At 61.5% G+C, this 61,601-nt stretch overlaps 3 protein-coding genes and 1 non-coding gene across 7 annotated transcripts; 1 reads left to right on the plus strand and 3 right to left on the minus strand.

Moving 5' to 3' along the window:
* Positions 1-18,102: 18,102 nt before the first annotated feature.
* C8G (complement C8 gamma chain) lies at positions 18,103-20,112 on the minus strand. 2 transcript variants are annotated; one of them, XM_060153257.1, is made up of 8 exons: positions 19,822-20,112; positions 19,476-19,638; positions 19,259-19,395; positions 19,021-19,091; positions 18,842-18,949; positions 18,486-18,587; positions 18,361-18,399; positions 18,103-18,275 (listed from the first exon to the last, which is right to left on the minus strand). In XM_060153257.1, the coding sequence occupies exons 2-8, from the start codon at positions 19,611-19,613 to the stop codon at positions 18,262-18,264; spliced, it is 609 nt and encodes a 202-aa protein (XP_060009240.1). In that variant the 5' UTR covers positions 19,614-19,638; positions 19,822-20,112; the 3' UTR covers positions 18,103-18,261. The 2 variants fall into 2 exon arrangements, 1 of the variants encoding a protein (XP_060009240.1); XR_009541305.1 differs by lacking the exon at positions 18,103-18,275 and having other exon boundaries at positions 18,486-18,949.
* A 155-nt stretch (positions 20,113-20,267) lies between these two features.
* On the plus strand, positions 20,268-24,598 carry FBXW5 (F-box and WD repeat domain containing 5). Of its 2 annotated transcripts, none has more exons than XM_060153714.1 (9): positions 20,268-20,421; positions 21,237-21,452; positions 21,635-21,792; positions 22,146-22,320; positions 22,514-22,662; positions 22,736-23,141; positions 23,340-23,487; positions 23,555-23,767; positions 23,839-24,598. In XM_060153714.1, the coding sequence occupies exons 2-9, from the start codon at positions 21,260-21,262 to the stop codon at positions 24,080-24,082; spliced, it is 1,686 nt and encodes a 561-aa protein (XP_060009697.1). In that variant the 5' UTR covers positions 20,268-20,421; positions 21,237-21,259; the 3' UTR covers positions 24,083-24,598. The 2 variants fall into 2 exon arrangements, with proteins under 2 accessions (XP_060009697.1, XP_060009698.1); XM_060153715.1 differs by lacking the exon at positions 20,268-20,421 and adding an exon at positions 20,465-20,751.
* Positions 24,599-30,863: 6,265 nt separating this feature from the next.
* On the minus strand, positions 30,864-51,598 carry TRAF2 (TNF receptor associated factor 2). Of its 2 annotated transcripts, none has more exons than XM_060153718.1 (11): positions 51,547-51,598; positions 44,071-44,287; positions 43,532-43,610; positions 43,269-43,367; positions 39,043-39,204; positions 38,226-38,300; positions 36,588-36,662; positions 34,822-35,148; positions 34,167-34,344; positions 33,476-33,624; positions 30,864-32,826 (listed from the first exon to the last, which is right to left on the minus strand). In XM_060153718.1, exons 2-11 carry the CDS (start codon positions 44,256-44,258, stop codon positions 32,608-32,610), a joined length of 1,551 nt encoding a protein of 516 aa, XP_060009701.1. In that variant the 5' UTR covers positions 44,259-44,287; positions 51,547-51,598; the 3' UTR covers positions 30,864-32,607. The 2 variants fall into 2 exon arrangements, with proteins under 2 accessions (XP_060009701.1, XP_060009700.1); XM_060153717.1 differs by lacking the exon at positions 51,547-51,598 and adding an exon at positions 49,946-49,961.
* A 7,780-nt stretch (positions 51,599-59,378) lies between these two features.
* Positions 59,379-59,451, minus strand: TRNAG-UCC (transfer RNA glycine (anticodon UCC)). The gene has a single exon. It is a non-coding gene; the product is annotated as a tRNA-Gly (tRNA).
* Positions 59,452-61,601: the final 2,150 nt, after the last annotated feature.

The raw sequence follows: 61,601 nt of genomic DNA on the forward strand, positions 1-61,601 counted from the left end.
GCTGAGCCCCACAGACAAGAAGGGGAGGCAGCTCGCGCCCCTCCCCAAGGACGATGACCACAGGCCCCGCGCCAGGCCCACACCCGCCCCCAGCCGCGTCCCGGCCTCTGGGTCTCGAGGAGCTTCTCAGAGTGTTGAGACCTGAAGCCTGAAGCCAAGGTGTCCCCTCCCGACAGGTGCCGATGTCCTGGCCAGAGGCTCCGTGTGCAGAAGAGGAGCAGAGGCGGGGCAGCCTCACTGGGAAGTGGCAGCGCTGGTGGAGGCCCTGGCGCACAAGGGACCAGGACGCTCTCTGTGGGGGGAAAGGAAGGGGCTGGCCTGGTAGCCCCTGGTGCTGGAGCCTGGAAGTTGCTCCCTGGCCACCATCTTCTGTGGCCGACCTCCCCAGTCACCCACAGTCAAGCCACCGCACAGGCCCAGAGGCCAGGACGACCCTCCTCTCCTTCCACGTGAGGTCAGCGTCCTCTGGGCCACGGCTCTGCGGCCCCCAGGTTCCAGGCCCTCCAGGGCACACCCTGACCCCCGCTAGTCCGTGCCGGAGATCCGGGCAGACCCTCCCCGTCCAGCGGCCAGCTGGGTCCCCACACTGGGCAGAGGCGGAGGCAGGCCACTGCGGAGCAGGGGTCAGCAAGGGCCTGTTTCAGAGGCTCACAGATGAGATACCTGGGGGGACCCTGGGTTAGAGAGGGACAGTCAGAAGATCTCGAGGGGAGGTGGAGTGGGGATGTCAGGTGCTGGGGCTCCCTTGACCTGTGGCAGGAGCAGAAGGGAGCCAGTGGCAGGTGGGGAAGGAGCCAGTGGAGTCCCAGGGGTGGTTGGAAACCCAGGCCTGGAGTCAGGACAGGGCTGCAGTCACAGGTGGTGACAGAATAGGGGGAGGGAGGGGCGGCTGGAGGCCTGTGCCTGGAGGCCCTGACACAGAGGAACCAGATTCGTTAGAGGCTGCAGAGAGGCGAGGCCGGAGGGGAACCAGGAGGGCCGTGGGGTGAGGCCTGGGGGAGGAGACCGGCCACCGGGATCAGAGGTCAAGGGAGGCCACGGAGGTTACGGCCCAGAACGGGGCTTGTGGGCCAGCGGGACCCAGGCTCTGCCCACTCCTGGAGAGAGGCGCGTCCTTCCCCGTGTGAGAACACTGGGCACCGCCCCCCGCTGTCCCAGAGCCACGGGGACAGTTGTGCGTGGGACTTTGCCTGGCCATGGGGGATGGAGGCTGAGAGGCCTGCTCGGCCCTAATGGACGCTGGACTAGAAGACGGGATCGGGACAGGTCGGGAGGGGAGGGGCCGAGAGGTGGGCGAAGCAGGGGCCTCACTGCCCAGGCTGGGTTCCCATGGCCGAGACCTGGGCTCAGGGCTCCGTCCAGCTCGGCCACAGCTGGCCCCTCAGCCCCGAGGTCCTCTGGGCCTCAGGCGCTTGGCGGGGCCGTGGACCAGGGTCGCCGGCTGGAAGGATTAGGGAAGAGGTGGCGTGGGCACCGGGCAGGGAGCCAAGCAACGGGGCTGCAGGCGGCCGTCCTACTGACGCCGGTCCAACGCGGCGTGGTGGAGGGCGTGGCTGGCTGCCCTGCGTGGCGTGGTGGAGGGCGTGGCTGGCTGCCCTGCGTGGCGTGGTGGAGGGCGTGGCTGGCTGCCCTGCGTGGCGTCGTGGGGGCGGGGCTGGCTGCCCTGCGTGGCGTGGGGGGGCGGGGCTGGCTGCCCTGCGTGGCGTGGTGGGGGGCGGGGCTGGCTGCCCTGCTGTCCGGCAGACGATGAAGTTGGGGTCTGCACGGCGGCCCCAGCACCTCCCCGCAGGCCCGGGCCTGAGCTCCCCGTGCCCTGCGGTGGGTCTGACCTCGCCCAGGGCTCTGAAGACCCAGATCCAGGCCTGTAACAAGCGTCCAGAGCCAGACTCGGAGAAGGACGGGGCTGGCGGGGGCCTAGGGAGGGGCTGCACCGGGCTCCCGGCAGGGCTGGGGCGGGGGCACTGACTGTCTCTACAGCCTCAGGGTGAGCACTGCTCGGAGGAGCCGGCGTGGCCGAGGTCGCTGTCAGCGGACCCAGGGCGGCCTCCCCAGCCCACGGCTCCTGCCAAGCTCGGCAGCGCAGGCCCAGCCGGGGCCCCGCTGCTGGGGAGGGGCTGCTGGCCTGGGCTCCCTGGGGCGGCGTTGGGGCCTCTGCCTACAGCCCCTGTGGCTCATCCTTGACCCGGCTGGCAGCCCTCACGGGAAGTGCCGGGGAAGGCCACCATGTCCCCTAGCACTACGAGCTGCACGCAGACGCGGCTTCCAGATCACAGCGCCCTGTGTGGGCGACCACAGCACCTCTCTGAGCCCGGGCGGAGCGGGACCCTCATCTCTATCCAGACGGGGGGCTCGGGGGCTGGTCCTTCCTCCTTTCCTCCTGGGCTCAGAACCGAGTCCGTGTCAGTCCCCGTCCCCTACCTAGGTGTGGCCCGTGAGTCCCCTTCCCGGGGACACACCCACATGCACATCCCCACAAGCATGCACACACACACACACACACACCTGCACACACACACCTAGGTGCCCACGGCCACTTGTTCTTCACTCAGGGCTACCCGCGTCTGCAGCCCTGGGGTTCATGCCCCTCCGTCTCTGCCCCGGCCCCTTCCCCGGAGCGCGGCCGGCCCCCTCCCTCCATGCCTCCCGCCCCTACTCCTCTTCCCCTCCACCACCAGGTGGGGGTCACCTGTCCCGCACCTGTTGAAGGATGACGTGGCTCCTCCCCCAGCCAGGCAGGGGAGGGGTGGGCGTGGGGTGCCCCTCCCCCTCCCCCTCCCCAGAAATAAACAGGTTAGGGGGTTGGGGCTCTGAGCATCTTGACCTGCAAAACGAGCACTGCAGGGTGAGAAGAAGGGCCGCACGCTCCCCACACACGTGCTGCGCCCACGCCCTGTCCCGGCCCCCCAGGGCTCAGCCACAACCGTCTCCAGATGGCCGGCTCTGGGCGGGGGCAGCTCCCTGCCCCGGAGCCACCCTGCCCACTCGGCCCGAGAAGAGCCAGGCCAGGGCAGGGTAGGCACGGATGCTGCGGTGGCCTCCCAAGGGTCCCACCCCATGGCGCCATGGGACCCGGCGGCACAACGGGCACCAGCGTCCCCGAGCCCCAGGGGCCTTGTGGGAGGTGAGACCTGACACAGGCCCCAGAGACATGGGGGAAGATCGGTGTGGGGACGTCGAGATCAGGCCAGTTGGACAAGCCAGAGCGGGGTCTGCTTCTGGGACAGCCCCGGCCTTCTGCTGCCCTCCCCAGCCCAGACCCAGGGCTGCTGTGCCACTCAGCCCGGCCCTCCCCCCGGGACAGAGCCAGGGGACCCCGCCCGCTGAGGTGCAGTTGCTCTGGGGGACGTGTGCTGTCTAGGGTCTCAGAGGCCCAGTAACTGACGGAGTGGAAAAAACCTGACTGCCAGCTAATCCACACAGACCTAAGAAATCCAATAACTTCCTTCAAAACAAAATAGCTCCCGCCAGGCATTCCTCCCTGAGCCTCAGAGCATCCCGCCCCCCGGGGGAGGTCCTTCCAAAGAGAAACAAGAGACAGTGTGTCTCGGGTTGGAGGCCAGTGTGCACGTACGTGTGCACGTGCATCTGTGTGCGTGAACACGGTAGAGACGATGTTTCAGCGCCCGCTCCCGCCCCCGCAACAGCCTGGGGAACCGGAGCGTCCTCGCCGGGGGAGGGAGGTGGGCGGTCAGACCCTCCCCGCAGTCCTGCGGGCGCCCAGGCCTCTTGGTCCCCGGTCTGGTTCCACGGTGGCCGGAGCCCCTCCGCTTGAGCCCACTCCCGTTTCTAGTCTGCCCGGAGGACACCAGAGGTGGTCCCCAGGATGGCTGCCCGGGAGGAGCCCTGGGTGCCCCTTGTCTTGCTGGCAGCCACGGGTGGTGGGTGACACCGGACACCCTGACATCCAGGCCTGGGACAGTGCAGCCGGAGCTCTGGCCGCCGGGCACCCTGGCCTCGTAAGCCTTCTCCAGCAAGGTCACCAGCGAGGAAGGAGGGCTGTGATGGCTCTGGGGTGCTCCAGGGCAGGGGTCAGGAGGGCCCTGCCTGCTGGGCTGGTGGTGGGCCTGTTCTCCCTCCGGCTCCTGGGAACCCGTCAGCTGACAGGGGGCGGGGCAGAGGGAGCCTGGCCTGTCAGCCCCCGCACTTCCCCTCTGTGCTGGGATCCAAGCCCCTCGGGTCCGGCTCCTTGGCCAGGTCAGAGGGCCTGCAGAGGTGGGCAGCTTGGTGGGGGCCCCTTCCCAGGCCGAGATTGACCCTGGAGGCCTCACCAGCCCCGGTCCCTGGGAACCTGCCCCGTGGACCTGCCCGGAGGTGCACAGAGCCCCGTCCACACAGCGCTTCCCCTTCTCTCTTCCCAGCAGAGGTGTCTGGGCTCCTTGGGAACTGGGAGGATGCATCTTCTGGTCCTCCCCAGGCCCCAGGGTGAACAGAGGGACTCCCCAGGTTACCCTGTCACACCTGGACTGGGTGGCCCCCCAGCCACGTGACACCATCCTCCTCAGGGGCCCTGTGTCCTCACTGTCTGCGTCGGGAGGTCCATTGGGTGACGCTTCGGGAACCAGGCAACCAGGCCCAGGTTACCCTCTGAGCGGGGGCTACCGGGAAAGGTGCTTCCCCAGGGGCCAGAGTGGGCGCTAGGCCTCAGGACCCAGAAGGGGGCAGAGGGCAGGGTGGGCGCTAGGCCTCAGGACCCAGAAGGGAGGGCAGAGGGCAGGGTGGCAGGGGCTCCAGCTCAGCTCTGCACCCACAGATCCCGTTCCCCAGGGCTGACCACTCAGGACCCCGTCACCCTGGCCCACCTTCTCTCTACATTCCTCTTCCAGGAAACAGGCAGCGTCAGCTCTGGAAGTGCCCAGGGGGCTGGTCCTGGGCCTAGCAGGCCCAGATGGTGATGGGGGCTCTGGGGCCAGGATGAAGAGACGAGCCAGCTGCCCACAGGGCCTGAGGCCACGGCTTGGGGCCCACAGCGGGGGCCACACGGCTCCAGCCAGCAGCTCCCCGGGTCCCATCCTGAGCCCCTCAGGGGCCAACATTCCAGGACGAGCTCTGCCTGGTCTGCCCTCCCCCCGTCCAGCTCAGCCACCCACCATGGGACCTGAGCGGGGAGGTGGGCGCCGGGGGTTCGCACAATCCCGTCCCCACGCCCAGGCCCTCCCTTCCCCGACGCCTGGTCATGGTGTCCGTGTACGGGACAAGGGGGGTCGGGCACCTGCCTCCTTGCCCTTTCCTGATGCCGCTTGGGTTTGATGGTCAAGCCACATCGGGCGGGTCCATAGCCACTGTCCACACCCACGGGATGCCTTACCTGGGTCCCAGCATTCTGCACGGGAGGGAAGCACGCAGGGTGGGTTCCTGCTGTGGACACCCCCATCCTCGTGCGGTCCCTGTCCCTGGAACTGTGGGCTGGCTTCTGAGGACTGACCACAGTGACAGCGGGGGCAGTGCCCGGAGGATGGCTTCTATCTCAAAGGACGCAGGGAATGTTTCCAACCTGGCAACATGCGTATGGTGCCAGGGGGGCAGGAACCAGAGGTGCAGGGGGAATTGGTCACTGACACGTTCTGTGACCTACCTCCTGTCCGGGCAGGACACCTGCTGCTCCTTCCAGGGGACACAATAACAAAATTAGAGAAGGTGACTGCCCCCAGCAAAGGAAAGGATTCTCCTATTGGCTACTGACCCCAGGCAGGAGGGGAAAGTGGGTTTCTGTACAGAATGAGGGCCAGGAGAGCCGCGTGGGAGCACGGAGCTCCCTGGGGGCCGCCTGGTACTTCCAGGTCTGCAGGACAGGCTGGTGGGACCATGGCCACCAAAGACTCAGCCGCCTGGGGGATTGAGGGGGGGGTCGTCCATCAGGCGTGAAGCCAGGCGGGCTGCGGGCGGGGAAGGCGGAGCGGGCAGCGGAGAAAGGAGGGCCCGCGTGTCGGCCGCACCCCAGGCCGGGCCCCGAGTGAGGCCCAGCGTCCTGGCCTGCGTCTCTCTGCTCGTGCGCGTGTGTGATTCCTTCGTGGTTTTTCCTTCTTCCCATTACACTTTTATATACATGTCGTTGGAGGTTAACTTTATAATCGTGGTTTTTTGGAAGCAGAACCTTCCGTGGGGCTGCGGCCGAGTGTGGGAAGTAGGTGCTTCCTCTGGGCGACAGCTGCGGGGGCGGTGCGGTGCCTCGGGTTAGGAGAGGGCGGGCATCTCCTCACCTGCACGGGGGATCCCGGTCTCTTTAGGGGGAAATCCTCCTCTCCCCCTGTTGCCGGGAAGATCGCGGGGGCCTGGAGGGGAGTTAGAAGGCCGCCGTGCAGGGGGGCCATTCATCAATTCAGTGCCTTTCGGCCCAAATCTGCCCTCCGTTACCCTTCGTTTATGAGAACTTCACGCCGCGAGCAGCTCTCTGCCGCTGGCCTGATGTTCGTGTAGGGGTCCCCTCGCGGGCTCCTGCACCCCCTCCTCCTGCGGGACCCGCGGGGCTCAACCCGCAGCGGGCGTCACGCGCCCCAGTCCTGACGCGGGTGGGTCCTGTCTACCGTCCTCAGCGCCGCCGCAGCCGACTGCTCTGCCCTCCTGACTTGCTGTTTTTTCTTGTGACAGTTTAGTAGGTGTTGTTTTGTTTTGGACTTTTCCCGTTCCATGGAAATATCCCACTCGGGCGTGTAAAGGTGTCCACGACATCTTCTTGTGACTGCTTAAGTCGCCTCAGGCTGTGTTGTGACGCTGTGTCTTCTATTTGCAACACTGGTTATTTGTACTTTCCGTCTGTCTGTCTCTCTGCTTCCTCCTTTCTTTCCTTCTTCCCTTATTTCCTCATTTCTTTCCCTTAAGCGGACTTGCCCAAGATCTGTCTACTTGATTAGCCTTTTCGGAAACCACCTGTGACTATGCACATCTGCTCTGTCGCTTTTTCCGTTTCAGTCGTGGCCGCTCTGCATTGTTTCTTCCTGAGCCACCTTGGGGGTTCCCGCTGCTGCTCTTTCTACATTTCCTGAGCGAGAGGGTTAACCCTTCTTTGGTCTCCGCCGTGAACACACGCAGACGAGGCCAAGGGCCCCGCTCTCCAGCTGCAGGTATGTTTCACGAGCTTTGATGTAAAGTGTTTTTAATTTGTTTAGTTCAAAGTATTTTCTGATATCCATGTGATTTCCTCTCCGGCTCATCAGCTGTTTAGAAGAGCATTTCTTTTTTTTTTCCCTTTCCTTTCTTTTTTTAAATTGAAGTATGGTTAATTTACAGGATTGCTAGAAGAACATTTCTTAATGGCCAGGCCTGCAAAGATTTTTTTAGAAGGTTTGATGTATAACACGCTTGTTTGTCATCAGATAACATACTCCTCCATTTTAATCTTTCTCTTTCTCTTTAATCTTTTTGCTTTGTGGTCTAGTAGTTCATCAATTTTTGTAAATACCCTTGTGGGCTACCTTTATGTGTAACAGTCAAAAACTGGAAACCCTCGAAATGGCCGTCAGCGGGCAGACGGACAAACAGCCTGTGGTACATCTTTGCTTGGATACTACTCAGCAGCAAAAAGGGATGAACACCAATTCCAGCAACAATACGGACGCATTGCAAGGTCATTTTTTCTGAGTGGAAGAAGCCAGTAAAAGTGTAGGTTCTGTATGTTTCCACTTACATGAAACTCTGGAAAATGCAAACTTATCATCTATAGTGACAGCAGCCGTTGTGGGGAGAGGGGGCCAAAGAAACTTTCTGGGTGACAAACACGTTTATTTACCTTCATCGTGATGGTTTCATGGACATACACATATCTAAAACCTTAACAAAGTGTCCACATTAAATGTGTTCAGTTTGCTGTATGGCAGTTTTGCCTCAATAGAGCTGTTGGAAAGGATTTCCTTGTGTGCTTGGTGAGAAACGTCCGTCCTAAGGCTGTGGAATGCAGTGCCCTCCCCATACCCACGTTATTCAAATCTCGCGGTCCTTGTCGATCAGCACCCCTGCTTGGACTGCTGTCTACTGAGGGAGGTGTATAAAGTAATCCCACAGGGATTGTGGGTTTGTGTCTCTTGTGGGTCTGTTATTTTTGGTTTGGTTGTTACAAAGCCATGTTATTAGTCACGTACAAATTTAAAATTCTTTTATGTTCTTGATGGATTGATTCTACTATCGTTATCAAATAATCTCTGAATCACTAGTAATTCTTATGTCTTCAAGTCTGTTTAGTCTGATACTACTATAACGTTCATTGGATTAGTATTACCCAGGGAATCTTTTTTTTTTTTTGTGGTACGCGGGCCTCCACTGTTGTGGCCTCTCCCGTTGCGGAGCACAGGATCCGGACGCGCAGGCTCAGTAGCCATGGCTCACGGGCCCAGCCACTCCACGGCATGTGGGATCTTCCCGGACCGGGGCACGAACCCGTGTCCCCTGCATCGGCAGGCGGACTCTCAACCACTGCGCCACCAGGGAAGCCCCCAGGGAATCTTTTCCTTTCCTTACCTCCTAACATTTCTTTACCCTTTTGTCTTAAATATTTCTCTCATAAAACAGCGTATGATGGATTTTTTAAAAGTCCTGTCTGATCAACTTGTTATTTTAAGAGGTGCATTTAGTTAACTTTATTTAATGTAATAACTAATACATTGGGGGTTAGATTACCATCTTATTTTGTGCTTTATATTTTCCCCACCTGTTTTTACCTTCCTGACACTTCCTTGGATTATTTTTCAATTCATCATTTTCTTTGTACTAATGTGTAATAAATATATGTATATATACGTACATGTGTATATATGTGTGTATATATGTATATAATTGTGTGCATATATGCATATGTGTGTGCATGTATGTATACATGTATATATATTATGTGTGTGTGTGTGTGTGTATATATATGTGTGTCGGCAGAGTAGACGCGGGGACTTCCCTGGTGGCGCAGTGGTTGAGAATCCGCCTACCAACACAGGGGACATGGGTTCGAGTCCTGGGCTGGGAGGATACCACACGCCGCGCAGCAACTAAGCCAGCGAGCCACAACTACTGAAGCCCGCGTGCCTAGAGCCCTTGCTCCGCAACAAGAGAAGCCACCGTGACGGGAAGCCTGCGCACCGCAACGAAGAGTAGCCCCCGCTCGCCGCCACTAGAGAAAACCCACGCACAGCAACGAAGACCCAACGCAGTTAAAATAAAATAAAAATTTTAAAAACCACAGAAACACCAGACACGGGATTTCCTGTGACGCAGCAGCCCCATTTGAGCATACAGCTCTGAGCCGTTTTTACCGGCAACACGCCGACAGCAAATGTGAGGGTTCCCACGCCAGCCAGCTCTCTGGTTCTCCGGCACCCACTGGGGGCCTACAACTCAATTTTGACGCTAGCTACCTGGAGTCAGTGCAGACCCCACAGATTAGGGTCTCGACCCCACAGGACTGTCCTCACACCAAACGCCACTACTTCTCCACCGACTATGAATCGGGCTCCCGTGATCCCTCCTCAGGCTATTTGCTAGAGCAGCTCACAGAGCTCAGGAAAACAGTTTACTTGCTATTTCCGGTTTATTATTAAGGACACACGATGCACTGAGCAGGGCTGGGGAGCACATCCTTCACACCCTCTGTGGCCTGCCTTCCCCCGGGCTGCACGTGCTCACCAAGCTGGAGCCTCTCCGACCGCACAGCTGGGGGGTTTGGTGAAGGCTGCATCGCGCAGGCGTGGTTGATGAAATCGTTGCCCGTAGGTGATGGACTCCCTGGAGGTCGAGCGTGGGGCTGGAAGAGCCCCTGGTCTTGCTGGACACCAGTCCCCACCCTAGAGCTTCGTAGGGGTTCCTAACCACGCCCCCCCGGAACCACTGCTCCGCCTTCCGTCTCCGTGGGGTTCCTGTTCTGGACCTTGCACACACACGGAAACACACAACTTGTGGGCTTTTGTGTCTGGCTTCTTTCACTCGGTGTCCTCAGTGTTCATCCATTGTGCAGTGCGTGTCAGAATCCTTTTCCTCTCTGTGGCTAAAAGAGATCCACGCTGCGGTGCAGGTTCACAGCCCCCGGAGCTCTCCTGCCGAAACCGGGAACCGGCCCCCGCACGCGGAGGGCGACGAGAGACAGCAGAAGAGGGGGACCCTACAGGTCGGCAGGCGCCATGAGTGAGGGAACAGGGAACGTCCTCACGAGGCTTGTCCTGGGCCGCAAAACGAGTAGCTCTCCGCACCCAACGAATCCGAACAGTTCATTCAGGGGCCTTAGGGGCTTGGCGGGCGCGTGTGCAGCTCAGGTGGCCCAGCCGCACAGGGCTCTCTCCAGGCTGCGTCCTGGAAACAGCTCCGCGGCCGGCACTGGCGGAGGCGTGAGGAGCCTCGATCGCCCTGGTCAGCGGCGGTCACGTCCTCTGTTGACGGATGGCTGGGATCTTGTGTTCATCCGTCGTGGACACTCAGCTGTCCCCAGTGTATGGCTGCTGCGGACCTCGGTCCCTCACAGCAGGTGCGCCAAAGTTACCAGGAGCAAAGGCTGTGTGGGCACGTGTGTGGTGTGCGCCTGTGCGTGTGCACGTGGTGTCTCTGTGTGTGGTGTGTGTGTGGCACGTGTGCAGAAGACCCAGGCAAGGCCACGTTTCAGCATCACCCCCACTCCTCTCCGCAGCAGCCTGGAAAACTGTGGCTTCCTCACCAGGGAAGGGGGGTTCTGACCCTCCTGTGGTCCCGCCCTCTCCCACACCCAGGCTGGTCCTGCGGTGGCCGGAGCCCGTGTCCCCTCTCCCTCTGAGCTCCCACAGTTCTGCAGCCGTCCTCCGGCTGCCCTGGCTTGGCCCCACCACGCAGGGCTAAACCCCAGCAAACTCCTGGGGCCTCAAGGGCCCTCCCTCCCGGGGGCGGGGCTGCTCCCCTTGAAATGGCCCCCAGGTGGCGGTCACTGCGTCCACCCAGATGCAGCTCTGTCTTCCCGCCCATGCAACCGCCTTCAGGGACCTCAGAGACCTAGAAGGAACCAGAACTGCGCTAGCTCGCAGGTTCCTGGACTCAGTATCCCCAGCAATGTCGTGGGCACAGCTCGGGCTGGGCCCACACGTCCGCCCGGCCCAGGCCGGCTGGGTTAGAACCCCACTGCGGGCGTGGGGCGCGGTCTGTGGCCCTTGCCCACGTCTGCCCCTGCCTGGCACACGGCTGCCACACTCCCCGGTCTGCAGGGAGGGCTTGGCTGAGAGAGATAGGGGCTGAGCCCATCTGGGGGTTGGGTCTTCTGATGTCTCCGTGCCTCTAAGGATCCAGGCGCCGGCGAGTCCAGGGCTTGGCTGGACCGCCCGTGTCCTTGGCCTCAGGGCCCCCCATTTTGACTCTACAGGGTCTCTGCTTGTCGAAGGGCAGAAGGTGGGGTTCCAGGCAACACTGACCCATCCTGGGGACAGGCTGGTAACCGGGCTGCCCAGAGCGTGGGGAGGGATGTCCAGCCAGGCTCAGAGAGAGGATGCGGGTGGGATGAGCGAGGGGGTGTCCCAGGCAGCCGGCCAGCAGGACAGCTGTGGCAACACTCAGGCCGGCAGGGGTGGGCGGCGTGCTGTTCCCGGTGACTGCTCAGGCTGTACTGACGCTGAACAGCTACTCCTTGACTTGGCCGAAGTCAAGCCACCGGGAAAGGCAGGGCCCCTGCGCTCGGAGGACAGGGCCGGGTAGGAGGGTGCAGCGGCGGGAATGTCCTGCAGGGCCCCTGCGCTCGGAGGACAGGGCCGGGCCCTCTCCCCCTGCCCGCAGGCGTGGGCAGCTCAGGGCAGAGTTTGCCCTTCAGACTCTTAAACGCGGCACCTCTGTCCTCCCACCATGACAAATACAGCAGCCGCAGGCCCGGCCGCACACTTGCAGCACCCTTCTCTGTCCAGCCCCGGCTGTGCCCCGCAGGACCTGAGCGCCTGTCCCCCGCCCCCCAGCCGTCCTTGGGGGTACAGGCCCCGGGTCCTCACGCACCGGATCATGGCATATGCCACTTCCAAGAGGTTGTTTTCATTTAGCGAGAACGTTGCTGTGGAAGGGCTCAGCAGGGACCTGTCTTCTGGCTTGTGGGCGCTGCCCGCTAGGCCGGGGACAAACCACTCGCCCTGAAGCCTCGAGGGGCTGGGGGTCGGCAGAGTCCAGGACGGCCCAGGACCCCCCGTGGCACTAGGCAACGGCTCCCAGGCTGGGCCTGCCCAGGTCACACAGGCAGGAGCCCGAGGCCGCCCTGGGCCTGGTGGGGACGGTGATCCTGGCCCATGGCTGGCCTCTCTGGGCCTCGGTTTCCTCATCTGCGCAGAGGGACTGAGATATGTCCACCTCTCCGGGACGGGTGGGGATTACGGAGGGAATCCAGGGTCCTCTTCTGCTGGCTTCAGGGGTGCACGGGGGTGCCGAGAGCAGGGCTGGCCGGGCTGGATTCCCTGCACTGCACTTGGCCGGCCCCCTCCCCCTCCCTCCCAGCCCCTGACCTGGCTTTCCTGGAAGCTCTGCGAAACTGAGCTGGGGACTGTCCGTAGGGGTGAGGTCTGGCCCTTCAGGGCCCTCGGCAGGGAGAGTAGTACCCACGGGGCACACCACGGCCCCATCCCGGCAGGGACGGAGGGGAGAGAAGTGGCCGTCAGTGCTGCCGACGCAGGGACTCCCCTTTTATGGGCCTGCTTGGCAGGCGCCGCTCCCTGGGGGTGCATCTTCTGCACTTTCCTCCTCAGGACCCTGGCGGGAGGAGAGGTGGGTGCAGAGGGCTTGGGGGTGGGCTGGGCAGGGGCGGGGCCCACCTCAGCGGGGGGGCATCTGGGTCCCAGCCTGGGGAGGTGGGGTGCCCGCTGGGTCCAGCAGCTCCCGGGGAGGGCCCCGAGCTTCCCATTCAGATTCCTGAGAGCCAGGCTCTGCACCGCTTTGGCCCCCATCCCGGGCGCCCCACGCTGGGGGTCAGAGGCCTGCTGTGTCTCCCCTGCAGCCTCACCCCAGCTGCACTCCACCGCGGTGGAGGACAGAATGCTCCATCCCAGGACGGGAGCATGACGTTTCCTTGCCCGATGGGGCAGGGCTGGGGCATTCTCGCGGCAGGAACACGGCGCAGAGCCTGGGCCTGCCAGCCTCCACGCTGCTGCACAGTCCCTGAGGCCAAGGTGGGGGGCCCTGCAGTCACAACCCAGAGGGAGGGCAGGGGGCAGGGCAGGCCAGCCTGGCGGGGTGGGGCACCCACACGCTGGTCCTGGGGACTGGGGGATAGTGGGGGAGGGCGTGGGCAGTCCCCAAAGAGCCCCTCCTCCCCACTGGCAGCGGAGTGCGTGGGTCCCGGGCTCCATTGGATAGCGGGAAGGACCTGTACTTGACCCGTGGGCCCGTCCTGAGTCACCGCCTCCTGCCCTTGGCCTGGGGCAGCCTGTCCTCAACAGGAGCCCCAGCCAGGCCACTGGGAGAGCCCAAGGCCCAGGGCTTCAGGCCCTGGCTCTGTCCCAGGCCCCCTCTCCTCTGGGAAGGGCCTGGCCCTCGCTGGGGCCCTTCCTCCTCCGGGAGTGTCTCCCGTTGCCAGCTGGACGGCCGCCAAGGCCTCTCCAGGTCAGCTGCAGGCCCCGGGCGGGGAAGGGGCGGGGGTCTGGGCAGCTGAGCCCCCATGCCTTGACCTCCCCGGGCCTGGCCAGTTAGCACAACTCACCTGCTTCCAGACTCTGGCCACAGCGAGAGGAGTTGCAGACAACAAGCTGGTTTTCCTGGAACTTCCCAAAGGACCCGTCATGCTCCAACAGAAGCTGGGGCGGCAGCTCCCCCAAGACCTGGCCTCCACCTCCCACCCTGCAGGCCCCAACGACCCCGCTGACCCCACCCTGATCCTAACCCCCCCGAGATCATGCCTAAAACCTGCCCCTCTGCACTCCTCCCGGGCTGGGGGCGCTCTGCCCCCCTCAAGTGGTGCCCTCCCACTGGGTGCTCTGGGGAGATCTTGAGGGGCAGCAGTTGGCCCCTCCACAAGTACGCCCACCCCTGCGACCACCTGGCCTTCCCTGGTCAGCACAGGCGCCTGCAGCAGCGGAGGCCAGGCGGGGTCCCCACCCCACCCCAGGCCTGAGTGGTGCCCTAGGCCCAGGGATCCCACCTCCAGGCCCTGTTCATCTCCCTGGTGTGGGGCCAGCAGAGCAGGGCAGTGCTGGGTGAGCGCAGGCAGCGTGGGATGACCCCCCGAAGGCCCCCCACATGCTGGGGGAGCTGGAGGTCCCCTCTGCAGTGAGGGAAGTCTGGCCCCGTCCCCACATTCAGGGGCCTGGCCCGCCTGTCCACTGGAGCTCCTGTGTGGACAGGTGCCCAGCAAGAAGGGCCAAGCAGGGGCTTCCCTGGTGGCGCAGTGGCTGAGGGTCCGCCTGCCGATGCAGGGGACACAGGTTCGTGCCCTGGTCCGGGAAGATCCCACATGCCGCAGAGCAGCTGGGCCCGTGAGCCATGGCCGCTGAGCCTGCGCATCCGGAGCCTGTGCTCCACAACAGGAGAGGCCACAACAGTGAGAGGCTCGCGTACTGAAAAAAAAAAAAAAAAGAAGGGCCAGGCACAGGGAGTTCCCTGGTGGCCTAGTGGTTAGGATTCAGGACTTTCACTGCCGTGGCCCAGGTTCAATCCCTGGACTGGGAACTCCCGCAAGCCACATGGCAAGAAAAAAAAAAGAGAGAGAGAGAGAAGGGCTAAGCACAGAGCACCTGGTGGTCCCATGACAGGGCCAGCGATGCACCTGCTGTGGGACCACGGCGCCAGGGGCCTCGGACACGGCAGCCTCACGTCCGGGCAAGGCCAGTGTGCTCCAGGTCAGTGCTCCTTGGGCGTGAGAGGCCCTTCCACATTCCCCGACTAAGACTGCCACTTAGAGGGTAGTTTCCATAGAGTTTTCAAGGTTTTTCTTTCTTCTAAGATATTAAAAACCACCTCTCATAATTAAAAGGCCCAAACAAATTATAATTAATAAATACCTTTACATAAAAACGATTCATCTGGGGCTTCTCTGGTGGCGCAGTGGTTAAGAATCCGCCTGACAATGCAGGCGACACGGGTTTGAGCCCTGGTCCGGGAAGATCCCACATGCCGCAGAGCAACTGAGCCCGTGTGCCACAACTACTGAGCCTGCGCTCTAGAGCCTGTGAGCCACAACTACTGAGCCCGCGAGCCACAACTACTGAAGCCCGCGTGCCTAGAGCCCATGCTCTGCAACAAGAGAAGCCACCGCAATGAGAAGCCCACACATAACAAGTAAGAGTAGTCCCCACTCGCCACAACTAGAGAAAGCCCGCGCGCAGCAACAAAGACCCAACGCAGCCAAAAATAAAAACAAATAAATAAATACATTTAAAACAAAAACGATTCATCTAGAGCTACAATTGTTTCACCCAGTTTTTGAAAATTTAATTAGAGCTTGTTAAACATTTTAGCAAAAGCAAAATGCATTGCGACGGTAGCCCTCCGTTCCCCACCGCCCCCTCCCATGGAAGGAGCCAGCCGCGGGTGGGGCTGGCCTGCTCTGTGGCCTCGGCCCTTTGATCCCTCGAGAGGTCCTGGCGTGGTCCCTGGGATGCTCAGCTCTGCTGGAAGGACCCTTTCTTCCCCAGAAGCTCTGAGAGGGGCCTCTAAGGAGCCTGGCCTGCCCACACCCCAGAGCAGAGGCCCTCCTTTCTGTCTGGGGGACGCGGGGCCAGGCATACAGTGGTCTCTCTGGGGCCCGGCCAGCTCTGCGCTGCAACCCATGTGACACAGGTGCCCGTGTGGCCTCCAGCTCTGCTCTGCGGGGTCTTTGTCTTCCCTTCCTCCCACCAGCCCTGTCTGCCCTTCTGGGAGGCCAGCGCCGAGGGACACCAGGTGGGCACGGCCCAGACTGGGGTGTCGGGCACAGTCCCTGCCCGCTGTGGACACGCCAAGCCCTCCTGGGCTGCGGGCTCCTGCCAGCAACCGCCACCCCAGGCCTCCTGGTCCGGACTGGGCCAGCGGGTGCAGAGGGCAGGTGGGCATGCAGAGGTGGGGCCAGGGGCCTCTGACCCTGCTCTCCAGGGACCAGGCGGCGGTCCCTCCCGTTCTGTGGCCTACAGCTCACCCACGGAGGCCTGGTCCTCCCCGCAGCCCAGGGAAAGAGGCTGCTGGGGGGCATGAAATGGGGCTGGGGTGGGGGTCCAGCTCCCAGGTGCCCCCTCAGCCTCGCCATCGTCAGGGAACGGTGAGCACTGGACCTCAAGCTCCCAGGGTCAGGAACCTGCCACCTGTGTGCCCAGAGGCTGGCATGCAGTGGGCGTTTCAGGAATGCTCATCAGACAGACCCTAAGGCTCCCCAAACAGGGCGACTTGGGCCCTTTTCCCAGGCCCGGCTTTGGCCAAGCCAATGACCAGCTCCCTGACCCTCCAGCCCCGGTCCGGCCCAAGCCGGGGGCTGCCGTTTGCCCGGAAGCTCTCCCCAGGTTCTCTTGAGGGAGGCTGCCCCTTCTCCTGATTAGGGGGGGCACAGTGGAAGGGGGAAAGGCAAGCACACAGTGGTCTGGCCGGGCAGTGTGTGTACCAGGCACAGGCGTCCACAACGTCCCGGAGACAGCGCTGACTGGCCGTGGCTGTCGCCCAGCAGGGGCGGGGGCGGGGGCGGGGTGAGGGAGGGAGCGGGGCGGGAGTCCTGGGACCCAACAGGGCACTGGGTGGGTGGGCGTGCGTGGGGGGCAGCACGCTCCCACGTCCCCAGCGCTGTGGGAATTGGCTGATGCTGTCAGCTGTTTAACAGGACGGGTCTGGACAGGCGAGCTCTCATGGGCAGGGGCCGGAGCTGAGCCCACGTGGACCCTGGCACCGCAGGCGAGAGCACGTCCCTCCCTACGGCCCCCGGCAGCTGTCCCTGCGGGGGGGAGCCCCGGGCAGACCCTGGCTGGAGGGACGGAAGCACAGCTGGATCCCAGAGTGATTTGCTCTGTACTCGCACCCTTTGGTCTCTGTTTCTCGGGCATCGGATGGTTGCAACCGCGGATTTTCTCTTTGGCGTTTCTTCCACTGTCGGGGACCCTGGGCGAGGGATGGGCGGGTTGGCCAGGACATTGGTGTGTGGAAGGGACGCGCAGTCTCCGGGGGGTTGGGGGTGTGAGTGGACCTGTACCAGCACTCGACCCCCTCCCAACGGCCCACAGCCACTCGGAGGGGCCCCTCCGGGCAGCGGTTGGGGGGGCGAGGACATCGTTTCCAGTCCCCGCCTGCCTCTCCCTGGGCCTCGGAGCTCCCACGTTCCAGAAAGGTCTTCTCTACAGGCCAGAGGTCATCTTGTAGGCCCTCATGGCTGGTGACCTTGGGCTGACACTGGGTGTGGGCTCCTGGGGCAACCCAGTCTGTCCAGGGGTCCCTCCCTCTGCACCTAGAGCCCCCGTGCTCACCCCAGTACTGGCAGGCCTGCTTCCCCCAGATTGGGGTACAGATCCCCCCACCTCTCTTTGTGCTTCCTGGCCGCTCACCCACATGGTCTCCCCTCAGGGGCACCCGATGCCCGATGCCAGGAGTGGACTCAGCGCCGGGGGGGTCGGTCCCAATCGCGGGCCAGTCTTGTGCCCTGTCTGGCCCTGCCAGCCCCCGTGGTGGCTGTGAGGGGCAGCTCAGCCTCACATCCTCCTAAGACAGATGCCAGCTCACCCCAGGCCCAGACACGACCCAGGAAATGGAACGGAGCCTCCCTGCCCGCCCCCTTGAAACTGCCTACCCTCCCCAAGGGCCTTTCCTGCCTTGGCCACAGGGCCCCCTGGGACTCTGGGCCCCTGCCTCCCAGGAGGGCGCTCAGTGGTCAGCAGGCGACAAAAAGGACCTGAGGGGCGGGTTCCGCATCCCTCTAGAAAAGGCCGACATGTCTGGACAAGGCGAGTTCAGGTCCTGGGCCCACCCGGGGCAGCCCAGCAAGGCCAGCAGGGCAGGCGTGCACAGAGTCAGGGAGCAGGAAAGACAAGGACAACCACAGCGCGATGGCCAGAGGAGGGGACACTGGGGACAGGGAGTCTGGGCACTCTAGGCCTTGAGGAGGAGCCACTCCCCACCCCCACCTCCTTGGGGAGGGCTCTTCACCAGGAGACAAGCCGATGCCCTCCTGGCCCCCCCGGGAAGCAGTCCCACATGCCCGTGAGATGACAGGTGGGCAGAGACCCCGGCCGGGTCCAGCGTGGAAAGGAAGAATCCAGGAGCTGAGACTGACAGCGTTTAATGAAGGCAGCGCCCCGAGCTCCTGGCGGCGAGGCACAGCTTCGGGGGCGGACGGGAGAGAGCCCCCCACTCAGCAAGGGGGCGGCAAGTGCCGCACCTCCAGGGCCCAGGCTGCTTGCTGGTGCAGGGCTGCCGCCGGCCTCACCTCCTCACTTCTGCAGCACAGACGAGACCCATCCAGGAGGGAGCCGCGCGCTGCCAGCCCCCCGCCACACCGCCCCGCCGGCGCTGCCCACTCACCATCCAGGACGTGAAACTGGTCCGCGGCCTCGCAGAAACCTGGGGGCCGGGGCTGGGGTCAGGGGTGGCGGGGCCGGGGCGCGGGGGAGGGCGAGGTGGACCGCGGGAGACGCAGGGACACTCACCATACTTGGGGAAGAACAGGATGTGGTCCTCGGTCAGGTTGGCACCCTGGACCCGCTGCTCAAACACACTCAGGAATGATTCGCTCACAGGGAGCGAGCGGGCTGTGTGCGGGACACACGGGGCTCCTGGGCGCCCGCTGGGTGGGTGCGGGCTGGGCGGGCAGGGCGCTCTGGGAGCTGGGCTGTGTGCCGGGGGCTGTGATCTGACCCCTGCCCCCCACCCCCAGTCTCCTCTCTGTCCCCACATCTGGGCCTAACGGCAAGGGCAGGGGGAAGGGAGGGAAGCGTCCATGTGCCCATCCGGGCCCACCCAGACGGCCCTGCGGGTGTGCAGACCCGGTCCCGCGGGGACGTACCGTACAGCTTCACCGACAGCTGCCGCGCCCGCTCCAGGTACAGGATGGCGAAGCCCTGGTAGTCCGTCTCCCCAACGACCACGTCCACCGGCCCGCGGGCGCCTCGGGCTGGGTAGAGCCAGGTCAGGGTCAGCCTCACCTCCAGCCCTGAACCCTTGTCCCCATGGCCCGCACCTCACCTTGGAGCAGAAAGCGACCTGGGAGCCCCGTGTCACCGTAGAGCTGCCGCACCTGCCAGCAGATCCCATCCCTGGGGGTTGGGGGTGGGAGGAGGCACAGCAGGCTTGGGGACCCCAAACTGGGTGGGGCCTGCCGGGACCCTGGTCGCAGGGCCGCAGGCCGCAGCAGGGGTAGAGTTGGGGGCCGGGGTGGGAGTTGGGAGGCTGGGTGGGGGCGGGGCTCCGTGCCGGGACTCACAGCTTCCGCAAGGTGCTGACAGCCATGGCGGCACCCTGAGGAGTCACGTGCAGTGTGCTGGCCTCAGCCCGGTGGCCCTGCTCCTGCAGGGAGCGGCACGCAGAGGCCACGGCCACAAGGAACCAGGTCCCTGAAAACTGGAACAGGCCCCGTGAGGGCACGCGGGGACGGGGGCTGCAAAGCTGGGCGCGCGCCGCTCCAGCTCCCCCAAGCCTACCCGCTGCGCGTCGAAGTTGGCCTTGGGCTGGATGGCGCTGATGGGGGAAGGGGGCCGAGGGGGTCTCTGAACCCTCTGACCCAGGGAGCTGACGGCCAGGAGCAGAGTCAGGAGGGATGCCGTCCTGGGGGGCAGCATGGCGACAGCAGCGACGGTGACAGGCCTGGGGGAGGCGCAGGGCAGGATGGTCAAGTCCCGGGTCGGAGTCCACTGCCTACTGCTGCCCAGCCGTCCGGCCCGGGAAGTCTGTGTGCATCCCCCACCCCCCCGGCCCTGGGCCAAGCAAACGGACCGCCCCCACCCCGGCCCTGCCCCTGCCCCGGCCTCCTCACGAACTCAGCCTCACCCTGCACATCTGACCTCGGCCCTGCACTTCCCAGCAGGGCCCTGTCGCCATGTCCTGTGTACAAAGTCCGAGTTGACCTCTGGCTTCTTGCCCACAAGCCCCCACGTGACTTCCAGTGTGGCTGGTGCTCATCCCTTTGCACATTCATCTCCCTTAAACCGCCAACAGCTCCTTGAAGTACGGACTAGTCTCATCCCCACAGCGAAGAACACTTGTGCCCGACACTGGGAAGCGCCGGAGTCTAGTCTCGAACCGGAGATCTCGAGCCTCGCCCGCAGCCCCGCCCACGACCCACGGCGCTCGGCCACCGCCCCTCCCGGCCGCCAGGGGCGCTGTTTCTGGAGAGACCGAGCAAACACAGGCGCACAAAGAAGCACCGCCCGGGACGCGGGGCCTGAAGCGCAGGCGCAGTAACAGCCAACGCGGGCTGCTGGGCTCGGCCCTCGACGGTCATCGATGCCTCGGGGCTCGTGACGTTGGCCTGGCGGGCTCGGTCATAGAGACGCGACGGCCGGAGCGGCGACGGAGGGCGGAAGCCGGTCTGCGGGCAGAGGCCTGGCGCCGGGGCGGGGGCAGCGCAGCCGGGCGGAGGCGGCCGCGGTGAGTGGGGCCGGCCCGGGGAGCGTCGACACCAGACATGTCCGAACCCCGGCCCGGACCCCAGCGCCCTGGCCCCGGGGAGCGTCGTCACCCCGCCCCGATCCCCGGCCCGGCCCCCCGGCCCCCGTCCCCAGCTCACCCGGCAGTGGCCGCACTGGCCCGTCGCCCACCTGGCAGGGCTCTCCTAGGCCAGAGGGCAGAGCCCAGGGCCGGCTGGTGTCCCTGGCGGCGTCTGGGGCAGGCGGGCTGGCCCTCGTCCCGCCGGCCCCAGGTCTCTCCCGAGAAGGATCCCTGTCCCATGTTGACAGCTCCGAAGCCTGGGGCAGCAAGGTCAGAGAGGCAGGGTGCACAGGGGCCACCGACCCTTCGTTTCTCGGCCTCAGAGCGGTCACCAGCCCTGCCAGCCAGACGACTCCCTGGGATCCTGTGGGGGGCGGTCAGAGGGACCCGCCCAGGGCCCCACTCAGGACAGAAGGCCTGTTCCGAGGAGGGGGCTTTTGGGGTGAGGGTGGGTCTGGGGTCTCAGGGCCCGCCGCCAGCTCCACCTCAGGCTGGCCCAGGCCCGGGAGCTGCCTGTTCCGGGGACCCTCAGGAGTGCGGGGTCCAAGCAGCGTGGCCGTCCGGGGGGCTTGATGAAGCTCTTGGATCCTCGGCCGCGGGGGTTCTCCGCGCAGGCTTAGCCCCTGGAATTCCCAGCGGGGCAGTCGGCGGGCTGCCTCAGCTCAGCCGCAGGCCCCTGCGCCTCTCCTTGGGCCTGGGGGCTGGTGTCCTCCCTGGTCCCGCTGGCGGCTAAGGGGACCGTGCATGGGTTTCAGGGCCGCCTGGGCAGAATGTCACGATGGACGAGGGGGGCCTACCCCTGCTCCCCGACAGCCTCGTTTACCAGATCTTCCTGAACTTGGGCCCGGCCGACGTGCTGGCCGCGGGGCTGGTGTGCCACCAGTGGCAGGCCGTGTCCCGGGATGAGTTCCTGTGGAGGGAGCAGTTCTACCGCTACTACCAGGTGGCCCGCAACGTGCCCCGACACCCAGGTCAGCACCTGCACTCCGCCCTGAAGCCCACTGGTCCTCGTGCTGGTCGAGGACAGCCAGGCTGTGCCTCAAAACACAGGGCCCGGGAGGGAGGCCGAAGGGAGGGCAGGGCTGGCCCCTGGCTGTCAGGGGCCTGGCTCTGAGGCGTGGGGCCCCAGTGTGACACGCCCGTACACACACAGCGGCCACATCCTGGTACGAGGAGTTTCGGCGGCTCTATGACACAGTGCCCTGCGTGGAGGTGCAGACTCTCGAGGAGCACACCGACCAGGTCCTGCACCTTAGCTTCTCCCACTCAGGCTACCAGTTTGCTTCCTGCTCCAAGGACTGCACCGTGAAGGTGAGGGCGGCTAACCCTGTAGGGAGAGAGGGCCAGGCCACGAGTGACAGCTGCCTGTTTGCTGCATCCGCACGGGGTGGCCCGGGACCTGGACCACTGGCCTGGATCACCCGGGCTGGGAGGCTGGGGCTGGGCGGCCCTAACTGCCTACAGAGAAAAGAGGGTCCTGCTCGCAGCTGCTCCAGAGCCGGCCCCAAGCTCCACGTACTCACATCCCTCCGGCGGTCTGACAGCCAAAGACAAGGGGCCCCCACCGGATGGCGGTTTCCAAGCACTGGCTCAGCGAGCCGACCAGGAGAGGGGCCCCGTGCAGGGCGGGATCACGAGGTGCGCCTGCTCGGCTCCCCATGCAGATCTGGAACAATGACCTGACCATCTCGCTGCTGCACAGCGCGGACATGCGGCCCTACAACTGGAGCTACACCCAGTTCTCCCAGTTCAACCAGGACGATTCTCTGCTGCTGGCGTCCGGGGTGTTCCTGGGGCCCCACAACTCCTCCTCGGGCGAGATCGCTGTCATCAGCCTAGGTGAGAGTGGGCCGAGGGTGGGCGGCCCTCGCACCGGGGCTGTCCCACCCAGGCCCCTGCTCCATCTCCATCTCTGCCCCGACAACCCTGCCCCTAATGCCCAGCTCCGCCCCCCGCCTGGACAACCCCCCCATCCCTCCAGCCCCGCCTCCCCCCCCACCCCCGCCGCGCCCCATCCTGCTGCTCCCCGCAGACACCTTCGCCTTGCTGTCCCGCGTGCGCAACAAGCCCTACGACGTGTTCGGTTGCTGGCTCACGGACACCAGCCTGATCTCGGGAAACTTGCACCGCATCGGGGACATCACGTCGTGCTCTGTGCTCTGGCTTAACAACGCCTTCCAGGTGCGCGCGGGGGGCCCTGCGGCCGGCGGCAGCCCCCAGCAGCCCGTGCCCACCCCTGCGCTCCTGCCCCCAGGACGTGGAGTCGGAGAACGTGAACGTGGTGAAGCGGCTCTTCAAGATCCAGAACCTGAACGCGAGCACCATCCGCACCGTCATGGTGGCCGACTGCAGCCGCTTCGACAGCCCGGAGCTCCTGCTGGACGCCGGCGCGCCTGGCGCAGGCCCCGGCCGTGTCTTTGACCTGAGCAGCGACAGCGAGGACCAGGCGGTCGACCCAGGCCCGGCCCGCGCCAAGGGCGTGCGGCGCGTCCTGGAGGGCCGGGCCCAGCCCCAGCTGTCAGAGTGCGCGCTGGAGACCAAGGCGGCCGAGCTGCTGGCCCAGGGCCACACCAAGCCCCCCGAGCGCAGCACGGCCGCCACCGGCAACAAACTCCTCATCTTCACCACGGGCTGCTTCACCTACTCGCCGCACCAGATCGGTGAGGGGCCCGGGCGAGGCTTCCCGGGGTGGGGCGGGGCCCGTCTGTGTGCAGAGTCCCTTCCTCCCTTTGCCCTGGGGGTGAGCGCTTGTGCAGCCCCCCGGGGCGCGCCTTCGGATCCAGGAGCACGGGGCCGGTGGCGCCACGGGCGTCTGGGCGCTCCCAGGCACCGAGGCGCTGCCCACCCGGCCCCCACAGGCATCAAGCAGATCTTGCCGCACCAGATGACCACGGCGGGGCCCGTGCTGGGCGAGGGCCGGGGCTCCGACGCCTTCTTCGACGCGCTCGACCACGTCATCGACGTGCACGGACACATCATCGGCATGGGCCTGTCCCCCGACAACAGGTGGGCGTCTGTTGGCAGCCCGGGTGGGGGCGCCCGCAGGCCCTCGCTGAGCAGCGTGCCCGTGCAGGTACCTGTACGTAAACAGCCGCGCCTGGCCCAGCGGCTCGGTGGTGGCCGACCCCATGCAGCCGCCGCCGATCGCGGAGGAGATCGACCTGCTGGTGTTCGACCTCAAGACCATGCGGGAGGTGAAGCGGGCCCTGCGCGCCCACCGCGCCTACACGCCCAACGACGAGTGCTTCTTCATCTTCCTGGACGTCAGCAGGGACTTCGTGGCCAGGTCCGGGGGCGGAGCCGGGTGGGGAGGGGCCCCAGTGGGCGGTCGGGGGCTCATCCCAGGCGCTCTCACAGTGGGGCAGAGGATCGGCACGGCTACATCTGGGACCGCCACTACAACATCTGCCTGGCCAAGCTGCGGCACCAGGACGTGGTCAACTCAGTGGTCTTCAGCCCCCAGGAGCAGGAGCTCCTGCTGACGGCCAGCGACGACGCTACCATCAAAGCCTGGCGCTCGCCACGCACGGTGCGTGTCCACCAGGCCCCGCGCCTGCGCCCACGCCCCTTCTTCTCCTGGTTCGCCAGCCAGAGGCGCTGAGGGGCGCCGGGACCCACCGAGGAGGCCACGGAGGCCCATGGCCCTTTTTCGGGGGTTGAGCTGCTGCGCAGAGCGCGCGGGGGCACAGAAGCTTGCTGCAGAAATGCCTTAGGAGGGGGGCCCCGCGAGGCCACGGTGGGGGACGGCCTGGCCCCCACCACGCTCGTGCACGCACACCGCCTCCCACAGCTGTGACGCTCAGCCTTGGGCAGCCGGGGCCGTCTCTGGCTGGCTTGGGCTGCACAGGACACTGGGCCCCCGCTCTTCACCCACCCCCTTCCCCTGGGCCTGGGCTCTGGGACAGTCTGCACAACACGTTCCCCTTGGCCAGCCCTGTGGGGCCCTGGCGGTGTTTGCTGGGCCCAGCCTTGCCCAGGGAGCCCAGGCTCCCTCTTCTGGGAACTTCCCAGCATCAGGGTCGAGATGCGGGTCAGGCTGCCATGGGCCAGGCTGCCATGGGCCCAGGGGACCTGCATGTCACCGGTTCAGGGTCTGAATAAAAGGTTGGCAACAGCACAGCACCGACCAGTCTGTGCGGGGAGGGGCGTGGCATCCAGTGTGTGCAGGGAGGGCGTGGCATGTATACGGGCCCTCGTCGTGCCTGCTGGACGGGGCGGGTGCCCTAGGCCACACGCTAGGAGCTGCCCTGAACTGGGCAGCGGGACGCGAGTCTGCTGCCCCCGCTGCCTCTGTGGACAAGTCCCCAAGCGCAGACTCTGGAGCACGTCCGGCACGTGTGCGCTCCCCGCCAGCAGGGGGCGCAGAGGGACACGGCCTGGCAAGTGCCGGGCACCGGGGACGGCAGGTGGTGGGGGGGGGGGCCGGTTTCAGGGCTTGGAGTTCTCAGGGGGTGCCCTGGCTGGGGCAGGGGCAGGGGCAGACCTCTGGGGCCTGGCACGTGACAATGTGGACACAGCAGAGGTGGCAGCAGAGGGGCGGGGCTGGCCCCCGCTGTACCCTCAGGCCTGGCCCAGGCCCATCCTGGGGGCTCACCTGGCCCGCTTGTTCAGCTCGGGACACCCCGGGGTGGAGGTGCAGCCCGGCTGCACGTGGAGCGATGATGCTGAACTGCCATCGGTTTCACACTCGGCACGCGCCAACGTGACGGTCGAGAAGACACGTGGATGGGCCTTGGGGGACAGCGTGTTTCTCCAGGCCAGAGGCAGCGGTGAGCAGAGGCTGTCCCGGTCGCCTGCGGGGTGGGAGCCAAGCTGGCCACAGGCAGACGGGCTGGGCAGGGCCGGGTACAGACACGAGGTCGGGGAAGCTGACCCAGGAGGAGTTTGGACTGGAGGGCAAGGTTCCCGGAAGAGCCAGCCAGTGGCACAGCTGCGCCCCGAGGACAGAGCCCCAGCCCCACGGCTGCAGCGGGGAAGCCTGGGCCCCTGGGTCTGTCTCCGAACAACTGGACGGGTGAGAACAGGGAAGGGAGCCCAACAGTAGCGGAGCCCGAGCGCTCTGCCTGGGACCCGCCTGGAGCCGCAGCCCGGAGCCCAAGCTTGGCCTCAGACAGGAGCCAGGAAACCCCACGGGTAGCTGCGAGGTGACGCGGTTTCTGGAAAAGACTGGAGATCTGTTTAATTTAAAGCCATCAAGGAAACCTACAAAATCTATAAAACAAAAGCAGCTGAATCGGAATCAAAAACATGCAGAAATCGAAAAATTAGACGGGAGCCAACAGAGGAGAGGGTGATTGGAACTAAATGCTTAACACGCGGAAAGAAGGCTGGACCAGGCCCACCTGGTGCGAGGACTGGGAAGCGGGTGACAAGAAGCAGAGAAACAGACGTGCCAGAGGAGCGGGGAGGCCCGGGAGGCGCGGGCGGGGTGGGGGGACAGAGGGCACCCGTCCCCAGGGCGCGCGCTGAGGTCTGATCGAGGGCAGCAAGCAGGCTCGAGCCTCCAAGCTCCGTGGGAGGCGGGTGCAGGCGGGGAGCTGGCTCGAGGCCCTGCCCCTACGGAGGTGTGGCCAGAAACCTGAGCAGAGGCTCAGGGCGGCCGAGGGCTCCAAGGGTGCCATGGCAGGCGGGGCAGGGGCAGCGGCAGCACTGGGGCCCCAGCACTGGTACCTCTCGCCGGTGCCCACCCTCAGTTCCTGGGCCTGCGCACAGCACAGCCGCCAGCCTGCCATGGGGTCGGGGAAGGGGACTTGTGAAGCTGAGTGAGTGCAGAGAGGCCGGGTGATCCCCGGGGGCTGTGTGGCCCCAGGCACAGCCAGGCTAAGGAGGGGCACGACAGAGCAGGGTTAACGGGACTGCCAGCTTGCAGGCTGGAGGCCAGACGGGGTGCCAACAACCGGACCAGAGGGAGCAGCTTGAGAAACAGCCCGTGAAGTGGCTGTGACGCCCAGGACCACCCGTGAGCTGCCCGTGTGCTCCTCGGGCTCAGGCCCAAGGCTCGGTGAGCTTGCAGCGCAGCGCACAGGACCGGCCGGAAGAGTGTGGCTTTCGGGGCTGGGCTGACGTGGGGTCCAGCCCGCGGGTGGCAGTGGGAACGTGAGCCTGGGCCTAACCAGACCCACACCTGTAAGGTCAACGTCCAGAATCTAATCTACAGTTACCCAGTACACGAAGAGCTGGGAAACGTTCAACTCAAGGACGCTGAAGTTACCTGACACAGACAGAGTGGCCATTATAAAATGCCTGAGTGAGCAAACACATTCTGCAGTGGATGTTAAGATATAAACAAAAAAGGGAAATAACCAAAAATTTAAAACTCTAGACAAACTCCATAGCAGGATGGAGAAGTCAGAGGAAAGAGTCAGCGAACTTGACTGAAGACAGGACAACAGAGATGGTCCAACCTGAACAGGCGCGCAAAGGTCTAAGCGCGAAAGGAGAGGAGGAAGCGATTTGAAGAAATGATGGCTGAAAACGTCCCCAAATTTGGATATAAACCTACAGATTCAAGAGGTTGAGCAAAAGGACAAACTCAAGGACATCCACACCTGGACACATCTAAATCGGTGCTGAAAACCGAAGACAAAAGAAACCTGAAAGCAGTGAGAAGATGCACCTCGGCCCCCGGGGAGCAGCCTGTGGTGACTACAGATTCCTCACTAGAAACCACGGAAGCCACAGGAAGTAGCACTTTTTTTTTTTGGGGGTGCGCTGAGGGATCTTAGTTCCCTGACCAGGGATTGAACCTGGGCCCTGGCAGTGAAAGCCTGGCGTCCTACCCACTAGGCCACCAGGGAACTCCCAGAAGTAGCACATGTTTTAAGTGCTGGGGAAAAGGAAAGACTCAGCCCGGAGTTGTATATCCAGTGAAAATGATCTGCTCTAACAGAAATGCCGATGGGAGCTCTTCCGACAGGAAGGAGATGGTGTCAGGAAACCTGGACGGTCAGCAGGGAGGGGACAGCAACAGAAACGGTGAACACTCTCCTCTTGAGTTCTCCAAACACATTCCGCTGCTGAAAGGAAGTTTGTTATGGTGTCGTCTGGTGACGTGTCCAGCACACAGAGGTAAGGGGGGAACCACAAAGGGGCCTCCAGGGTGGTAAGGTTTCTATATCCCAGTTAAAGAGCAAACTACTGATTCCAAGTAGACTGGAACAACCACTAAAACCATAAAGAGAGTCAGTATCACAACAGATGAACTAAAATTGAATACTGGGACTTCCCTGGCAGTCCAGTGGTTAGGACTCCGCACTCCCAACGCAGGGGGCACGGGTTCGATCCCTGGTTGGGGAACTAAGATCCTGCATGCTGCATGGTCAAAAAAACAAAACAAAACGAAACAAAACAAGCAAACAAAAAACCCAGAGAGAACCAACAGAAAACAAACACAAAATGGTCAACTTATATCTAGCATATCAATAATTACATTATTGTCAACGTGAAACTTAAAACAAAAAAACCTACAACCCAACTATGCCATCTCTAAGAAACTCAAATATAGTATAGGTTAGTTGAAAGTAAAAGGATGGAAAAAGGTATACCACAAAAATACCAATGAAAAGAAACAGGATGTTAATATCAGACAAAGTAAAGCACATTTCAGAAAAAGTCTGTTACCAAGAAAAAAGAGGGACATTACACACCGATACAAGAGTAAATTCACCAAGAAGATATAACAATCCTGCATGTGTGTGCGCCTAACAACAGAGCCTCAGAATACACAAAGCAAGAAGTGACAGAATGAGAGGAGAAATAGATGCATCTGAAGTTACAGTTGGAGACTAGGTGCTCCTCTCTCAGTGAAGGTCAAACTAGTCACAGAGGCAGCAAAGTGCAGGCGAACTGAGCCCTCCCCTGTGTTAGCTTCCTGGATGGCTGGAACAAAGTACCACAAACTGGGAAGTTTAAAACAACAGAAATGTATTGTCTCCAAGTTCTGGAGGCCGAAAGTCCAAGGTCAAGGTGCTGGCAGGGCCACTCTCTCTAGGGGAAGCCCTTCCTGGCCTCTTCCTGGGTTCTGGCGTTTGCCAGACATCAGGCGCTCCTGACCTGTAGACGCATCACTGCAGCCTTCTGTCTTCACGTGGTATCTGCCTCCGTGGGCCTGTTCACGTGCTCTTCCCTCTGTGCACGTCTGTGTCCACGTTTCCCCTTTTCAGAAGGACACCAGTCATATTGGATTGAGCCCACCCTAATGACCTCATTTTAACTTATCTCTGTAAAGACCGTATTTCCAAATAAGGTCACAGTCTGAGTTACTGAGGGTTAGCACTTCATATCTTTTGGGGAGTCACAATTCAATACATGTCAACTATCAGCCAACTGAATCTAATCGATACGTATGGAACGCTCCCCTCACCGACAGCGGAAGACACGTTCTTTTCTCTTTTTATTTTATTTTATTTATTTATTTTTGGCTGCGTTGGGTCTTCGTTGCTGCGCGTGGGCTTTCTCTAGTTGCAGCAAGCGGGGGCTACTCTTCGTTGCGGTGCGCAGGCTTCTCATTGCGGTGGCTTCTCTTGTTGCGGAGCACGGGCTCCAGGCACGTGGGCTTCAGTAGTTGTGGCATGCGGGTTCAGTAGTTGTGGCTCACGGCCTTAGTTGCTCCTCAGCATGTGGGATATTCCCGGACCAGGGCTCGAACGCGTGTCCCCTGCACCGGCAGGCGGATTCTTAACCACCGCGCCTCCAGGGAAGCCCTGACATGTTCTTTTCAAGTGCACATGAAACAGCCACCAACGTGGACCACAGCCTGCACCACAGAACGAGCCTCAGACACAGGAAGACGAGGGGGCACAAGTCAGCTGTGAGCAGACAGCACACATGATGCTGTCCCTCTACTTGAAGGTTTGGGGTTTTTTTGCCGCACTGCATCCATGCGGGATCTTAGTTCCCCAACCAGGGATCGAACTCGTCGTGCCCCCTTCAGTGGAAGCGCAGAGTCTTAACCATTGGACCACCAGGGAAGTCCCTACTCGATGTTTCTAAATGATTATTTTGTGCGTTGAAAAAATAAGATGGAACTAAAATTCTAGATAACATGGAAGACAAGGGAGTAGGAGGTCAAATAAAGGCATAAATTAAAACTCACATCCCAGTGGGAATGCCAGATGGTGCGGCCACCTCGGAAGGTAACTTGACAGCTCCTCCGATAGTTCAACACACGCCCCACAGCTCCCCTCGGAGGCACCTTCCAGGAGAGAGGGGAACACACGTCCATGCTAAGACTCGTACACAGTGCTCACAGCAGCCAAAGGCGGCCCCATCCACGCGTCCATTACTGCGTGTCCGTCCACACCGGGACGGCCATTCAGCTTGAGGCTTCAGAACCTTGAAAACCTCATGCTCCAAGAAGCAGACGTCAAGGGCCAGGTTGTGCGACTCTGCTGATACGAGTGTCCAGCACAGGCAAATTGGTGGAGACGTGGGTCAGGGGTTGCCAGGGGCAGGGGGCGGGGGACGCGAACGTCCTAAACCAGGTTACAAGGCAGCGGCCCGCCCCCGGGTTCCTCCTCTGGAGCTCAGTTTCCCCCTGGAACCCTGGTTCCCTGGCAGAAGTGACTCCACAGCAGCTCACACTCCTCAAGGGCAGGGCCGGCGCCTGCGGTCCTGACCGCAGACGTCCACTCCTCGCTCCATCGCAGGGCGGGCACCTGTCCCGAGCTCCTCTGGCAAGTCCCCCAGATGGAGACCCTTCCCGCTGCAGTCTCTGAGTCCACGCCCTTCCAGCGCTACCTTCTCCGGACCCTGGGCACCTCGGGGCAGCCACTCCCGTGCCCACGTCCCACCTTCCCAACGAACGGGCTCAAGTCTTCCTTCTGCTGTCACCTTCTTCCCGCTCCTTGTCCTTGTGGCTGAAGAGTACCTTTCTACGCCTCTCATTTTACTGTTCTGTTTCATTTTAAGGGTAAGGAAACAAACTCATTAATCTACTTGGTTTAACCTGAAGTGACCTGATGGAAACACACACACAAACACCATATATAAACAAACTTCAGACGTAAAAACCCAGTACGTTAAAAACAAACAGTATGTTTAAAACTATCAGAAGAGGACTTCCCTGGTGGCGCAGGGGTTAAGAATCCGCCTGCCAATGCAGGGCACACGGGTTCGAGCCCTGGTCCGGGAAGATCCCACGTGCCGCAGAGCAACTAAGCCTGTGCACCGTAACTACTGAGCCTGCGCTCTAGAGCCTGCAAGCCACAACTACTGAGCCTGTGAGCCACAGCTACTAAAGCCCACGCGCCTAGAGCCCGTGCTCCGCAACAAGAGAAGCCACCACGATGAGAAACCCACGCACCGCAAAGAAGAGTAGCCCCCGCTCCCTGCAACTAGGGAAAGCCGGTGTGCAGCAATGAAGACCCAACGCAGCCATAAACAAATAAATAAATTTATTTATTTTACAAAACCCCAACCATCAGAAGAAAACAGTATTTGTCAGGCCGGTGGGGGCAGGGGGCTGGGACTTCTTGACTAAGGGGCCAGCGGCACTGTCCATGACCCGCGTGTGTACAAGCGCTCCATTTCTGTGCACACCTGCACACGCAGCCCGCACGTGCTCCACGGCCAGTTTCCGGGAATACTGGGAGCTCTCTCCGACCAGGAGGAAAACAGGACCAACACCCCAGCAGGCAGGCGGGCGGCAGGCAGGGACCCTGGAGGAGCAACGAGCCTGCACGCACGAGCAGCAAGGGCTGGACGGGATGGGACAGGCAGCAGCGGGGATGTTCTGTCCAGGTTAGGAGGGCAGAGCAGGGAGGCATGTGCCCGAGGGAACGTGGAGGAGGGACACCGTCTGTGTCTGCGCCTCGCCCGCCGTGCCATGCTCAGCACACCAGGCGTTCCCCTGGGGGAGGGGAAGAGGGATCTGCAGAGGACTGGGTACACGAGCCTTGCTTGTGGGTGACCACAGAGACAGAAACTCAAACAGAAAAGGATCCAGATCCATGAGGGCGGAGCCTTGGCCAGTGAAGGAGGTGGTGAGAGGGAAAGGAAGCAGGACTCCAACTTTTCCGCAATGTTTCTCTTTAATTAAAATACAGAATTCAAAACGTGTACACGTGTTAATCCTGGACACACGGAGCTTATTACTCTGTGCCTTTCAATTCTTTAACTTCTCAAAACAGAGAAGCGACAACGTTGTCACGGGTCCTCCGTAAGGACTCCACTCGAGCACCCAGTCCCGGTCACTAGTGCACCTGGGTGTGGCCAGCTCCCGGCCAGGACGCCGTGCCCATCCTGCAGCCCCGGGCTGAAGCCCTGACCGGGTCCAGCCGAGGTGCAAGCCTGTGCTCAGGCTGCCCGGGCTCTGCCGCTGTCGAGGAAACACCTGGAGGCCGGGCAAGTCCTGGTCCTGGGGAGATGCCACCTGTCAGGTCCCAAATGCAGACAAAGCCGTTGGCCACCCTTCCAGGCCCGTGGGCCCTGCACGGAGGGGCGGGGCAGGCCCAGAATCGGGGGCACGCACATGGCACTGCTCTCCAGGGCAGACCCTGGGGAGCCTGAGGGACGAGGAGCTGCCCAGCTAGTAACACCCCAGAAAAGAGAATGGCTGGCTTCACTGAGGCCCGCACCAGCCAGCCTGCAGTGTCAGGGAGCCCACGGAACCACTCAAGGAGCTGGCGACACACAGGGCGTGCAGGCCAGGAGGCCCTGGCCAGAGTCACTGATGGCCAGGACGAGAGCCAGATGGACACCACTCACCGCAGAGATTCAAGGGTTTAACAGCAACTCCTCCATACCCAACAGGGAAGCCAACGTGTCTTGCGGAGGCTGGGCAGGGGGGTGTTGGACGTGCGCCCTGCACGCGCCATGGGGCAGGGGACATGGGATGCCCTCCCCGCCTGCCGGCCTGGTCAGACTGGCCCAGCAGGGCTCTCCCTGGAGTGGCAGCCGGGCCCGAGACCGTCCCTCCTCTCCAGCAGCTCCTCACTGTGGCCCCGGCCGCCCCGCTGCAGGCTGAGGGCTCCACACCTGCATGGCCCACCTGCTGGGGACACACGGGCCTACAGCCCACCCCGATGGCCTTGGGCTGAACCCCTTCCCGGGAGGCGGCCCCTGCCTCTGGGACGTGAGCTCGCAGGTGCCCGCCCAGCACGGTGGCCCTGCTCCCGTGGGCAGCAGCTAGAGCCCTGTCAGGTCCACTATGGCCTTGATGAAGATGGCGTCATCACGCACGTAGGAATTCTTGGCCTCCATCTTGGAGACGGGGCAGAAAAGCGGGCAGCCGCTCGCGATGTTCATGTCGCTGACCGGCCTCTGGAACGAGGATGAGGTCACGTCGGGCCTGAAGGCGTCAATCACATGCTCCCGGTTGTTCTGGTCCAGCAACATCAGGGTCACCTGGGAGGAGAGCGCCCAGGGGACAGCACGTGAGTCACAGCCTGCCCAGCCGGCGGGAGCCCGGTCTGCAGTCGCGTGCCAGGAGCACGGCCGCCACGGGTCTGCCCGGTCTGTCCGTCTGTGCCCGTCCCGGCGTCTTCTGTCCACTGACACCAGGATCCGAGGCTGAAGCCCAGGACCCCGCGCCACGTCCATTTGTGCTTTTTTCTGACAACACTTGTCTAAGGGACGTTTTCTCACCAAAGAGCTCACGCAGCTGTCCCCGCCCCCAGAAACAGCACCCCTCAGGGAGAAGCACGAGCCAGCCCCGCGCTCAGTGACGCCACCTCCTCCACGAGGGCCACGGGGCTACCCAGCGTCGTCATGGCGTCTGTCCTGACTAGTGCCTGGGTCTCCGATTCCTCCCCCACGTGGGCTCTGGCTTCCCAAGGGTTGGGCCATGCCCTCAGATCAAGGCCCCCTGGCGGCCCCCCTTCCTTGGGACAAACTCTGAGGCAGCACCACCACTAACTGCTGGTCCCGAGTGGCTGACCAGCGGCATGGCCCAGGAGACAATGGACACTGCCCGAGCACTGAGGCGTGGTGACGCCAACACCTGTCACCCACGGGCTCCCGCGTGCCCGCACAGCCGGGGCAGGGCCTTGCGCACCTTCTGGTTGAAGGGCCAGTGCAGGAGGGCGTCGTGGGGGCCCTTCATCAGAACGAAGAAGAGGGACAGGTGCGTCCCGCGCCCAGTGCCATCTCCGTTCAGGTAGGCGCGCAGACACATCTTGTAGCCGTACCTGCTGGTGTAGAAGGCTGTGGGGAGGTGCTGGTGAGCGCCCAGGGCTCAGCCCATGCGGCCACCTCCCCCGGAAACACACACGCGCCACTCAGGGTGGAGGGCACAAGGAGGGAACGTTCTCCTCCAGGCAAGCAGTTAGCTGCTCGTGCAAACAGACTTCTCTTGAAAATGGAAGTAGTAATCAGACACAGCACTTTTAAGAAACCCTAAATGCGACCCCGCACTGGCCCTGCTACCAACCGGGAAGGAACCTCAGGGGCTGGACTGAGACTTGAGCACCAGGCAGGGGCTCTGGGCAGAGGGGCTGCGGTTGGACTGAGCCCGACCTGGACAAGTCTCATGTCCAACGGGGAGCAGAGGGGGCGACCACGGACACGGTGGGCCTGCCGTTTAAGGAACGAGATGTGACCCTGACGTGAGGCTGGTGACTGGGCTGAGGAGCTGGCTCCGCCGGGCGGCCCTGCTCCCGGCCGCAGCAGGGGGCAGACCCCAGCCCGGACATGCGGGGGCCCGGGGTGGCAGCAGCTCAGGGGGAGGGCAAGTTCCGGAAGGACACCTGGGGAGAAGATGGCGGGCGTGCGGCCAGCCACGGCTTCCTGGCGCTTCCTGGCGAAGTCCGGGATCTTCCAGATGAACACCCCGTCGAAGGTGGACGCCTCCATCTCGTGGACCTTCTGCTCCAGGTCGGCCATGGCCAGGTCCTTCAGGCCGATGCTCCTCTCCAGCTGCTGCACCTGGGGGCACGGGGCCCGTCAGGACGCGCCCCTGGGGCGCCGGGCCAGAGGGGCCTGGGGCTCACCCGCCTCCACAGAGACCAGCTTCCCTCTGGGAGGAACATGCTATGAAACGACCCCCGTGCCCAGTGCCTCAGCCTTGCTGGGTCAGCTGCTCTCGGATGGGCTCCATGCCCACGAGACCCCCGACCCCAGGAGGAAACGTGCTCGCTCGTGGGAGCCGCGTGAAGCTCCAGGCACGCTCCCCACGGCCGCCTCTGCCCCCAGTCAGAGGAGAGACTCCACCAGCGGCCTCGCTGAGCCCCGCGTCGGGCCCTGCGGGAAGGGGCTCAGAGAAGAGCTCCGTTCAGGCCCAGCGCGGAGAGCCGAGTGCCCGCTGGAAATGCAGGCGCTGTCCTCAAACTCCTGGCTCTGCAGCCCCGAGCCCCTGGCACCCGCCCGACGAGGCCTGGGCACCGCGGGCGAGCGGGCACAAACCTTATTACTCAGGGCTTCGATCCTGTCTTGGTCCAGCCGGTGCTGCCGGCCGCAGGCCTCGGCAGTCACGGCCACCCGTTCCACCTCCCGGTTCAGCACGCAGACGATGTTCTCGAAGGTGGCCGTCTTCCGCTCCAGGGCCTCGCACCTCTGCAGCAGCTCCGCCGCCTGGGAGGGCGCTGCCCCCGGGCCTGGCGTGCTGGCCCCCCAGCCCTGCTCGCCCTGGCTGAGGAGGCGGGGCCCGGCCTCCAGGAGGGCGCCCAGAAGCAGGGCCAGGTGCTCCCGGAGCCGCTGCGCCTCGTGCTCCTGCAGCCTCTCGCCCTCCACCTGCCGAGGCACGACGCCCGCTTTCAGTCCCGGGGGCCCGCGGCCGCACACCTCGCTAGAGCACCAGAGCCCGGCGCGCGGCGGCGACACAAGGGTGACCTGCCCTCTCGCTCACCTGCCAGCACTGCGTCTGTCACTGTCTGAACTCAACCACGTCTGCGAAACACAGACCTCCCTACGTGACTCACTCGTGTTTCAGGTGATGGGAAAAACACCGCGGCTGGGCGGGGGGAGGGGGATAGAACCCATCTTAAATAGTCCCTACGGATCTGGCTTTGCAGCCACATCCCTTCCAAAGCTCCACAACGAGTTTGGAGGGTCAGACAGCCTCAAAAAGCCTAAAGTGGAAAGAAAGGGACGAACCTCCGCGTGAGGCCCAGCGCCCGGGAGCGCCCTGGGATGGCCGGGCACCTGAGGCTTCCGGAAGCTGGGCCGAGGCCAGCTGGATCCACAGGGGCAATAGGACACTCGTCCTCACTGGGACGTGAAGAGGCCGTGGCAGCGTGTGCCCTAGGCCCTTCCTCTGGCCTCTAACATCCCCCACGCCAGGGATCCCCGGACCTGAGCGGGAAATGACCACACCGTGTTGCCCAGAAGCAGGATGTCAAACACAAACCCAGGGAATGGGAGGGGCACTGCCCTTGTTCACCCTCATTAGAAAAAACAAAGCAGGACACCGAGACCAAGTGTTGTGAAGTCACCAAGTGACAACACCGCCAGGACTGCTGCCACCGGAAATGCTGCTGGGGTGTCGCTGAGAGCAGAAGGCTGGTGTGCCCGTATCTATGGAGCCAGCCTCCGCTTGCAGGGCCTGCACACGCCCAGCCCGCGGGGGCACAGAACAGGTGGGAAAGGAGGGCAAGGGCACATGAGCAGGGAGCTGCCCAGGCCCGAGGGAGCCGCACAGAAGCTGGTAGGTGCGGCGGGCAGACAGGAGGTGGGTCAGGGCCCGGGGCAAGTCAGCGTGCTGGAGGACAGCCAGGCCGGTGACCGGGGTGTGGTGACGCAGGAGGGCCACGCAGGCCACAGAGGTGAGGCGGGGAGGCAGAGAGGCTCCAGGACCCGTCTGCAGGCAGAACGGAGGCTCTTCTGGGAGACTGGATGTGATGGGAGAGACAGGAGGCAGCTCCAGAACGACCACTGCGCTCTTGGCCAGAAGAGCCGGGTGGAGCAAGGTGTGCTTTTTGGGTGAGGTGAGAGGACGGGCAGAGAGGCATCGCTAGACCTCAGGGGGCAGTGACACGCTGGGGGTTCCCAGCAGCTGGGCGGTCAAGGCTGGGCACCAGGGATCACCTGGGGGACGAGCAGACAGAGCCGGGACACCTGAGGGCCGGATTGGAGGTGGAGTGGAGACCGTGTCCGCACGGCGCGGTCACGTCCGCCGGCCTCTGCTTGGGAACCAGGAGCTCCCGGTGGTCCCGCCGCAGACCTGGACTCACCATCTCGGGGCAGCCGACAGCGTGGAACCTGCAGGGGACTCGGCATCTGCCACATGTCCTGACGTGGTCCTGAAACTGACGGGCCTGACATCAGACACTGGTCCCCCTCTGCTCCAGCCGCTCCCACACCGACTGGGTCAGCGTCCCATCAAAGGACCCTTGCACCCGCCCCACTGGCCTCTGCACGCTCGGGCCGGACAAAACCCCACAACCTGCTCCCAAAGCTGCAGTGCACACTCACGCACACACGCAAACACGTGCACGTGTGTGTTTGAGGCACGTGGGCCGTCTGGGATCGCCCGCAGAGCCCGTCCCGCGCGTGGGCCTCTGCGTCCCAGAGAGCAGCCCTGCCCACCCCCTCCCTCACAGGCCGGTCTGAGGCCCTGGGGCCTGGGGGCCGACAGCCTGGGTTCCAAACGGAGCCAGGAGTGAGACCAGCAGCCTGACCAGGGATCAGACCCCACTGCTGACCCGGCGTGGCGCTGGCCCATGGCCACACTCAGCAGAGCAGAACCCATGACCCAGAGCGTGGCCAGCTGACCCAGCAGTGTCTGGGCCGAGGGAGACACAGCCAGGCCGGCATTGCCAGGAGTGGGGGGAGGGGAAGGGGCAGCCACTGGCCTCCACCTGCCAGGGACCCAAAATGTGGGAAATCAGACTTACGCCTGCAGGAAACAGAGAATTTCCTCTGCACCTGGGAGCGGAGAACGATCCCAACTCTGGATCAAAATCCAGAGACAACGAGAAAAACCTTGCAAAGAGCCCCCAACACAGAAGCAAACCAAAAGCACCGTTAACTAAAAGGACAAACAACTGCAACTTACAGCCCTGATAGACAAAGAGCTCCAAAAACAGAGAAAACAGGACAAGTGCCCTGCCAAGAAACGCACGGGAGTCACAACTGCTCCCCAGGAAAGAAACGCAGGTGAAGTTCAGGCAGAAAGCTCGCGGTCACGCTCACAGCTTGAGAAATGCCGCCTAAACTAGCCTGGGTGCTGTTTTCACCCATCACGTGGGAGAGGCGTGCGCGACCGAGGACAGCTCGGGAGGGGTCCGCGCCCCACCAGCTTCCGGAAGCACCCTCTTCCCAGCTCTTGCCCTGGAGCACTGTAACCGTTGCACAAATCCACGAGGGCGCAACCTCAGAAGCTCAAAAGAAGAGACGAAGGGGCCTCATGGAACAAACTACAGCTGCCTCCCCGGGGACCAGGCGCGGGCTTCCCACAGGCATGTGAGCATACGCCCTCCCTCTCTCCCAGAGCATGGAGGCCGCCTGGCCGCCACCACCACCACCGACTCAGCTCCCAGCACAGCCAGGGTGGGCCTGGGGGCCTGCCTGTGGAATCAGCGCCACAGCAGGAGCACAGACAAGCCACCGCCCTGTCCTCAGGGACAGAGTCCTCAGGGACAGAGACCTCCCGCAGCGAGAAGAGCCAGGTAAACAGTCCAACTGCCCAGATCCCCGCTCCCTGGGGCCAAGTGGCTCAGACGCAAGGCTGCGCAGCCGGAGGGGGGGGAGGGGGGTGGCGGGAAGAGGAGGAGCCTGCGACCCCACCCCTGGGAACCCCACCCCCAGAGCCGAGGTGTGGCCTGTCCTTTGAACACCACGCTGCTCAGGGGCACCAGGGGAGCGCTTACTTTCTCGCGTGTGATCTTCTTCTTGCCGCAGCCCTCGCAGGTCAAGGGGAACTTGGGGCAGACCTGGTGGTGCGCCTGGAAGAGACAGGGCAGCCGTCAGAGCTGGGGCCAGGCCAGCAACGCTCCTGAGCCCCGAGGTGGAGACGGCATGCGACACGGGGCTCTGCAGATTCAGGACCTGCCCTCGCCTGGCAGCCGCTGGGGCAACACCAGGAGGAGGAGCGCCCCAGCGCCCCGAGAGTACTGCCACCCGGGTGCCAGGCTGGCGGACTTCCTGGTGGTGGGGGACCCAAGCGGCCAGAGCACCTCCGAGACCCCTGACGAGATGCGCAGCGTGGGCGCCCCGAAGTCTCGGGCCCTGGGCTGCCTCTAGAGCTGAGCTTCCCGGGCGTGAAAAACACCTCAAGGACCCGACCAGCCAAATGCAGACTAACGGCCGGCTTCTTCAACAAACAAACAGCAGAGAGAAAAAGACACCCACAGGGAAAGGCTGAAGGTGAAGAGACCTGCAGACACCAGGGGGGCGTCTGGGTCCCGACCCAGCAGATCCACGTGACCCACACGGACAGACTCCGGAAACGTGGGCACCGAGCTCACTCGTGACCTCAGGAAGCGGGAAGGTGGCCCGCCCTTCACAAACAAGCGACGACTTCCAGATAAAGCCCCACGGCGTTCGGGGCCTGTTCAGCGTGAACCCAGGGAGGCTGCTGCCGAGCGAGAGTGAGGGTGGCGTGGCCGCACGCTGCCGTCCCCCTGTGCAAGCGTGCCCCCGGCCCGGGGCCGCCAGGAGCCTCCGAGCCGCCGGGCGCGCGCTCACCTTCATGTCGGCCGAGCAGCAGGGCGCCCTGCAGTGCCGGCAGCTGAGGCTTCGCTCCGGGCACGCGTGCTCCAGGTGGTGTTCCTTCTCGCCCAGGCGCACCAGGCCTTTACACGCCGGGCACTCGGTCAGCACGAACGGGCAGTGTCCTTCGTGGCAGCTCTGGCAACGAAGGGAGCGAGGCGTCGGCGGAGCGCCCGTGGGGTTCTGGGCCACTGCCCCGCCGGCCGTGGACCGGTCTGGGTTCGTTCTTGGCGCTAGGCCACGGGGGCCACCGCGTTCACTCCACTACCCCTGCTCCAGCGCAGAGATCAGGACCCAGATCCAGCAGGCGGCACCCCGCCCTCGGGACACAGAGGGGACAATGAGAGGGGCTGCGGGAACAGGTTCTAAACGGACGGAGGGCAGAGAAGTGATGCCGTGGGGACCAGAGCGAGAAGCGGATGCAAACGCAGGCGCCCACCCGTCCCGACGCCCAGGCTGAGAGTCCCCGTTCCCGCCCTCCTGGAGCTGAGGACGTGCAGGGTGACGTGGCCAGGGAGGCAGGGGCCCAGCCTGGGCTTCCGAAGGGTCAGGCGGGGCCCAGGCGGAGCCCAGTAAAGCCAGCAGCGCGGGGAGGCCCCGAGCCGGACAGGCGTGGCCCTGAGCAGCGCAGCACTTGGGGGCCGCGGCAGCGGGCTGAGCGGAGGTGGCAGGGCTGAAGAGGTGAGAAGGGGCGGGGCCCGGAAACGGGGCTGCAAGCCTGGGGGCAGGCAGCAGCTGTGCCAGCCCTCAGGGAACGCCGCCGAAGGGGCACAGAGGGCGGGCCGGTGAGCGCACAACGGGACACGCGGTTTGTTTGCTGTTTTTTAAAAACTGTGGTCAAGTACGCATCACACAAAATCGACCCCTGGTGCCTGGGCACCGAGCACATCCACGCCGTAGGGTCAGCACCTCCACCAAGATTCAGGCTGGGCGCCTGACAAGCTGGGGCAGCTCAGGGCCCCCGCAGAGCTCGTAGAGCTCCGCCGCAGTGACCGTAGGAAGGAGGAGCCTCACGCGGGCTCTGTCTCCACGTGGCCCACAGTCCGAGGCCGAGCGAACAGGCCGGCCGAGTCTCCACCCCATGCAGCAGGCTTGGCTGCCAGGGCCAAAGCTCACCATTCGGGGAGTGAGCAGTGCTGCCAGGTGAACCCCAGAGACATGGCACGTGTGGTGCTCTCCCAGCAGCCGGGGTGTGGAGACTTCAGATGTGGTGCCCGTGGCACTCCCGCCTCCTCACAGGACCCCGGGCTCCACGTCTCCGCAGGGACACACGTCAGATGGAACTCGGCCTTCTCAGCAAGACTCCCCCGTGACCCCCCTCAACCCGACGGGGCTCTGTGGATGCTGCCGCAGAGGCCCGGCCCCAGGACACAGACCGGCCGTGCGGGTGGGCAGGACGCCACTAGGTACAGGGAGCAGAGCAGAGGGGACACCTTCCCCGAGGGCTCCTGCTCCAGCGACAGCTCCTTAAAGGCTCCATGGCGGCCACGCCCGGGAGGAGCTTCCCTCGACCGCCAGGGCACCCCCAGCTTCCCCAGACAGGGCCCTGGCGTGGCCACACTGAGCACAGCCCGAACAACCACACCGAGCCACAGGGGAGCCCCGGAAACAACCAGGCTCGTGAAACAGAAACGACAGCACCCAGAGGGCACCTGGATCTGATCAGAGCCAAAGAACACGCTCAAGGTGAGCCCCGGGGCCACTGCACAACTGGAGAGGGACGCCCGCGGCCAGCGCTGAGCACCCGGCCCCACACGGCTCGCCACTCAGCGGGCGCCCCTGGGATTCAGAGCCCTGAAGCGCGCACCTGGCGCAGGAGCAGCAGCGTCCTCACAGGCTGGCACGGGCTCCGCGGGCTCCCACTGCCACCAGATGGCTCAGGGAAGCAACACTTCAACCAGAGTTCAAGCTAAATGCTCAGGCATTTCAACTTTGGATTCCCTGACACGTGAGCACATCCGACTGCTCACCTTTCAGCTGCAGAATGTCCCCATCAGCTGGTCCTCCCTCAGGTCCGCGCGGACCCCTCCTCTGAAGCCCGAGGCCCCTTCTCCCTGCTGTTCCTTCCACGTAGCCCCTGCTTCTCGCTTCCAGAAAAGCAGTCCCCAGGGCTGCTATGTGTACTTGGCAAGCACTTCTAACACCTTCTAACTGAACTGGAGTCTTAATTCCCTGAGTTTTTAGAAAATACTAGACGTGGCTGCAAAGGAAAAGCTTATTCAAAGGCTGACCAGGATTTGCCCCACCTCGCCACACTCTCAGGAGCTCAGCCGCAGCCTCAGCATTTCCCAGCACCACCCCAATTCTGAGCAACCCAAAGGGCAAACGTGTTGGCTCCGGGCTGGGAGCAGGGCCACCGCTGCAGCAAGGTGGCCACCCCACGCCCCGAGGTGGGGTCTCACCCCAGCTAGAGAGAGGTTTACCCGACGTCAAAGGCTGCACCGAGAGACCCAGAGCAGTGCCCGTCTCCCACGTGACCAACCCCAGGGACTTTCCTGAGTTCCCCGGGTGCAGCCAGGGACTTTCCAGCCCGCATGCCTGCAGGGCCCACGGGCTGGCTGTGGTCCCAGGCCCTCGGCCAGGGGCCTGCGAAGCCACCACCCGCACCAGCGGCCTGGAGACAGCAGAAACCCCAGAGGACTCGGGAGCTGGGGTTATTCCGCCTGTCCCTGGGGGTCTTTGGTCCCCTCAAAAGGCGACACAGTACCCGCTGCACTCCCTGCTGGGGCTCCCCACCCGCCCAGGAGAGACCCTGCCCCGAGGCCGGCTCTCCGGACAGCGCTGGGCAACAGCTCAGGCCCGTCTGCTGAGCAGGGCCTCGGTGGCAGCACCCCCTGCCTGTGCCCCTGCCCCACGGTGGCCCCTGGGTGTCGGAGGCCTCTGTCCACGGACTGCAGTCCTACTCCCCGGAAGGGCAGAGAGGCCTCTGCTTCCAGGCCCAGGCGCCCGTCAGAGGAAAGCCCAGCTTCTGTCCACCCGGCCACTGGCTCCTCCCCAGAGACAGGCAAGCTGCCCCTCTGGCAAAACGCAACCGAGAGCCTGAAGCCCACGAAGTCGAGTCAGTCAAGACCAGCGGACGCCGCCGCGCAGCGCCTGGGACGGGAGGCGGGAGGAGCCCCAGGAACCCAGGACCCAGTTCCAGAGCCGACAGGCTCTCCCGTGTCGTGACTCAGTCGCAGCCCGGCGCCCACCCCATGGCAGGGAGGCTGCTCCGTGGCCTGGGCAGCCCTGGGCGTAGGCGAGCCGGGTCCCCTGCAAACAGCCCCTCCAGCCTCGCCGCATGGGACAGCAACAAGGCCTCCCCACCTTAAGGACCCCGCCCATTACTCTGCACCACTGCACACGACCTCCCAGCCCGGGCAGCCTCCACTCCACCTCCTGTCTCACAGGGCTGGTTCCCGCACGTTCTGTCCTCCTCTGCTGGGCTCATCTCCCTGAGACCCCAAAGCTGATTGAGAGTGGCCTCAGCGTGATGTCCCCAAGGTCCGTCCCCGCTGTAGCCTGGGGCGGGGCTCCCTTCCTCTCATGACTGGACACTATTCCGCGGCACGACCAGCCCACATCTTGTGTGTCCCGCCCTCTGCCAGGGACACTTGGCTGCCGGGAACAGTGCTGCTGGGAACACTCATGCGCAGGCACCTTGGAAACGGAAGTTTTTAAGGGCGTTTGATCACCAGGAAGAGTGTCCGGAGGGGCTCACAGCCGCAGGTTCAGCTGCCGGAGGCCCAGCACACAGGGACCCCAACTTGCCAGCCTTGCACGGCAGAGACAGGCCTGCAAGATACGCACCCGGCCACTGCCCTTGTCCCTGGCCAGATGCCTTCCTGTGACCCCAGAACGGACGTGCAAGCTACTCCCGCGTCTTCCAGTGGCAGCGCTATCCAAGTGAGGAAAGACAACGAAGTCCCGTCGGCGAGAAAGCTAGTTTCCTGCCTGCGCGGCGCTCTCAGGGCCGGACCAGGGTCCCCGCACACACCCCTGCTCACCGCCACCGCACTGCGGCTGGAGGACCGCGTCCACGGACACACCAGGAAACAGCCCAGACAGGGTGAGCACCCCACCCTGGGCCACGCCCGGCTCCCCCGGCTCCAGAGTCTAGGTGGGCACGTGCGGAGCAGCAGCTGCACCCCCTTCCGCGGGACTCAGGCGGGCTTGAAGCTGCTCTGCGGGAGGGGCTTCAGCCAGCGCAGGGCAGCCCCTACCTCGTACTCCTTCAGGGTCCCCTTCCAGGTGCAGCCCTCGCTGGAACAGACGGCTGGCAGGCTCTCTACCTCCCTGCGGGCAGCATTGTCCGGGAAAGCCTGGGGAGAGAGCGTACCTTGGGTAAGCCCCCTCCCAGACGCCCACCCGCCTGGCGCCCCACACCACGAGCCTTGCGGGGAGACTCGGGACCAGGGCGCCTCTCCCACGGCCGTTCCCAGGTTCCCTCTCCCCTCGACACCGTCAGCGTGGACGGCTCACTCACCGAGCTGCTCTCCAGGATAGAGACGCCTTCCTCGTAAATGCCCTCGTTCACGCAGGCGGCACAGTTCTGGGGCCCGGAGCTGGTGGGGAGAGGGGGAGGCCGCACTGTGAAACCCGCCATGGAGGGTGGGAGGCCCGCGGCCTCGCCAACACAGGCCCACGGCACGGCTCGGGCTCTGGAGCCTCTGTCGGCCACCGGCGTGGCCAGCAGACACGACGCACCGTGCGAGACGCTCGGGGCCCAGCCCCAAACCCCGGCCCGTCTGAATGCGACCCGCGCAGACGGATGCCAGGACCAGGGGCTGCTGTCCTCCTGCTGACGGGCCGGAGGCCCCACCTCCCGACCCCGCAGGGACTCGGGCGCCCAGCGCAAAGGGAGCGGGAGCCTCCAGGCAATTTTAAACTGTCCGCTTCCCACCAGAGACAAGGAGAAGCAGGGAAAACAGACTCTAAGGAGATGCTTGACTTCACCCCACACCAAAGCAGCCCTGGGCCACGCGGGCATCAGCGTCCGCTCCTGGCAGCTCCCGGCGCCCCTACCTCAAGATGCTGCTCAGGCAGAAGGAACAGTAGCGGTGGCCACACTGAGCCTGGAAGGGCCTGCGCAGGACGTTCCTGCAGGCCGAGCACAGGTACTTGTCCTCTAGCTTGGTCCCCAGGAGGGTCTTGGAGAAGCCAGGCTGCAGCAGGTCCAGGGAGGCGGGAGGGGTCGCGCTGGCTGCAGCCATGAGCACCGCAGCCCCACCAAGGCCAAGCCCTAAGGGAGAGCACAGCGTGTCACGGCGGGTCCAGGGATGTGCAAGGCCTGGACCATTAGGCCTCTGAGAGGCAGGACGTCAGCGCTCCGGGGAGCCCAGCGCAGGCGGGGCTAAGGCTGAGACAGCGGGCACCCGCACGCCCGCCGCAGCCCTGGGCCCAGCGGGCTGTCCTTGTGGCCGCCCGGCCCGGGCCTCTGCTCCCAGGCCAGCTGGCCGGGCTCGCATCTGACCGTGATCGCGGACCCCAATCCTCACGCCCTGCCGTCTCCCCAAGGCTCCAGGTGCGAATGTGTCCTTAGAACATTGGACAGCTTGGCAGGCGACGGCCCCGGGCAAGCCCAGGAGACAGCCGTACCAACCCTCAGCCCCAGGACAGGGGTGCGGCCTGCGTGCAGCTGCTGCTCTGCTTCCGTCCCCACAGCCAGGGTCCCTCTCGCTTCAGAGCTGCCCTTTGCCGTCCACCAGGCCTTGGTAAGGCCGCCACGCAAGGTACCCAGGATGGGCGAGCGGGCGGAGGGCCCCCCACAGCGCTCAGAGGCCTGCTCTTCGTCCGCTACCCTGGCAGGCCACCCCAGCCCTTCGTGCAAATCCCCGAAGAGCCATCCCTGCCCCCGCACGCCCCCAGCACACACGCCCACGTCTGCTCTGGGGTCTGGGCATGGTCAAGTCAGGACGCTATGAAACTCTGCCCCTTTCTGGGGCGCGGAGGCGGGGGGGGTCTGCTTGGGCAGCGACCGTGCACAGGAGGCCACGTGCACTGTCCTAAGCTGGCCCGACACCGAGGGGACAGCACAGACGGTGTCGTCCCCTAGCTGCTGGGCAAAGCCACTCTCAATCAGCTGTGGGGTCTGTAACACAGGAGGCCTTACTCGGAGGGCCCTCCGCAGCTCCCAGGACGTTTCACAACCGACATTCTTGCCTCCAGCCACCAACAGAAGGGACGCTGTGCCCGGGCACCTCGGGAGGGCACACCTCTGCCTCTCTCGTGCTCTCTTCACACTGGCAGGCCTGGCCCCTGGAGGGGCCATCTGTCAATTCGACAGCTGGGGGATCTCATTCCTTCAAGCCCTCACAACACAGACGTGCAAGCATGAGAGGTGCCTTTATTAGTAACACCTTTTGGTCGACGATGTGAACAAAAAGTCCCAAGAGCTCACGGACACGCCCCCAGTGTGGGCCAGGACAGCTCAAGGTCAGGCTGTGGTGGCCACACGCGTGTGTGCGTCTGGAACACAGGCCCGTGAAGGTGCACTCCCTCCCGCGTGAGAGGCATCATGTTCCCAGCTTCCCTCTTTTTCTGGTCATGCTAACTAAATTGATTTCGTAACCTTGATGGTTTAAAATATCATGGCTCCAAACTACATGAGAAAGAGGAGTTTTTATTTTTGAATATAACATGAAAAAAAACCCACCCTCTTTAGGTCGAAACTCTGTATTTGTTATAAGGTGTTAAATAAAATAAAATGTGGGAATTCCCTGGCGGTCCACTCGTCAGGGCTTCACACCTTCATTGCCGAGGGCGCGGGTTCAATCCCTGGTTGGGGAAACTAAGATCCCACGAGCCGAGCCGCGCGCGGCCATAAATAAATAAATAGACAAACAAAATAAACAAGATGAAACGCAAAGGCCTCTGTGGCTGCAGCCATGTTTTACACAGGCAGGGCCAGAAAGCAAAATAAAAAATGGAGCTCGTGCAAGGCGTAAGGATGAGGGTGACGCTTTTCTCGCTGCCAACCTCAAACACAGTCTCCAGCGAACCTGTCAGGAGAGACTTTCTTCTTTTGCGATGACTTTCCGCCCGAATGTGGCCGGCCTGGGGGAAACACTTTCTGGCCGACTGACCACACCTTCTGTGGCAGATTGAGCCCATTTTATTAATCCATGGACCTTTACTCCTGTTGGACATAAAAAAACCACAAACGGTCTCTTTCTTGAGCAATAAAGAAGGAAAAGGCCCCAACACACAGTGGGCCTCGTCTTCCCCGCTCAGCGGTCACAGCTACCTGGCGCAGCAGGAGGGTGGGCGGCCACGCGGTCAGAGGGCGCCCCCGCCACGCCCTAGGAGGTCTCAGTGCTTAAGGCCTTAAATGTCTTATTCAAGTCACAGTTATACACTTGAACCCTCAAGAACTGTAACGGAAAACATCATACAGACTCTAAAGCGCCGTGCCCAAACTCAGCGCTGAAAGCCACCCGACCTGCCCGAACATCATAAGAAACCTCCGCGTCTCTGGCCCTTTCGGACCCTCCTGGCGCCACACACTCCACCCACCTGCAGTCACACAGGGCTGGGGGCTGGGCGACCGGCAGCCTTTGTACTCAGGGGTCAGATGTTACAAGCCTCCAATATGGAACCAAACCCCCCTACTGGTCCTTCCAAGCGTCCAGGTTATCTTCCAAATCCTGACTCTCAGGTGAGGTGGTAAACAACAAGAACTACATCCATTCACACGACTCACCAGGGAGTGTGAGCGAGCACTCCCACACGCCCGGCTCACCAGGGAGTGTGAGCGAGCACTCCCACGTGGCCCGGCTCACCACGGAGTGTGAGCGAGCACTCCCACGTGGCCCGGCTCACCAGGGAGTGTGAGCGAGCACTCCCACACGCCCGGCTCACCAGGGAGTGTGAGCGAGCACTGCCACACCGCCGGCCCCGGCCTCACACTTACTTCACTCCCCAAATATGCTCCAGACGGGAATGCACTAACTTTATACAACAAACTTGCATTTTGTTGAAACGGCATTTCTACTAGACACAAAACATCATTTACAGGATAATTTCAGTTACGTGAAGCTCGAGGATAGGCGAAACTAACCTATGACAATAGAAGTTAGAACAGCAGTTACCCTTGGGGTTGGGAACTGGGATACAACAGATGTTGGGTCTTCGTCCTGGTTCTTGGCGCAAAGCACCCAGAACCCCTGGGGCTTCCTGAACCATGGGGACAGAGGAGCATCTCCGCGGTGGGGGGCGGGGGCGGCGACACTGGCCATTGACTTAATCACCAGTGATTCAATCAGTCCTGCCTTTAGAACCGAGCCCCGGTGAACACCCTAAACGACCGGGTTTGGAGAGCTTCTGGGTTGAACACGTGGAGGTGCTGGGAAGGGGGGGCTGGAGAGGGCATGGAGGCTCCGCGTCCCTCCCTGTACCTGGCCCTGTGTGTCTCTCCCAGCGGGCTGTTACGCATGTTTCTCTGAGCCCTTCTAGCAAATTACTGACCCCAAGGAGGGGGTCATGGGGACCCTCAATTTACAGTCTGTCAGTCAGAAGTATGGGAGGCCCCGCCTCCCCACTGGCATCTGAAGCGGGGTGGGGGCAGCCTTGTGCAACCAAACCCTTAACACAAGGGGTCTGTGCTAACTCCAGACGGCCAGTGTCAGAACTGAATTAAACTGCAGGATGCCCAGTCAGCATCTATCAAGAAAGGTAGGGCTTCCCTGGTGGCGCGGTGGTTGAGAGTCTGCCTGCCAATGCAGGGGACGCGGGTTCGTGCCCCGGTCCGGGAGGATCCCGCGTGCCACGGAGCGGCTGGGCCCGTGAGCCGTGGCCGCTGGGCCTGCGCGTCCGGAGCCTGTGCTCCGCAGTGGGAGAGGCCACAGCAGCGAGAGGCCCGCGTACCGCAAAGAAAAAAAAACAAAAGCCAGGCAGAACTGCTTGGTGTGGGGAAACCCACACATCTGGAGTCAGAAATCCCGTGAGACGCGAAACAGAGAAGCTTTCCATGTGGGAGGGTCAGTGCTGCCTGAGGGATGTGAGGGCTTCCGGAAGGCAAGGCACGACTGTATATGTGGACACAGGCGCATCTGCCTGTACATTTAGGACTTGTGCATTTTGCTGTATGTATGCCTCATTTTAAAAAGAAAGAGATGGAGTTTCTGTTCCCGAGAGTCGAAAGAAAGATGGTGAAATCCCTAATTATGGTACACCCATGCACGTTTATCCAGAATAACCCTGCTTCATAATATTAACAATGGCGGAATAACCTCAAAAACCGGTTTTAACACAAAAGAAGCCCCCCCAGGTGGGGCTGCATCTCCCTCCTGCCTCCCCACCCCCAGGAGAGTGGGGGGCATCTGGCACCCCACCGCTGTTCTGCCATTTCCTGTGCCCCCTTCCCAAGCCCAGGTCCCGCCTGGGTACACAGCAGGAGGACCCCGGGAAAGAGCCGTCCCTGTGAGAAATCACAGAGACCCCGACTGAGCCGGAGGCCGCTGGGCAGCTGGGCTCCACCGTCCTCAGCCCGGTGTGTGGGGGTCAGGGACTAATTCTCAGAAGGCTACGTTGCTGCCCAAACCAACATCACATCAGGTGTCGGAGCACTTGGCTGCCGGGGGCCACCTGTTGCCAGCAGACACACGGGTTCAACCCAGGAGCTTCCCTCTGGGATGCCCCAACGCAAGGACCAAACTCCCCCAAATCCACGCTCCACTGAAAGCGGTCCCTGCTGCACGCCACGCTGGGCCCCCAGGTCCGAGACTCCTGAAGCAACTCCCGGGGACCTGCGACCGCACACAGCGTGTGTCCTCATCCACGTGAACGTTAGCGCTGACACTACCTTCATCTTCGTTCAAGCTCAACGTGATGCCAAGCGGTCTGGTACCAACTTAACGCCCAACAACCGTTTACACTAAAGCACACAGCAAACGCTGCGCCGTCCCTCCCGCCCGCGCCCGCTCACAGCTACTCGTACCACCAACACACCCAGATTCTTATGAAAACCTGGGGCCATCAACAGGGAGACGCTGATCAATGATGCAGCGCTTCGGCCCCTTTGAGGCCTCAGCCCCACCTCACGCCCACCTCAAACAGGCCAGGAAATCCACTGGCTCTACCCGCTACAAACATCCAGGACCTGACCACACTGCTACCACTGGGCCCGGCCACCGTCCACTGTGACCTGACTCACCGCAGGAGCCTCCCGAGGCCCTTAAGTACGAGCTGGGGACTTGGGCTCCTCCCTCAGACCCCAGGCTTCCAGGGCCTCTGCTGCTCGGCTTCCTGAACAACCCTCGCCTCCCCGCACCGTTCCTCGGCCCGGGCAGCATCACGGGCCTGGAGGCAGGGAGGAGGGACCCGGGCCCATGGGAGGCGCAGGGTGCCCTCCGTGCTCCCAAGGCTCCCGCCGGTCACTGGCTCCTACACCCGTGTCTGACCCTTCCTCCGTGCTGCACCACTGGCCCAGCCGGGCACCACCCCACCACAAAGCAGGGCACCCCAATCCTGGAGCCCGCACTGTAGTCACCTCCACTACTCACCTCCTACCCCCACCGCTGCTGTGTCCTCGCCTCCCTAAATCACAGCCAGTCCCCAAGAACACCTGCCCCAAACGCCATCTCCACTGCCTGCTGGCCCTGCAGGGAACACGGTGGCCACTCTGTTCCTGCTCAGAGCCGGGGGACAGCTTCCGCGGAGCCTGCCCCCCTCACTCCCCGAGGCTCAGCCGCCCAGGCCTTTGGGGGTGATCCTCACCCACCTCCGTGAAGGAGCAGGCCCAGGACACAGGGAGGACAGCTGTGGACACAGGAACAGACGGAAGGGGTGCACCCCATTCTTGGCATGATCTGTGGAACCTGTGGGTCACTTTTTCTGGGTTTTCTTCTCTGGACCTTCCTCCCCTTGCCCGTGTGTGCGCTGCCCTGTGGTGGAAACCCACCTGCCGGACCATGCCCAGTCCACGCTGGTGTGCTGACCGTGCGGGCGGGCGGGCAGGCGGGCTGGCGTCTCTCACTGCCAGAGGGGGGCCCACACCTGGCTCAGAACTAAGTCAGAAGGCCTTTTCTTCCCAGAGAAAACATTTTCTCCAGCACCAAGTGATGGCTGTAAATTCCGTGCTCTAGTCCACAGTTTACGACCACTGTTGAAACAACCCATTTCTTCAGGTCCCCAGAGGAATGACATGCGTGTTTGTCTCCCCAGAGGGTGCGAGCCTGTGATGTACATACGGGACCTGCACTCTGTCGCTCGCATGGATGTTTCCAGGCTCCTGCTGTGCATCACGCGTGGAGCTGGGGAGACTGGGCAGCACCGTTACTGATGCGGCCAACAGGCGAGGGCCACGGGGCACAACGCAACCGCAGGTGGCACAGGTCTGGGACGCAGGGGGGACACCGGAAGGGCCCATGGCGCGGCCTGGGTGTGTCAGGAGGTGCGCTCAGGGCTGTCCCAGGCCAAAGGACCAGAGAGCACAGAGGCCCAAATCACAGCTCCGGCCTTTGGGAGCTGCAGCCTCACGGGGGCTGGGCTGTGTCCCCAGGCGTGGGGCTGAGGTGGGGGACTGGCCAGGCTGGGGCCTGGAATCAGAGACAGCGGCTGCTCGAATGTGTGAAGATGCTACTGCTGAAAGCACTGAAAGCTTCTACTCCTCAGAAAAGCTTTCAAAAAACCACTGCTTAGGATTTTGTTTGTTTGAAATTCAAGCAACGCTGAGTTCTGCGGTATGTAAATTACACTGCAATAAAGCTGTTAAAAATAACTCAAACAACAATTCTGGGCTCTTGGGACCCCCACCTAGAGCCAGTAACTGAGTGGCTAAACGCTGTGGTCCTCGCCGGGGACATGTGGTCCCTGAGTCACGCACGGCCCGGCGTCAGGCCTGGCACGCCCCCTGCTCTGCTAGATTCAAGGCCGGGCGGAGCGGCTGCTGTCACAGGCGCAGCTGTCCCCAGCTCTCCCCCGTCCCCACCGTCCAGTCCACGAGGAGCCCGCTCTGCCTCCAAGGAGCGTCTGGCCCCGCACACACAGCAGTTTTCTGAGTCCCCACGCCAGGCTCCGTCCGCCCCGGCAGCTCCCTAGACCCCTGCATCCTCCCCATCCACCTCGGGGCTCGGTGTCACCGTCGGACAAGGCCCAAGCTCGGGGGGTCGGAGACACGGGGACAGGGCCCGGGGCAGCAAGCGACAAGCGGCGATCCCCGAGGTCCAGGCCGCCCGCGGAGCCCGTCCGGACCCCGAGCGGGGCAGGAAGCCCCTCGGGGGCAAGAAGGGGTGGGGCACCGCAGCCGAGGCTCGGGGGCGGCCCGGGGGGCGTGGACCCCGCGCGGACCCGGGCCGGCCGCCGTGGACGCCCCGCCGTTCGCGAACTTTCCTGTGAGGGGCCCGCTCCGACTTTCAGTTTCCGGCTCCGAGAAATCCCCTCAGGCCCGCGCGCGGCGGCGGCCGTGCCTCCCGTCGGGCCTCCTGGCACCGCGCGCCCCCCCGCCCCCGCCCCTCGACCTAGACCCCGAACCCCAACCCCAATCCCCGCGGCGCGACTCACCAACCGCCGCCGCGCGCCCGGAACTGCCTGCCCGCCTGCCGCCGCCGCCGCCGCCGCCCCGCCCACGAGCCCGCCTGATGGACTGATGTGGAGACCTACCAGGAGAGAGCAGGAAGCCACACAGGGCCCCGATTGACCAGCTTCCTCCCCCGCCCCCTGCTTCGGGCCCTCCCTGCTGACGGACTGACACAAAAGCCTACCAAGTGCCCGCAGAGAGCCCCAGCGGGCGCCGACTGGCCAGCTTTCTCCCCCGCCCCTCCCACCTCGGGCCCTCACTACTGACTGACTGACACAACAGCCTACCAGAAGCGCGCAGGGAGCCGCAGCGGGCGCCGATTGGGCGGAGCTGACGCAGCTAGGGTACTTAAGTCGCCCGCGGACGCTCTCTAGACGGAGTCTGCCTTCGCTGGCGCGGCTCTGTGGCTGGGGGGCGTGGTCCCGCTGTTGCCGCAGAGGGTTAGTTCCAGGCGCAGGGCACCACGGCGATACCCGGCGCAGGGCTGGGCCCCAGTGTGGGTTACATTTATGAGAAAAAGTACAAATAGACGCCGCTCACCTAAAGGGTAGGAAGGCCTTAGAGGTCTCCTTTCGGAGTAAATGTTCTAGATCTAGGTAGTGGCGACGGTTGCCCGACATTACAAAGTACAAATGACACTGAATTGTAAGCTTTAAAACGGTTGAAACGGTGAATTTTATCTTATGTGAATTTCACCACCAAACAAAACAATATGCACAGCCTATGGCACATGGACACACACAAGTGGAAATATTTAGAAAGGAAGCGCTGGTCTTGACCAGAAAAAAGGGGCGGCACACTGCCGCTAAGTGTGTGACCTGAGGACAAGCCGTTTCTCATCTGCTAAAGGAGAGTGGGGACAATTTGGATTCTCTCCTGTGGAACACAGCTTTCTAAATACCTGAGAACAGCGTCTCATCTGATACCAGCACCCGGAAATGGGGACGGCCCTCCCCATTTTGCAGAAAAGGAAAGATTACGAGAGGCAAGATTCCTTACCCAGGTCACACAGCACACTGGGCACCCCCGCTCCAGGGGGAGCATCTGAAGCCACGCAGACTGTTCAAGGACAGAGTAAACGACACAGGCAGGCTGTGAAGCCACATGATGTAAAGGGTCCACGCTGTGTCCAGAAGTACTCACATCACACTGCATAAATCATTACTAGGTTTGGAGTCGGAATTCCCCGATCGCAAACGCCACATCCCCGGGATACAGCAGCAAGGCCCCTAGGCCTCCATTACAAGTTCCGTGAACTTCAAGGCTGAGTTTGCCACCAGCAGCCGTGGAAACCTCCTCAGTCCCCACCTACGCGTTCCATGAGGTTTCCCTCGAGGCCCATAACTAACCGAGCTCTCAGGTGTAAGGAGGTTTCTCCTCCCGGGGTCTGGGGGGCCGAGGCCATCCTGTGAACCCACTGGCAGCACGGAAGGAAGTGGCTCTTGCTGCAGAGAGGAGGTCCCCCCTCAGCAGCACCCCTCTTTCTTCAGGGTAAAGTGGAAGTTGTTCGCGGGCCTTCTGCGGTGACTCCCTGGGGAGGGTCAGACCTCACTCACCCTTCCAGCATCGGGGACAGCACAGGAGCGCTGGGCTCAGGGCCCCCTCAGCCCACCCTGCATCCCGAAGAGATTTCCTGGACGAAGGTCTTGCTTCCCGGGAAGGAGGCTGCCTGCAGCCCTCGGCACTGACAGGGCTGAGCCCATCTCGAAGGACCTGGCGATGCTTCCAGCATGAAAATGATTTCATATCTCTCAGACTGCCAGTTTCAGAGGATTTTCCTGAATACATTGTGTGTGTGTGTGTGTGTGTGTGTGTGTGTGTGTGTGTGTGTGTGTGTGTGTGTGTGTGTGTGTGTGTGTGTGTGTGTGTGTGTGTGAGAGAGAGAGAGAGAGAGAGAGAGGGATTCTGACAACAGGCCCCCGAGTTGAGACTGGGTAGAGGGAGCCTCGGCAGGGAGGGGCTGCTGACTGAGAAGCGGCCAGCCCACCCCCGCCTGCCAGCTCAGAAGGGTGACACCTCGATCCAGGCGGGCTGGAAAAGGGATGACTCACTCTGGTTGTCGGGCAACTCAGGGGATTCCCACGCGGGTTCCTTCCTGCCAAAAAGAAAGCAAAACTCAGCCTCTGAGGCAGCCATGCGGGGAGGTGGCTGGGACAGCCCCGAGCAGACCCTAGAGGGGGCCTGCGTCATCCACCTGCTCCCTGAGGGCTGGGGTCTAGGGCCTCTGTCCTGTGCCTCAGTGCCCCCCAGAGAGAGGCGTGGGCCTGGCTACAGATCCGGGTCGATGCTGCGGTGGACGCTGGCTTTTCACAGCTCGCCGGCCAGGCAGGAGAGGCCCCAGCAGCTGCCCACTGGGCCTGCAGACCCCGGGGGAGGTGCTGCCGCGGCCACGCACTCTGCCCCAAGGCCCCCTCTCCCTGGCCCCTGGCGCCTGCCCCGCCCCCTTGGCTTTCCTCCCTCGGGTCCTGGTCTGCGCCCAGGACATTTCTGAATGCTGGCGGTACCTCCGCTCCCCACTGGCATGGCCAGTCCCCTTGGACATCTCACCTCCCATCCTTTACTCACCCAGGCCTCTGGGAGACAGCACTCAGGGCCAGGAGGCAGGAAGGCCGACATGGGCCCCCACTTAGGACCCTGGGCTGCCCCTCCTGTGCCGGTGCTGTCCCCAGAGCAGAGGCCGGCACTGAGCAGAGCCAGCCTCCCAGTACAGCCCACTTCCCGTCCTGAGAGCTCGGCCCCGCTTCTTTTCTCGCTTTTCAGATATTTGAAGGTCAACCGCGGGCTGCAGCTTCTGAAAGGAGCTGGTTTCACTCTCACTGTGTAATCACCTGATGGATGCGTTTCCAGAAAGGCCGGCCTCCAGCTCTGCCCAGAATTCCCCTGCCCGGGAGTCAGCCACAAGGGGCTCCCCCACTCCCCCTCCTGGAACTGCACAGCCAGCACCGTCCCTCCCCAAGAAAAGGAGAAAGACGAGGCTGGTGAGACCCCGCAGCTGACTTCATGGCAGCAGCCAGTGCTCTGGGACCAGGACCGCCCACGCCCAGGCCCTAATGAGGTGCAGAGAGCACGGTGGTGACAGCGTGCACATAGCGCTGCGTCCTCTGTAAGCAAAGGTGGAAAAGAATGGTTTCCGTGTCTGTTTGTACTCTCTGTAGACTTGGGAAGGGTGCGGGAGAAAGTAATCAACGTGATGGGGGCCAAGGAGCAGGCCGTGGTCACTGTACACCATCCCACAGTGTTTAAACCACCTGATGATACCACCGATTCAAAAGCATTTGGTTTTAAACAACAGAAGGTCATTTCGGAAGCTCTGGAAAACACAGAAAAGTACCAGGAAGAAGGCAAAGATCACCCCAAATTCCCCCACCCTTCCCAGATTCCCCACTCAACACCCACCTCCCTTCAGCTGATCTCAGAAAACGGACGCCACCCCACACCTGGAACCAAAGGCCTGGGGGACAACCTCACATGCAGAATCACAGGTGCCCGGGCTTCCCTGGCCAACCCTGGCCTCCGATCGCCAGGCCGACCCGGCCCCAGGGCCTTTGCACCGGCCAGTGCCTTGCCGGGACCAGCTCCCTCACTCCCCGGGCGAGGGCTCAGCCTGGGCCCTCTGCAGGTCCTAGGGTCTCAGATAGAGAAGGTCTCTCCTGCTGGCCCTGTGTTAAGTGGGTCCCCCCCACACACACACCCCGTGGGACTAGACTCGGTTTGTGTGCCCGTGTCCTCTGCCAGCTGGGTCATTGAAGGGCAGCAGCCTTTTCGGCCTCATTGGGGAGCAGCGGCGGGTCCGCGCGCGCCCTCTGCCGGCCACATCCGGAACTGCCGCTCTGGCCCCTTGACTCCGGCCGGACCTCCCGCCCAGGCACCGCGCCCCTGCTCCCTGTGGGGACCTTGCTCCACCGCCTCACTTCGGACCCGCAAACCGTAAGATGGCTCTGCTCACACTCGGACCCAGCAAGTGATCACCTGGCCAAGGTCCGCAGCTCTGTGTCGGAGAGGCTCGGGGTGGCCCTCAGGGGTCTCCCAGCACCCCACCGCAGCAGGCATTCCCCGCCCCACCACTGCCACCCTCTTCCATGGGGCTCCCACCTGTCCAGGATACAGCATTCTTCAGCTCAGCTGGGACCTCTGACCCTGGTTCTGCCAGCTGTCAACCGTACCTCCTTGCTTCCCCAAACCCCAGGCCCATCCTTGGCAGCCCCCACTCTCCAGCCGGCCCCCTCCCCTCCCGTGGCCATCTGTAGAGGCCCTGCACCCGGCTCAGTCTAAGTGGTCCTGCTTTCTGCAGCTGAAGGAAGTGGCCACCAGTGCGCAGGAGAAGCTGGCAGCCTCCTCCACTGCCCAGTCCAGCCACTCACCCTCCTGGACCACAGCCCATCCTCTCCTCCCGCACACCTGGCCTTTCCAGTGCTCGCTGGGGACGCCCAGTGGATCTTTTAACTCCCCTTCTCCATGGGACCAAGTGTTTTCGGTGACAACGGCAATGGCTGAGAAGAAAAGCAAGCTGTGAAAATATTTTCTTGCTGAACTTCATGTACACAATCATGTGAATAAAAAGTAAATACATTCGATAAACAGTACAAAAAAGGGGAAAGTGATGGATCAAAACTTGCTTTACATTATGTATTTTCTCAAAAACAAGGGGAATACTTACACCGACATATCCATTTTTCACATTAATGAATAACAGTATAGACCCGTTTCTGTTTTTGAGTCTTAATATCTGCAAATTTCACAGTGCTTTTGTCACCATCAGTCTTTTTTCTTCTTGTCATGTTCAATAGAGAATCCAGCCATATTTGTCCATCTATTTTCACTCGTAGTTGATCAAAGGATACTTTTTATTGACCTTAATAAACTCGTGTACTTTTCTCTCACTTGAAACCACAGATGCACCAAGTTAGGAAGAACCGTACGTACCTCCTGCAAATTGTGATTCTGTTAGTGGCTTTGGTCAAAGCCAATCCCTGGTGCCTTTCAGACATCCCCGCAGTTGAAAAATTGTGAATTCCAATGGAAACTCTGAGTGGCTGTATAGAACGACAGGGTTGAAGTAAGTCGGGCGCAGTGGCGGTGCTAATGTCACCTGCTTTGCTGTTTAAATGCAAGAGCGCAGAGTTCTGCCAGGGCTGGAAGTACACATGACACCCAAATGTTAGGAACATCCCCCCCGAAACAGGGTGTAGCTGATTTCCACGTAGGATGCAAAGTGTGCTGGAGTTTGCCGGTGCCAGCAGCCGACAGGAGACATTTTGAGGAGGAGTATTTGTATTTTATCACTGACATCATTTAGGATCACTACATGAACCTTCAGCTAATTGCATCACATACGATCTACCCTTTGGGTCCCAGAGTGAGGGGGGTCATCAGAGGCTAGCTGCGCTGGCTCCAGGCAAACCCAGAGGCCCCGGCCCCTGAGCAGGCTGGGCTGCAGGGAGGGGCTGAACACTGTGTAGGGACGGCTGGACCCCAGATCCCGTCTCCAACCCACACAGCCAGGCAAGTTCCCTCTCCTCACTGCTATGGAAGGCAGGAGGTGATGAATCCAAGGGCTCTCTAGCCTAGGGATGCTGGGCTCAGTTCTTCCCCTTGGCGGCCACCTGGCTGGCAGTCAGGCTAAGGAGGAAACAGTGGGTTGGCCACGTGTTGCTCTTTGGGACCCTCAGACGAAATGGCTCTGTCCCCCCCTGATCACCCCAAAGAGGAGCCCACCCTGGCAAGTCCTGCCATGCACGTGAGGCTCCCAGCTGCTCCCAAGGGCCACCCTCTTGGATGAGACAGACAGCCAAGGGTTGGGACAGTTGCGCGAAAGACATCAAAACAGATGAAAGGAGGGGGAGGGAGGGTGCAGGTACCTGAAAAAAAAACATGACCAGAACTAAACTTGGTAACCTCAGAGGGACAGAGAGAAGAATATGTGGAACAGGGTGCTATAAATTTCAGTGCCGTAGAAGGAGCAGATAGACTAGAGCAGGGAGCACTTAGAAAATAAAAATGTGACACCAAATTAAAGAAAAAAGTCAGTGAAAGGGTGGTAAGTTGAGGAAATCTCCCAAAAGTGGAGCAGAAAGAAAAGGAGTTAAAAATAGAAAAGATAAGGACATTCACAGCCCCAGGAGGGAATCTAAGATCTTAGTGATAGGAATTCCAGAAAGTGGAAACAAGCAACGAAGGGAGTTAGTTATCGAGGAAAGAGCACAAGAAAACATTCTCAAACTGAAGGGCCTTATTGTCCAAACTTAGGGGGTCTAGAGTGTGGAGCACATGGTGGGGAAGCACACCAAGGCCATCACCCTGAGGCTGCAGAGAAAGGAGGGCAAGTAGAAGGTCCTAAAACTTCCAGATGGGGGGAGGGGGGAGGGAAGGGAGAGGAGAAGGAGGGAGAGACAGAGACAGAGGCAAAGAGAGAGAGGAGGAAGCCCACACAAAGCAGGTCATAAATAAAGGACTGACAACAAGAAAGACATGGGACTTCTCAACAGTAATATGGAAACTAGAAGACAATAGAGCCTGACTTTGAAATTCTAAGAGAAAACGTATTCCAACCTGTAATTTGTTGCTCAAAGTATCAATCAATCACCCTGAGAGTTGATGATGGGATAAAGACATTTTCAAATATGCTGTCTCAAAAAATTTTCCTCCCATGTAGTCTTGGTCTGAAAGTTACTAGAGCCTGTCCACCAAGATAAGAGTGAAAGGAAAGAAGATGCTGGCATTGGCTCCAGGAGACAGAAGAAACTCCTCAAAAGACAGTTCCAGGCTCGGGTCTGGACGAAGCCCACCCAACTTTGCTGGGGAGAACAGGCTGCAGAGGATGAGGCTTGGGAAACACAGGGTTGGCCAGTCACCTGATGGGTGGAGAGGAGATCTGCAGCCCCGACAGACAGTCTGGGGCTGAATTAATGGGGGTAAATAAAAATGAAGTGAATTAACGTGCAGCTAATCAAAAAAATTAGAGACACTTGTCAACACAAGGAAAAAGTGATGGGGGAAAGGAAGTAGAATCCTAATGCATTATGTAGATCTGCTGTGAACAATACTTGTACAGTCATATTCATCAGAATACTAACAAAGGATGTAACCAATAACTTTTAAGTTAACAATGAGTAACAAGTAGCTTGTTGGTCTGTTGATCCAACCTGACATAGTTAGCTTCCATAGGGTGTTCAGCCCCTCTCAGCCCCCTGACCACTCCTTTTGCCCTGGGTCCAATTCACTGCCCATACTCCCCTGAGCACTGCCTTCACCCCATGTTCACACCCCCATCCTCCACGCTGGCCAGAGGGCTCTTCCCCAAAGGAAAACCTCAGTGGGTTACTCCTAATCCTCAAAGGCTCCTTCTTTTCAGAAAGTGCCTGTCTAGGGACTTCGATGGTGGTGCAGTGGTTAAGAATCCTCCTGTCAATGCAGGGGACACGGGTTCGAGCCCTGGTCTGGGAAGATCCCACATACTGCAGAGCAACAAAGCCCGTGTACCACAACTACTGAGCCTGCGCTGTAGAGCCCGCGAGCCACAACTACTAAGCCTGCATGCCACAAGTTCTGAAGCCCACGTACCTAGAGCCCCTGCTCTGCAACAAGAGAAGCCACCGCAATGAGAAGCCTGAGCACCGCAACAAAGAGTAGCCCCTGCTCGCCGCAACTAGAGAAAGCCCGTGCACACAGCAACGAAGACCCAATGCAGCCATAAATAAATAAATAAATAAATAAATAAATAAATAAATAAATAAATAAATAAAATATTTGACTACTAGTGAAATTTTTCCCAATTTTTTTTTTTTTTTGCCACACCTTGTGTCATGTGGGATCTTAGTTCCCTGAGCAGGGATCGAACCTGCACCCCCTGCATTGGAAGTGCATTGTCTTAACCACTGGACCACCAGGGAAGTCCCAAATTTTTCCCAATTTGATGAAAAACATTAATATATAGATCCAAGAAGCTCAGCAAACCCAAGGAGGATAAATATGAAGAATGGTATAATTGGGCACATAATAGGAACCCCCTCCCCCCCAAAAAAAAGAGAAAATCTTGAAACAGCCAGAGAACATGTCACATTACATGCAGGGCACAATGATCAAAATAGATATGAACGACGGATGATTTATCATTGGAAACAATGGAGGTCAGAACACAATGGGACAATATTTATAAAAGACATCCTTCAAAAATAAACACGGCAATTCCTCAAAAAATTAAAACTAGAGTCACCACATGATCGACAATTCCATTTCTGGGTACATATCCAAATAACTGAAATCAGGGTCTAGAAAAGATACGTGTACATCCACGTTCACAGTAGCACTACTCACAGTAGCTAAATACGGAAGCAACCTGTGTTCATCAATGGCTGAATGGATAAGCAAAATGTGGTATGTACGTGCAATGGACTATTATTCAGCCTTGAAAAAGAAAGAAGTTCTGACACAGGCTACAACATGGAGGAACCTTGAGGACGTCATGCTGAGTGAAATAAGCTAGTCACGGAAGGACAAATATTGTAGGATTCCATTTATATGAGGTTCCTAGAATAGTTAAAGTCCGAAAGTCCGAAAGTAGAGTGGTGGGTGCCGAGGGCTGGGGGAGAGGAAGAATAGGGAATTAGTGTTTCATGGGAACAGAGTTTCAGTTTTACAAAATAAAGAGTTCTGGAGATGGATTATGGGTGATGGTTTCACAGTATCATAAATGTATTTAATGCCACTGAACTCTACACTTTAAAAATGGCTAAGATGGTAATTTTTATGTTAAGTGTATTTTATCACAATAAAATATGCTTTTTTACAGAGGGGAAAGGGATGACACAAAAGCTGGGCTGCCAGGAAGTGCGATCCTTGGGGCCACCTCAAGGGCTGTTGGCCATGGTAATCATGAGCTGCCTTTAAATGTGTGAGTAACCCCTCCTTCGTGAAGTGTACAGACCTTCACGTTTACTAGATTTTACTGGATAGTAAAATTTAGTTGATAACTTTTAATGCTAATTTTCACCAGGGAGGGACTTCCCTGGCAGTCCAGTGGTTAAGACTTCGCCTTCCAATGCAGGGGTTGCGGGTTCGAGCCCTGCTCAGGGAGCTAAGATCCCACATGCCTCGCGTCCAAAAAACCAAAACGTAAAACAGAAGCAATATTGTAACAAATTCAATAAAGACTTTAAAAATGGTCCACATCAAAAAAAAAAATCTAATTCTCATCAGGGATACAATATTCAAGTTAATATCTTTATTTGGGAAATAGAGAAATAGCCATGTTTTATCTTTGTTTTCCAGAAGGCTACAGAATTCTCTTTTCCCTTCTCCATGAATGGAGATGTGTGACGCTGGTTACTTTAGTGAAGGCAAGCAGGGGATTCATTAAACAGCAGTGGTGTGGCGCCTCAGGGGAGACGTGAGCTGCTCACCAGGCCTTTTGAAGCTGATTCTCCATGCCACCTGCTGCAGCTTCGCCCCCAAAGCTACTCTCCCGTGGACCCTGAGTAAATCAGGAGCACCCAGAGCCAGGAGGGGGTGCGCACGGGTGACCCGACAGGGAATGGGTCGGGGGGAGGGGCACAGACACCTGTACCACCTGTGCCCTGGTGGTAGCTCACGCCACAAGGACGGGGGCTGCAGAGGTCTCTGTGGCATCAGACCTGGACTCCTGACCAAGGGCCAGATGTGATGATGGCTATCCTGGCAGACACCTGCATGGACAGAAGACACCAGGGTCTAGGATGCCCCCTCTCTGGGCTGAGCCAACCAGAGCAGATGCAACACCACGGAGCTGATGCAACTTCTCCTTTGGGGATCACAGCCCTCAAGAGAGGGCCTCACTCGAGGGTTCACACGGCCGGGTGTTGCTTAAGGTCCAGGAGTAGGAGATCTTGACTTAAAGAGGTTAAGACCGCCGTCTCTTTCTAAGCAGCCTCCTCTCTCTTCACACTCTTCCTGGGCCCGCTGCAGTGACCACAGGCATTTTTGGGACCCCACTAAGAGGAGCTTGAGTTGGGATGCACTTAGTTGGGGTACATGGGATATTTTTATGCTGTTCACAGTCTTGCTG

The sequence above is a fragment of the Lagenorhynchus albirostris genome, chromosome 7 (genome assembly GCF_949774975.1).
Source record: "Lagenorhynchus albirostris chromosome 7, mLagAlb1.1, whole genome shotgun sequence".
Taxonomy (NCBI): Eukaryota; Metazoa; Chordata; class Mammalia; order Artiodactyla; family Delphinidae; genus Lagenorhynchus; species Lagenorhynchus albirostris.

Excerpts from the sequence above, each read along its gene's own strand:
- C8G (XM_060153257.1), bottom strand. The coding sequence starts at position 19,613 with ATGCTGCCCCCCAGGACGGCATCCCTCCTGACTCTGCTCCTGGCCGTC. Across the intron at positions 19,092-19,258 it reads GTCAGCACCTTGCGGAAGCT|GGATGGGATCTGCTGGCAGG; the intron begins GTGAGTCCCGGC and ends CCCAACCCCCAG. Across the intron at positions 18,588-18,841 it reads GCTGTCGGTGAAGCTGTACG|CCCGCTCGCTCCCTGTGAGC; the intron begins GTACGTCCCCGC and ends TCCCGCACACAG.
- FBXW5 (XM_060153714.1), top strand. The coding sequence starts at position 21,260 with ATGGACGAGGGGGGCCTACCCCTGCTCCCCGACAGCCTCGTTTACCAG. Across the intron at positions 21,793-22,145 it reads CCAAGGACTGCACCGTGAAG|ATCTGGAACAATGACCTGAC; the intron begins GTGAGGGCGGCT and ends CTCCCCATGCAG. Across the intron at positions 22,321-22,513 it reads GATCGCTGTCATCAGCCTAG|ACACCTTCGCCTTGCTGTCC; the intron begins GTGAGAGTGGGC and ends TGCTCCCCGCAG.
- TRAF2 (XM_060153718.1), bottom strand. The coding sequence starts at position 44,258 with ATGGCTGCAGCCAGCGCGACCCCTCCCGCCTCCCTGGACCTGCTGCAG. Across the intron at positions 43,368-43,531 it reads CTATCCTGGAGAGCAGCTCG|GCTTTCCCGGACAATGCTGC; the intron begins GTGAGTGAGCCG and ends CTCTCTCCCCAG. Across the intron at positions 39,205-43,268 it reads GGACCCTGAAGGAGTACGAG|AGCTGCCACGAAGGACACTG; the intron begins GTAGGGGCTGCC and ends CTTCGTTGCCAG.